The following is a 72,089-nucleotide window of genomic DNA, read 5'->3' as shown; positions in this document are numbered from 1 at the left end:
TTCATTTGAGTAGAATTTATCTTACATCAACCCAAACACAAAGTTCAGAGAGTCCCAGGCCTGAGAGCACACATCTTCCTTTAGGAATGCCATGTAACTAGATTCATAAAGTGATTGCAACTGCAAATATAGATTGCTTCTATAAAATTCTATAAAACATTTTGCTTTATATAAAAAGTTATTTTATTTCGAGATGAAGTGTTTCCAAACATGTCTGTATTTTACTTAAAGCTGAATGATAAATACATCAAAGGATAACTCATTAAAATTATGCTGAGCATGGTATCCTTAGCATTTACAGGATAAATTCATTCTTCCCGCTTCATTTTCATTCACAATAATGAAATTTATAGTGTACTGCGTGCATATAGGTTCCTGTGTGGTGTGACTGATTTGTTGATGTGACTCACGGGAAAATACAGGTTCCTACAATCAGCCTCAGACTCTTTAGCTCCAGAGTCATTTTCATAATGGCACCAGGTTAATTGTCAGAATCATTGTACCCAAAATGTTCCACCTGCTGAAAATGTTAAATTATGAAATTTTCTAACTAAAGTGAAGAACAAATCCATGACTCACTTCACTGTGAAGTTTAAAAAGCAATTTAAAGCTAAGCGTGACAGTTATGTTCATTGTTTGACTTACTTGTTTACGGGTTTTCTATGAAAAGACAGGAAATATAGAATAAAAGAAAAGGTAAAAAAATAAACCTTAATAACAAAAAATATCCATTTTATTTTAGGAGATTTCATTGTTTTAAAAACATGAAAAAATCATTAGATAAGTAGACTTCAAATAGTGTCATTTACATAGCCATGGTAGATACAGGAAGGTAACACACCTGTTTTTCATTTGAGTACCTCCTATATGGCATAAGGATATGGCAAAGATGAGACAGGTCCTCCCCTTACAGCCAAGGCTGGCCTCCATTTTAGATCCTCTTGCTTTAGCTCTGCACCACTGTGGTGACAGCTGTGTGCCTTGTGCCAACAAACGTTACATTACTTAAAGGCCATATTCACCAAATTATAATTTATATAAAGCATCATTCACATGTTTAGTTTTATCAAATGTATGTCTGTGTGTAAGTACCTGCATGAGCATGTGCCTCTGTGATTGGGGACCACAGAAGTGCTTCCAAGCCCTCGGCGCAAGAGTGATAGGCGTTTGAAGAATGCCTAGGTAGTGCTACAGGTACTCGGTTCTGAATTCTGGTCCTCACAGTTTCATAGAGTTAGTACTCCTACCTGCTGTCAGGATCTCTCCAGCCCGCTACCCACCCTTTTAGTTGTATAGATCTATGACTTTTGACAAAAGTATTTAACAATTGTCCCTTCAATAATCAAGACACACGAGTCTCAATTTGCCATATAAGTTTATCTGTAAGCATAGCATTCCACAAAGCTTCATTAGATATATTTTTATTTTCATTCAATTCGGGGCATTTTATAATTTACTTTTTGACTTGCTTCTAGATTTAAGGGTGATTTAGAAGAATGTTGTCTAATTTCCAACTATCAGCACATTTTCTACATGTTTTTCTATGGTTAATTTCTAGTTTGTTTATGCTACAGTGTGTTAAAAACAGAACACATCATATGACCAGTAATTTTAAATTTGTTAATGCATGCTCTATATATCAGTGTATAAACTAAACTGGGAAACAGTTGATCAATACTTTAAAAACATAAATATTATCATTAAGTGCTTCATAATTGCTCAGTTGATGAGACTGGCTGATGATATTCCTCAAATTGATGTTTTATCAGTTCATTTAAGGCGGGTTTACAGTATTGAGAAAAAGAGAACTATGGATGACAAAATTAATTGTAGATTTTTCTATTTCTCATTATACTTCTATTAATTTCTCCTTCTGGCTATTGAAGTATCATTTTTCAAGACACATACATTGAGGAATAGTTTTCTCATTGGTTAATTACACTCTCACTATGAAATGCTCATATTTTTCTCTGGTCATAGTCATTGCTGGGTGTCTATTTTGTCTCATATTAATATAATCACTCCAGTATTATTTTTTCAGGTTAGTTGTTTTAATTTCTGTATTTGTGTATGCATATGTGTGTGCACACACATGTAAGCAAGAGCCATGACATGCATGTGAAGATTGGAGGATAGCATCCCATAGTTTTCTCCTCCCATAGCATGACAGAACTCAGGTGGTCAGCCTTGAGAACAGCACCTTTACTTGATAAAACATTGCATTAATTTTTATTACAAGCATTCATTTAATTACTTTGGTGTAGCATATCTTTTTCCCCTTCTTTTATTTTTAACCTATATTTGTCTTCATATTTAAAGTGGTTTTATCTAGACAGAGTAAAATTGCATTTAATCCAATCTGGCAATCTCTTGTCTTTTAATTAGTGCATTAAAACATTTCATAAAGTATAAATATTTATACAGTCAAATTAAAATCTACCATCTTGCTATTTGTTTTCCATCTGTTCTTTGTTCCTTTTTCTCTCTTTTTTTGCCTAATTATAATTGAGTAGTCTATGCAGTTATATTTCATGACCATGATCGTGTATTATATACATCTCTTTTAAAGATATATGAGCTGCCACAAGGTTTTCTGTGCACATAGTAAGAGTGTACTTTAAATATATTCCCTTACCACATGTAGAGTACAAGATTTTTTTCTGCCTGCTTCCTCTCCAGTCATAGTTTTGCTGTTGGGATCACTGTGTTGACATCTGGCATAAACCCTTAGCACATTGCCACTAGGTTTTTGTTAGATATTCAATGATGTTCTTACACAATCAAAACTAAAGGAGATATATCTTGCATTTATTTTTGTCTTCATTATTTATAGAGGTCTTCATTTGTATGTACTTGTCAAAACCCAAATTTCCATTTGGCATGTTTTTTACTTAATGGCTGAATGTTGTTTGCAAATCTGCAATAAAATTCATTTATGTAAGTACAATATATTCAGTCTCTAAAATCCTATTCCACCCTCATTTTTGAAAGCAATGTCTAGTATTTCTGTTTAACTCTTTGAGGTTTCTATTTTTGTCTCTTTGATAAATTCTTTATCTATTCATGTCTATTCACCATGATTTCTATTAGAAATTATAGTTTGATGATCATGAGCACTTAAAATTCCCTTTCTGAGATTTTCAATGTCCAGGTCACTTCCAAGCCTGGTCCTCCTAACCTCCTTCACTTTTGAGAGTGACTTCTTTTTTGTAGCTGTGACACGTGAATGAATGACATATATATGTAAATGTCATTCTGGCCTTCAGAGAAGGTTTATGTAGAAATATTTTCTAGCTCTTTGTTCACCCAAATCTAATTCCCACTCTCATCACCAGCTCTGCACCACAACACTTTTGGCAGCTTTCCTTGCCCACTGCTCCCTCTCCTATGGATCTCAGATTTTCCTCTTCTAATCTCCTCACCCCCACACTGCTTTGTCCCAGACCCCAACCCCAGCAGGTGCCTCCTGTTAATCCAAGAACTGCTTGCTCATCCCAGGGCAACAAGAAGCCTGAAGTCAGACTCACACTTCACCTACTGTTCCTGAGACTCAATCCCCTCAATCTGGTCCTTAGATCTGCAACAGGAACCCCTCCCTTAACTCTCCGACCCCATGTCCAAGGGATTACAGAGGTCTTCTCCCCAATCTTTTCTTTCCCTAACTCTTCCATCTCAGCCTCCAACTTCAGCAGACTCTCCCAGTGAACTCACCAGCCAAGCAGGCTAGGAAAACAGGTAACAAACAGCCATTACACTTTCCAAAAATCCAGAGAGGAAACAGAAACCAACAAACAAAACATCCATCCAACAAAACAAACCCAAGAATCATTACCTAGCCATATAATCAACCCAAACTCGGATACTTAGGAGCCAATGTAAAAATGTATTCAATAATAGCCAGGATAGCATGTGTTCATCAGAGCCCAGCGCTATCCTACCATAGCAGAACCTAAAAAATCTAAAAATCTTCTCATTCAAAACATCTAGGAAATCTGGGACTCTATGAAAAGACCAAACCTGAGAATAACAGGAATAGAGGAAGAAGAATCCCAACTCAAAGGACCAAAAAAATTTTGAACAAAGTTGTAGAAGAATATTTCCCTAACCTAAATAAGGCCATGTCTATAAAAGTACAAGAAGCACATAGAACATCAAATAGTTTGTACCAGAAAAGGAAGTACCCCCGTACACACACATACCATATAATAATCAAAACACAAAACATACAAAACAAAGAAAGAATATTAAAACTGCAATGGAAAAAGGCCAAATAACATATAAAGGCAGACTTATTAAAATTATACCTAAATTTTCAATGGAGACAATAAAAGCCAGAAAGGGCCTGGATACATGTGTTGCAGACTCTAAGAGACCACAGATGATAGCCCAGAGTACTATAACCAACAAAATTTTCCATTATCATAGATGGAGAAAATAAGATATTCCTTGATAAAGTCAAATTTAAATAACATCTATCTATGAATACAGCCTTATAGATGGTTCTAGAAGAACAACTCCAATCAAAGAAGGGTTACTACACCGACAAAAACACAGGAAATAAATAATCTCACACCAGGAAAATGAAAAGAAGGGAAACACACTGCTGGGGCTGCTGCGGCTGCTCCTGCTGTTGCTGCTGTGGCTGTTGCTGCTACTACCACCACCATTAGCAATAGCTACAATAAAATATCAGGGACTAACAATCATTACTCATTGATAGTCATCAATATCAATGGTCTCAATTCTACAATAATAAGACACAAACTAACTTTTCCATATTGGTCCCTGACCGCAATTCAAGGGTTGGCTGTACACAGTATCTGCATTTCTCTAAGCCACTTGCTGATATAGCCTCTCCAAGTACAGACATGCCAGGCTCTTGTCTGCACACACAATATAACCTCAGTAATAGTGCCAGGATTTGGTGTGCAAGCTTGGTATAGATTCCAAGTTGGGCTGGTCATGGGGTGACCTTTCTTTCAGTCTCTGCTCCTTTTTTATCCCTGTATTTCCTTAAGACAGGAACAATTATAGGTTAAAATTTTTGAAGATGGGTGGGTAGCCTCCTGCCTCAACTAAGGGCCATGTCTATTTACTGAAAGTCGTCTCTTCCCATTCCATCTCCCCATTGTTAGGCATCTCGGTTAATATCATCTCTATTGAGTCCTGGTAGCCTCTCACATCCCAGGTCTCTGGAACTTTCTAGAGGTTCTCCTTCACCCTAACCCCATACTGCTTCATATTTCAATTCACTCCATAGCCCTCTGGGCATCCCCCTTGTTTCTCCCCAGAAATAGAGGAAGGGCTGAAGGAGCGGAAGAGGATTGCAATCCCATAAGAAGAACATCAGTGTCAACTAACTCAGACCCCTCAAGCTCTCAGAGCCCAAAACCAAGGAGCATACATAGAATGGTTCAGGGCCCCAGGGAACATATGTAGCAGAGGACTGCCTTGTGTGGCCTCAGTGGGAGAGGATGCACTTAATCCTGTGGAAACTTGATGTCTGAAGGAAGAGTGATGCTGCTTGAGCACCTTCTCAGAGGTGGGGAGAAGGAGGGAGGTGGTGAAGAGCTCAGGGAGGGGGTCTGGGAAGAGGGGCAACTTTTGAAATGTAAATAAATACAATAATTTAGTAAAGATTTTTACACACTCACACACACACACACACACACACACACACACACACACGGGTAAAGGGGGAGAAAGAGAGGGAGAGAAAGCCTAACAAAATGGATGCAAAAGAGGATCTTTCCTCTGCTGCATCCAAGAAACACACCTCAACATCACACAAATAGACATTTCCTCTGTGTAAAGAATTGGAAAAGGATATTCTGAGCAAATGGGCTGAAAAGCAAACTGGTGCCCCCATTTTGATATCTAACAAAGTAGACTGTAAAACTAAACTAATTAAAAGAAACAGGGAAGATCACTACATACTCAACAAAGGAAAAATCTACCAGGATGACATTTGTATTTTTAACATCTATGCCCCAAACACAAGAACATCCCTGTTTGTAAAAGAGACTCTACTTCAGTTTAAATCACATGTTGACCTTCACAAACAGATAATAGGAGATTTCAATATTACATTCTCACCAAATGGACAGGTCATCCACACAAAAGCTAAACAGAAAAATACTGGAGCTAACAAACATTATAAACCAAGTGGACATAGCAGATATTTAAAGAACATTTTAACAAAACACAAAAGAATATACCTTCTTTGTACCTCAAGGAACTTACTCCAAAACTTACCACATTCTTGGACATAAAGCAAATCTCAACAAATTCAGGGAAATTGAAATAAACCCCACCATGAATTTAAGCTTGATATTAGCAACAACAGAAACAATACAAAGCTTACAGACTCATGGAAAATAAAGAACACACTACTGAAAGAAAAAAGAAAGAAAGAAAGAAAGAAAGAAAGAAAGAAAGAAAGATTAGTTTAAAGATTTACCACAAAGGTGCAGGGATGGTTCAATATACAAAAATCAATAAATATATTCCACCATATAAACAAACTGGAAAAAAACACATAATCATCTCATTTGAAAATGAGAATGATTTTTAAAAGGGTGAAAATGCCTTTGACAAAATCCAACACTCTTCATGACAAAAGTCTTAGAAAGAACTGGGATACAAGACTCATATCTAAACATAATAAAGACAATTTACAGCAAGCTTATAGCCAACATAAAGATAAATTGAGAAAAAAAAAAGGAATTCCTCTAAAATCAGGAACAAGACCAAGTTATCCACTCTCTCCATCTCTACTCAATATAATACTTGAATTTCTAGTGAGAGGCATACAAGAACTAAAGAAGATAAAGATAATAAACATTGAAAAGGAAGAAGTCAAAGTATCTCTATTTGCAGATAATATGGTAACATATGCATGACCATCAAAATTCACTAGGGAACCCCTACAGCTAATAAACACCTTCAGCAAATCAGCTGGGTTCAAAATTAACTCACAAAAATCAGTAGCCCTCCTGTATACAAATGACAAATGGACTGAGAAAAAAACGAGGGGAACAACATCTTTCAAGATAGCCTTAAATAATATAAAATACCTTGGGGTAACTCTCCAAGTAAGTGAGAGATTTCTATGACACAAATTTCAAGCTATCAGAAGATGGAAAGAGCTCCCATGCTCATTATTGTTATAGTAAACATAATAAAAATGGCCACCCTACCAAAAGCAATCTACATATTCAATGCAATCCCCATGAAATTCCAGCAAAATTATTTACAAACCTTGAAAAGACAATTCTCAACTTCATATGGGGGAAAAATAGGATAGCTAAAATAATCCTAAACAATAAAAGAGCTGCTGGAGGTCTTACCATCCCCATTGTCCAGTTGTACAAAAGAGCTATAGTAATAAAAACTACATGGTATTGTCATATAAACAGACATGTTGATTAATGGAATTGAGAAGACCCAAATATAAATCTATACACATATGAACAACTGGTTTTTTATGAAGAAGCCAGAAATGCACAGTAGAAAAGGAAAGTATCTTCAACAAATGGTGCTGGTCAAACTGGATATCTGTATGTAGAAGGATGCAAATGTATTATCACCCTGGATGAAATTCAAATCCAAGTCAATCAAAGACCACAACATAAAACCATATATACTAAACCTGATTGAGATGAAAATGGGGAATAGCCTTGATCATATCGACACAGGAGATGATTCTCTGAACAGAACACAGATAGTGCAGGCTCTAAGATTAGAAATTAATAAATGGAACCTCATGAAACTGAAAAGCTTCTATAAGGCAAAGAACACATCAAATGGACAAAGTAGCAGCTTACAGAATGAGAAAAGAATTTTTACCAACTCCACATCTGATAGAAGACTAATATACAAAATATATTTTAAAAACTCAAGAAACTAGATATTAACAAACTAAATAATCCAATTTAAATATGGCATACAGGTCTAGACAGAGAATTCTCAATAGAGGAAACTCAAATGGATGAACAACACTTAAATGTTCAACCTCCTTGCTATCAAAGAAATGCAAATCAAAACTACTTTGAGATTCCATCTTACTTCTGTAAGAATTGCTAAGATCAAGAACACAAGTGACAGCTCATACTGGCATGGATATGGTACAAGGGGAACACTCATCCATTGCTGGTAGGAGTGAAAACTCATACAGCCAGTATGTAAATCATTATCTGGTTTCTTCAGAAAGTAGGGAACTGATCTACCCCAGACCCCACTATACCACTCCAGGGCATATACCCAAAGGACACTCCATCCTACCAAAAGGACACTTATTCAGCCATGTTCCTGTGGCTTTATTAATAATACCCAGATAATAGAAACAGAGAAACCCTGTCTCAAAAAAAAAAAAAAACCAAAAACAAAACAAACAAAAAAAGAATGAAGACATACTGAGTTTTGCAGGCAGTTGGATGGAACTAGGAAATATCAACCTGAGTGAGGTAACTCCGACCCAAAAGGACATGCATGGAAGGACTCGCATGGATATTAGCAAAAAAAAAAAAAAAAAAAAAAAAAAAAAAAAAGGACAAAATACAGAATAGCCAAGATGTAGTCCACAGAACTCATAAAGGTCAACAAGCTGAAGTGCCCAAGTAAGGATACCTCAGTCCCACTTGGGAGAAAGAAGAAAGCAACCTCAAGGGAAAAGAGATGGAGTGGGGTGGAGAGGGGAGCATGATTGGATATTGGGTGGGGGAAAAGGACTGAAATCCCTGAGAGCCAACAGAAAGAATGGAAACATGCAACCTCAGAAGGTAAGTGGTTGGGGGGAATCCTCCAAAATATATCAGAGACAAGGGAGATGAGAGACTCTCAGGACTCAAAGAGAGGGACCTTAGATGAAATGCCCAACATTGGGGAGAGGAAACTTGTAGAGCCCACTTCCAGCAGAAAGACAGGGCATCAAGGAGGGATGGGGTTGCCATCCAACGGTCAAAACTCTGACCCAGAATAGCTCTTGTGTAAAAGAACTGCAGGGATGGAAATAGGGAGGAGACTGAGGAAAAAAAGGTCCAGCAATAGGCCCAAAGTGGGATCCAGCTCAAAGGAAGGCCCTGACACTATTACTGAGGCTATGGAGTACTCACAAAATAGAACATATTATGACTGGATACTAGCTAAAAACCCAACAAGCAGCTAAAAGAGTCAGGTGAATATATTTGCACCTAACCAATGGTCAGAAGCTGCTGACACCTGTGGTTGAATTAGGGAAAAACTGGAAGAAGCTGAGGAGGTTGACCCTGGAGAAGGACCAGCAGTCTCAGTTAATCTAGACCCCTGAGACCTCTAAGATACTGAACCACAAACCAGCAGCATACACCACCTGATATGAGGCCCCTAACACATGTATAGCAGTAGACTTCCAGGTCTGGGTTCAGTCAAGGAAGATGCACCTAACCCTCAAGAGACTGGAGGTCCCAGGGAGTTTAGAGGTTTGGTGGGGTCGGGATTAGTGGTTGGGGACATCCTCATAGAGACAGGGGGTCAGGGAGGAGTTATGGGATGTTGAACAGTAGGAGGGTGGATCAGGAGGGGAATAAAATTGGAGTTTAAAATAAAAATATTAAATAAATAAATAAAAAATCTCCTAGTAATTCTACTGTATTCATATATCAGCACTTTATCCAGTCATCATTGGAAAGGCGTCCTCCAGCAGCAGATGGGAACAGATGCAGACTCACAGCCAAACATTATGCAGAAAGAGAGAGTCTAAGTGGAAGAGCCCATCCATTAGGGTTCTTCCATTAGGTCTGTTCCCTAGTATCTCAGGGAGTCTCTAAGAGGAGGAGGAGCGATTGTGGGATCCAGAGGACATGGAGGACACTCAGAGAACAGGACCCTCTGAATCAACTAAGCAATGGGCATATGAACTCTCAGTGTCTGAGACATCAAGCACAGGGCCGACATAGGGCTGAACCAGATCCTCTGTGTATATATTGAGGCTTTTAGGTTGGTGTTCTTATAGAACTCCTGACTGTGGTTTCTAGTGGATCTCTTACTCTTCTGGCTGCTCTTGGAACTCTTTTCCTGCTGTTGGGTCACCAAGACTGACTTTTGTATAATAGTGTGCTTCATCTTATTCTGTTTACTTTGTCATGTTTTGTTGTTATTCCTTAGAAGCCTGTTCTCCTCTGCAGAGACTGAGGAGAGAGGACAGAGAGGGTAAAGAAACTTGGAGAAGTAGCAGAAGGGGAAATTATAATTGGATGTATTCTATGAGAGGAGAATTTATGCTTAATAAAAGGAAAAGCATTTACATAGAAGTAACACAGAAGAATGAAGGAAGGAAAATATGTACTATAGTCTGCCATATTTTATTTTCCTGTCTTCCTGCACTGATGCCAGATGTCTCAGAAGCATCTACAGGAACTCCATGGGGAAAAAACAACCCAAAAGCTAAATGATACAAATGCAACTTTTGCATTTTCTTTAAAATTTTAGTAATATTTTAAATCACTTTTTAATTTTCTGAATTGTCTCATCTTCTTTAAGATAAATTTAATTTTATTTATTTGTTTGTTTGTTTGTTTGTTTGTTTTGTATTTGTAGAGACAGAGTTTCTCTGTGTAGCCCTGACTGTCCTGGAACTCACTCTGTAGACAAGGCTGGCCTCAAGCTCAGAGATCCGCCTGCCTCAGTCTCCCAAGTGCGGGGATTAAAGGCGTGCGCCACCACTGCCCCGTGAAGCTGTGAAGATTTTTTTTTTTGAAACTATTTGCAGCTATTTGTGTTGCAGTTGTTTTAGTGAAAACAAGCCTTTAGTAGACTTACAATATTCTAATAAGAGAGAGTAGAACGTGATTCTGAGATTGAAAGTGATGCCAATGAGAATTACACTGAAGAGCTGAAGCGAGGAGACCCTATCCAGACAACCTAGGAAGCAGGGCCATCCCTTCTTCATGGGTTGCTTCTTCTGTGCCTCTTGCTTCTCATTTAACATTTTTATGAATAATGCCCTTGTTCTGGCAAAAATCCCATTTTATGTTACTTTTAATTTTTAATTTTTAATTAAAACAGTAATTGTACACAGTTAATGAAGTATAGCATGATATTTCTATATACATATATAACATGTAATGATCATACAATGGTTATTAGTATAACTGACTCCTTAAACATTTATTATTTCCTTATGGCAAAAACATTCAAAATAATGTCATTGAAACATTACCTTAAGTATAGTAAGCCAGACATGGAAAGAAAAATGCCATAGGTTCTTACTCATGTGTGCAAATTTAAAAATACTGATCTCAGCCAGGCAAGGTATTACAGATCTGCCATCTTGCAGGTAACAAGCCAAGGTAGGACATGGAAAGTTTGACATAGGGTACTATAAACAAATAACCAAAAATAAATAAAACGTATTTCATAGAAACAGAGAGTCAAACTTAATTATTATTATGATTATGATTATGGTTTGGAGGGAGGAAAGGGAAGGGAGAAAAGTAATGACACTATAAACTCAAAATGAAAAAGTACTACTGTGGACATAGCCAGTATAATACATGATATATTTTACACATTTCTTATAGATGCTCACTTAAATAGATGGATCTAATCTGATTTAGCGAGCCTTATCTATAATTTATGTCTCAGATTTTGTCTCAATATAATTGATACCAAGATATTCTTCATTCTTCTTCATAATTGTGGGGTTTTGTGGCTATAAAAAATTCCAATGGGAACATTATTAGGACATTGGAGAGATGGCTCAGGAATCAAGAATATTTGCTGTTCTTTCCAAAGACCAGAGTTCAGTTCCCAATAGTCATGTTAGGCAGCTTACAATTGCCTCTAATTCAAGCTCCAGGGGATCTGACACAGGTTTTGCCCCCCTTTTGTACTATATAGCCCTACACATAAAACACACACACACACACACGCACACACACACACACACACACACACACACACACACACACACACAAAGCAAAACAAAACCAGAATACCAGAATGGCACTGTTATGGTTTTCTGGTTTGTTTAGATTTATTCTAGATACTTATGTATAAAATACTAATCATGTGACCAAATTACTGGAAAGAACTGTCCTTTGGGATAAAAATACCCATTCCACAATATACACATTTATTGAAGTACGTTTTCACACTGCGAGCCATCACTAAAAGTTGAAACATTAAAAAGAGCTTGCTTAGAAACCTCGGGGTCATCCTTTGCTCGTCTGTACTTATTCTATTTGGTTTTATTACATCATCCTCAGAAAGTTTTAATTAAGAGTAAGTTTCTCAAAACTCATGTATATCATAATTTGTTTTCCTTCAATTTGCTATACAATGTATAAAGTTATAATTTGTTACTCTTTACATCTTACTTGTTCATATCTTAAACTCTAAGTCTTAGAAGATTTAAGCATTAATAATGATTTCCTTTGTGCTTTGTGAGGGATGGGAACTAATATTTTGGGAACTAACATTTATACTATTTGCAATGGCGTTTCCCACTGTTAGTACCTGGCCTCAGAGGCATCCAAAGCAAAACACTCTTACCTCAAAGACAGTATATTTTTGGAGCTAAAGATTGAGTAACCATGGCCCAGAACACAGATTCAATATGTCCTAAATTTAATGTTTCAATGTAGTAACAGTTTCAGGAAAATTTTGAAGTGACAGAACAATTAAAATCAGTAATTAATGTACCTTGCACATGTATTGGTGGAAAGTCACACAGGAAGGTTTCACAAAGGATGGAAAATCTCAGCTGTGGGTCTTAATGCTTACCTGGGGCCTTCTGGTTAGTTAGCAAGTAGTCAGTATATGCTAGAAGGTTTGTCTAATAGCCACAAAATGACTATGCAGAGGAGGACAATGAGGCTGTAAAAAGGCCAAGGATAATTTACCTCTGGATTTCCACCATTCCATACTCTCCTTGACCACTGGAAGTTCTAACCAGTCAGTGAGTCTGTGGTTCTTTCTGGGAACTTTCTTCACACTGATCATGGCTTACTCTCCAAGAAACCAAGTGCCAGGTCACCTATAGTGGAATAAGACAACTGAAGGAACTAAATAAAAAGTAGAAAGCAGAAAGAGAGGGTATATTCAATACAGCCAAATTGGGAAGAGGAACAAAGAGATCCAGTGGCCCCTCCAAGTCCATCCTCAAGGTCTAGACAAGGTAAACCTTAAAAAAAGATTAATAAAAGTACATAATTCAGCAGTCTAGCCAAGGTATATTTCTTCTAGCTTTGTTTCAGTTCCAAGGCTCTCTTTCAGGTTCATCTGAGAGGCATAAATCTTTCTCTGCTAACCAAGTTCCTGAGTTAACTATCCACAGGACTTTGGACTTCCTTCTCTGTTGTGAAGTTAACTGTGGAAATTCACAACTGATGGGAAGCAGGTCATCTCCAGACAAGACAAAGACCTGGGAAAATGGAGGCACTTAAGGATCAATGGGGTGGCTTTAGCTTTAACTCACAGCATTGGGAATATAGAATCTGAAGAGGTCACCTCCTGTAGCCAGATAGAAACCCCAGTGGAGCAATAGGGAGACCAATTCACCCACAAAGCTTTTGACTCAAAAGGTATCCTGTCTACAAGAAAGGCAGGGGCTGTGGTATGGAGTAAAGGCAAGGAATGGCCAACCAACAACAAACCCAACTTGAAACCCATCCCATGGGCAAGCATCCATCCATGACACTATTAATGATACTCTGTTATGCTTGCAGACAGAAATGTAACATGGCTGTCCTCTAAGAAGCTCTACCCAGCTGCTGACTCCAACCCATGCAGACACCCGCAGCAAAACAATAGATGGAGCTTGGGGACAGTTGTGGAAGAATAGAGGGAAGGACTGCAGGCCCCAAAGAGGATAGGAACTCAAAAGCAAGACCAGTGGAGTCAACTAACCTGGACACTTGGGACTCTAAGCATCTCAACCACCAAACAAAGAGCATACATGAGGTGGACCTCGGTCTCCACACACATATGTAGCAGATGTAAAGTTTGGTCTTCATGTCGGTCCTGAACCACTGGAGCAGGGACTATCCCAAAAGCTGTTGCCTGTATGTGGGATATGTTCTTCTAGCTGAGCTGCTTGTCTGGACTCAGTGGGAGAAGATGTGCCTAACCTTACAGAGACTTGATTGCCAGGGTGGGGAGATACCCAAAGAGCCCTTACCTGCTCAGAGGAGAAGGGTTTGGGGTATGGAAGAAACATTCTGGGGGAGGTGGTCAGTGAGCAGGATGTAAAGCAGTAAGTAAAAAAATAAATCACAGAAAGAAGGAAGGAAACAAAGAAAGAAAGAAAGAAAGAAAGAAAGAAAGAAGGAAGGAAGGAAGGAAGGAAGGAAGGAAGGAAGGAAGGAAGGAAGGGAAAAAGAGAGAGAGAAAGAAGAAAGGGAGGGAGGGAGGGAGAAGAAGAGGAAGAGGAAGAAGGAGGAGGAGGAGGGGAGGGGAGGGGAGGGGAGGGGAGGGGAGGGGAGGGGAGGGGAGGGGAGGGGAGGGGAGGGGAGGGGAGGGGAGGGGAGGGGAGGGGAGGGGAGGGGAGGGAAGGGAAGGGAAGGGAAGGGAAGGAAGAGTCAAACAAAACAAAACAAGAAAAAACAAAAAGATCGAGTTTCTGCTTCAGTAGTAGAATGCTTAGCCAGTATGTGCAAGTCCCTAGGCTTCATTCCCAGTACCAAAACCATTTTAGGACTTTAGCCTAAAGCATAACACAAATTAAGTTACTCTAGATTTTTTTTTTCTTTCTTTCTTTCTTAATGTGAAACTTTCTCCATTCAGTAGGCAAATCTCTTGCAGTATATTTCCCACTACCTCAGGCACCACAATTTGGGAAATCATTCGTGCTATCCTTTAAACTGTGGCTTCATGTTTAGTAAAGCTCTGGTGATGTTTTCCCTGCATATGTACTTTAAAATGCACGAGCCTCCTTCTATAGTTTGGTCACATTTACAGCATTGAAATCACACCCCAAGTTTTTCCAGTGTGTGTTAGGAGGCATGAAAGCAAGCCTCATTTCTGCCTCAGGTGTTCTCATGCTGACTTGTTTCCACCGGTTTCTCAGACATCAGGAATGAATAGCTGCCCTTTGGACTTCCTCAGGAAATCTAGATCCAAGAAAATCATCAACAGATCTAGGTTACAAATAATTTCCTTTAACAGGCATAAGTTAACACTCTCTTTGCATTTTGGATTGGGAATATCTGTCATAATTTCCATTTTTCTTTCATCCTTCAGAAAGAAGTCAGAGTTTTAGCCAAAGCAAGTTTTCAAGCACTACTGTAATTTCATTCCTCTTAGTTCAGCCTTTGAGCAGCAACACATGAAGGAAAGTTTCTCCAGGGACGGCTTCTGAGTGGAAGCCTACTTCTTCCTGATAACTTATATACATAGTGTAATGTTCACAGCGTGGATGCACTTTATATGCATATATACATTTTGTGACTTTAAATTACAGACACTTTTAAAAATTGTAATTTAGTGCTTTAAATATAACCCCCCAAAAAAACAGTTGAAAAATTTAAGAATCTTCATATTACTTTTCATTCTGTATTTAATTTCCATTTGCACCCCATACCTCTGACAATACAAGTATGGGAACTCTTGAGTTTCTTTTGTTCTTCTATAAGAGTACTAAACCATTTTTAATTCTTTTTACAAAACAGGATAGAAAAAGAAATTCTATTATCTTATATTTACACACACACATACACACACACACACACACACACACACACACACATACACACACACCATATATACCATAATTCCATTTGTCTTCCATCAGCAAAAAAAGAAGTCAGAGTTTTAGCCATATATGCATATGTGTGTGTGTGTGTGTGTGTGTGTGTGTGTGTGTGTGTGTGTATGAGAGACAATGATTCCCACAAGAGCCACAAACTATCTAACCTTACAAACAGGCATGAGAAACCTACATTCAAGTTGTTGGCCAGTATAGTTCAGCTGAAACTCAAAAACAATAAACAATTCAGTCTATTGCTGTTACCCTTGGTTGCCTTTCAGAGGTTGAAGGTAACCCTTATTGTTGAAGACACTGTGTACTTCAGACCCAGAACTCAGAAGACTCAAGCTAGTTCTAGCCTGAAAGTCTTATTTCTGTGGTATTTCATAGCACTAGAAAATCGTATATAAGCTGCCAAGAAAGTAAGGCAATCAGTAACCCTATCCAGCATGCTGCCTATGAACTACACAATGGTCAGAATGATGTCACTGAAGTACAATAATAACACTCATATCTTTATAATAGCCAACAAATGTCTAATTAAACTTAAGGCATACTCAGTATAAGGGAAATCATGGTTCATACAAACCTAGTCAACTACCAGGGACTAGTGAAGCCACAAATATTAGATGATAACCTACTATGGTCACTTTACTAGATTTGCATATTTCCTAACTGCATTCTGAAACATCATGATACCCACAGATAAGTGGTGTTCTCACCCTTCATCAAGGAAAGATTCTCTCCAGAGAAAACAAAGACCATTACAAAAATCTGCACTTGGACATAATTCTGAGATCAGTGGATCATGGGCAGGTAGACCTACCCCACTGGATACATATGCACCACAACTCTTGCATTGTAGTACAGGGGTGAAAAGATTCTAAGAGCCAAAGGAGAAAGAAGTCTGCCATGAGATTGTGACTCTTAAAAATGACAAGAAAGCTACAGTCTTGATACCCCAACAATATGGCTACCTAAAAAAGACTTGAACAATGAAAATATCAATAGATATGCTAATGTAGAAGTAGAAAATATCACAGAATCCCACCCCAAAACAAAGAACTACAGTGAAGTAATAACTATAAGAGAGATGATTCTCCTGGGGATGGACCTCCTAATCGGTGTCCTAATAGTCGTAAAACCTAAACGGGAGCATTGGAAGGATTGAAAGAGGAGACATGAGAAGTGTTAGAGGGAGAGAAAGGAAAGGTAGAAGTGATTTAATTACATTTTAATTAAAGCATTTTTATAAAAATATTGTCGTATATATGTGTATATATGTATATGTGTATATGTGTCTATGTGTATATGTGCGTGTGTGTATATGTGTATATGCACATATGTATGTGTGAATGTGTATATGTGTGTATATATGTATGGATGTATAGAGATGTAGAGATGTGTATATGTGTATATATGTATATATATGTATATGTGTATATATGTATATGTGTATATGTGTATGTGTATATGTGTATATATATATATATATATATATATACACATATATATATATATACATATGCTTATGTTGGGGAGTGGATGCATGGCATCATGTACATATATGGGTCAGAGGATATTTTGAGCATCCATTCTCACCCTTCCACTTTAACTTGTATTGTGCAGAGAGCAGCAGACAGCAAGTCATCAGACTTGTGCAGCAAGCCATTTTGCCTTCTAAGCCATCCCATCCCCAACTTAGTCTTCTTCTTCCATTTAACCACCATAGGCTTAAACAATAGAGGCAATGGCAGTAGTATTCATTTCATTTCTATCTCCAGATAGCACATGAAAGAGTGATAGTTTATGATGACATCACATGGAGCTCATACTTAAATCAATATCACTCAAAAACCAAAGGCAGGAAGCTTGAAAATTCAGTTAAGTCAATAACAAAATCATGGAATGCTAGATACAAAGGATGTTTAAAGAAGTTAACTCATTAAATAAAGTTGTTACTTTTTATCATTGTCTCAGATAAGAATAGGATTATTCTATTATTTTAACATGTATGGTAGACAAAAATAAATCCCTTAATGAAAGAGAGCCAAAACTCAATTTCTGGAAGACGTAGTTATTTTAATGAGCCTGACAAGAAGAAATTTGCAGATATCATTATGTTAAAAACTTTGAGATCACAAGACTATCTTTCTTTATCCATGCTAATCCCAAGGGTCTTAAAGAAAGAGAGAAGTAGAAGAAAGAATGGGAAAGAAGGACATGGATCAATGGCTAGAGGGGTGTGAGGCTGTTACTTTGATGACAAAAGACAGAAATCGAAAGCTAAAGCATACAGAGCCCTGTTAAGGGGAAATGCAAAGAAAGGGATTCTTTGTCCATCTTTAGAGAATATAGCACCATAAGCCCCTAAATAGTCTAGTGAGACCATGTCAGATTCTTGACCTACAAAACTGTACAAAAGACTTTTAAATAAGTAATAATTTGATTTGATAAAAATAGTACATTATTGTTACCAAACTTATTTATGTTCTATTTCATTTTTGCTCAACAGTCTTCTTAGTCATTGTTTTTCATTTCTATATTTTCTGCCTTGACTAAAGGAACTAATTACATGAAAGCCCTTCCTTTCATCATCCTCTAAGATTTTTCTAGACTCTTCCATATATAAGAGTGATTTTCAGCTACCCTTGTTGATAAACAGAAGGTTTGATAGTATGCAATGCTTGGGTTACAATCTTAATTTATCTTTCATCCTCTGAACTGTTCATGACTCTTCTCCCAGTTCTCTCTCATATTTCTCTGATTGGCTCCTCTGAACTCATTGCTCAAAACACACCTTTTTCTTTTTCTTTCATTGTTGGAAATTTACGCTATCTATAACTTTTCTTTCATATGCATACATACTCCAACCTCTGTTTTATTCTGCTCTACTTACAATTTTGTGTATTTGTTTGCCTCAAAAGACAAAGTTTTGAACATACTTTCATTAATGTTGCTTGGTTTTATTTTTCTACTTATTTACTTCTTCATCCCTTAAAATCTTATTTATATGTGATAGCATTCTGCTCCCAGCTCTCCATCATGTGTGTAGCATTGCCCACTTTGACTTCTATCACCATGTTTCTAAGCTAGGGAACTATGGGAGGTATAGGGACTGGGAGAATAGTGGAGGCTTTTGGGCTTATTTGTCTCCCACAGATGATGATCACTCCATTGATTTCCCTTTCCTTGGATGTATTCCTCAAGTTCTTCACACAAATTTCTCAGGGTTTTTTTTTTTAAGTTAATTCCTGATTTTTTCCTAACTCTTACTAGAAAATTTGTGGTATATTTCCCATTTCACTATTCAACTGTAAGGGGCAAACTAGACATGAATGGTCCAATTCATGTTACAAAAATCAGTGCTTACTCATAAATAAGTCTTTTCTTCTCATGTTCTTCTTGTGCTCAATAAAGAATTTTGACATTTTTATTCAGAATCAGTCTGTTTCTGATAATTGTATTACAATAAATCTGTGAATGTGAAATTTTTTCCAGTTTTTAGGGTTCTCATATATTATTTCTATAGCATCCGAACTTATATAAAGTCTAGTAATTTCTAAAAACACTTTGCTCTATTAACTTAAAATCATCTTGCCTTGTTTCATTACCATATCAATGAAAACTAATGCAAGTTTTATATCCATTGACTTTTGTTTTATGATTTTTATCTGAAGCTACTGCCATTGTAATGCTGTTGAGTGTTTAAGTAGGCAGTTACGTATAGTAAAAAATGAAGTCATTCGATAAGATGAAGCAATCTAAAACATATAAAACACGCTTTCAAGGGCATCTCCTTCCAATTGTAGCTGCACAGATGTTGAATATGTTTTCTGTTAAACATTGTCAGTGTGATGTGTTCAAATAATCTGGCTTTCAATTCTTCCGTTTAGCCATGGAAAGTAATTGTTCTGTGATGAAGAATTTTCATTTGAGATCATACTCTGGTTTATGAGATTCACTTCATTTTCCACATCTCTTAATTCCCTTTCTGTGAATTTCTGCTTAAAGCCAAAGACTCTGAAACGAGCCTTACTGCCCATTCCTTGCTAAAAATCAATTATGTGCAGAGTACCTAGAACAACATTACAAAACCATTCCTGGCTGTAAGTACAAACTCAGCAGAAGCCTGTGGAAGGGCTGGATGCGTGCAGTGAGTGACTCTAATAGTTAAGAAAGATTTACATTATAAAGTTAGAAAAATATATTTTGAGCTCTTCTTGAAAGGTGGAATTAGCATATAAAAATAAACTTGGCATTTTCCCAAGGAAGTTAAGCTAACATTAAAGAGGCTCTTCCATAATCTAATGGAAAGATATACATCTACTGACCTAATGATGGATGTGTGAATTACAGCATTTTCCAGCTTTCTTTGCTCTGTGTGTGGGTTTTTGCTCTTTCTTTTCTGTTCCCACTCCCTATATCTTCTTTGCTCTTCTCCTCTCCCTTCCCCTCTCTCCTCCTTCCACCCCATGCTTCTGCATATTGATAAACTCTGGAAGAGGAAACAGCATTTCCCAAGACATTCAATAGAGTAAAAACACACACACACACAATGAATTGGGTAATTTTAGTTGTATTCTTTTCTTATAATACTCCTGGGGAAACTGAGATGTTATGTCTTGTCAAGGTCACTGTGACTTCTTCCTCAAATGGAAATAGTCAATTCTCACACCTTTGAGAGTTTGAAGGAGACAGTCCTTGCTCTGTGTTTTCTGAAAGCCTCAAGCAATATCTTCAGTGATATTTGTTTTATTGCTTTCTTCTAAGATAAGTTGAATTCCTTGATATAACAAAGCCTGGTCAGATGAGTTTCACTCCTTCCTCTTCTCCCCTGTGGTCTTTTTTCAGTAATCTGACTAAGAGATGAATGTGTGAGAAGATAGTGAAACAAATTTTACATCCAAGGCTACAGACAGGATGATCAAGCACATAGCTTTAGTAAAATAAATTTTCTCACCCCCCACCCACATATCCAAATAGTCAGCAGGATCCTTAGTCCCTTAACTCAGATTAAAAGATTGATTCTGTAATCTTTTCTCTATCTCCAGGACTCTGCCATTGCCTTTGCTTATAATCTTGGATCATCAATTTTGGTTGTCGACTTGGTTTGATTATGTGCAATTAAAATATTGTTCAAGCATAAACAGGTTTGCTGATGAGAGTGTTTCCAGAAATGATTATTATGTAGGTCAGTAAAACAAGGAAGAAATGATCACCCTGAATGTGAATAGCAGTGTCTAAAAAGCTAGGGATCTGGATAAAAGAAAAATCAAAAGAGTTAATTTTGCTCTTTCATGCAGGTTCCATTGTTTTAGGGTAGTCATAGTTTTGTAATTTTAATGGGCCAAAGACATCAGATATCCATAGTTTTCAGACATTGAATGTAGATTTGCACTTGTCATCTTCATGGAGTCTACAAACCTTCAGGCTCACATTGGAATTTTACCATTGACTTGTCCTAAGGCTTCCAGAGTATTGAACTGAATAAATACTGGTTTTGCCAGTTTTCCTTCATGCAGATGGCCATACTGGAATCATGTAGCCTCTGTTCATATAAGCCAATCTCAAATCCATTTTACAGTTTATATATATATATATATATATATATATATATATATATATATAGTTATATATATATATGTGTGTGTGTGTGTGTGTGTGTGTGTGTGTGTATTAAATATGACATACAATATATGATATACAATATATGTGTCATTACTTTTTCTCCTCCAAGCAACACTGCCTCCCATACTCTTAGCATCACTCACACGCCAGTAACTTGCTTATCATTTGACAATTAACCTTCAGTCATCTTCTAAAGTGCTGAGTGAGATTCAGGAAAGAAGATATGACTTCTACACTCTTGCTTCAGTTAAGTCTCTCTAAGGATGTTTACTAATTTCGGGATAAAATCCAAATAGGTTAACTCTCAGTTATGTGACACACAGCAAACCTATTGCTCTAATCCCACTGGCCTCTGCCCAGGCTGATGTGTCCATGTCTCTCCATAACAGAAATTTTGGCTTCCTTTCATTCTCCTTTTGGTCGAGTACTAAACACTCACTTAAGAAAGCAGACTAAAGTCTTCTTGTGCCCAGTAGATGTAACTTGGTTTCTAAGTACAAAGAAAATTTCTGTATAAAGGAAAAACGTGAACATGAGCAATGCGAACTTTCCCATGACTCTAACCAGAGCAGCAAGGAAATACTGTTCCCTTTGCAATAATGATTAAGCAGAATGGCAAAGTATGCACGGAGAGTCTCGAGATTATGAATTGTTCTTTCTGTGCACCTGTTATGTATGTTTTAAGTTTTGTAGCCTAGGCATTTAGTAATTTTATAATGCAAAGAAGAGCTCTTGTAACTTCATGATGAGTGACTAACAGCACCAGAACCTGCCATTTCCATGTCATCACTTTGAAGGCTACAAGGGCTTCATGCATATTCATTCATGTAATCTGACACCCTCCTAGGCTATATTGGGGACTGAGTTTTTCTCACTCCACAGACATGAAGAGTAAGTTGCATGTCATGTCTCAGGGAGTCAGTGGCAATGTGGTCTTTTAAATGTTTGTTTTTAATCATCCTTTTAGCAGCAATAACTGCAAATATTTTATACTCTTAATCAATTACCAATTTTTCACTATTTATTAAGTAACTGTGTGGCATGGGACCTTCTGCAAGGCCATTCAGAGTCAAGGAGACAATTTAAGCAGCAGACACAGCCCCTGCCCATTTCCCTAATCCCCATATCATTATACATGCACTCTGCAATGTTGCTTCCCACAGGATGGCAGAACACTTTTTTAAAAAAAACATTATTAACACATCATAATTATGCCAGTTAATCACTGTGATGTTTCCATACATGCATATATCAGTATGTGATCAGCCTATGATATCATATATCATGTACTGATATATTATGTCCATCTACCTTTCTTCTAACCTTTTTCCCATTTTCTTCTTCCTCTACCTGACTTCTTCCAGCCCTTTACAATAACCCCTCTAAAGACTCAGTCACAGAAGAACACACACAGTATGCATGCACTGATAAGTGGATATTAGCCCAAAAAGTTTGGAATACCCAAGATTCAATTCACAGACCATATAAAGTCCAAGAAGAAAGAATACCAAAGTGTGGATGCTTCAGTGCTTCTTAGAAAGGGGAAAAAATACTCATAGGAGGAAATATGGAGACAAAGTGTGGAACACAAAATGAAGGACAGGCCATTCAGAGACTGACCTACCTGGAGATTCATCCCATATACAGCCGTCAAACAGGATGTTATTGTGGATTCTGGGAAATGCTTGCTTATGGAAGCCTGATATAGCTGTCTCATGATAGGCTCTGCCAGAGCCTGACAAACAGAGGCAGATGCTTGCAGCCAACCACTGGACTGAGTGCGGGGTCCCCGACGGAAGAGCTGGAGAAGGGACTGAAGAAGATGAAGGGGTTTGAAGCCAAGGGGAAGGAGCAACACTGTCAGCCAGCCAGTCTCCCCTACCCGGAGCTCCTGGGGACTAGACCACTAACCAAAGTGTACACATGGAGGAACCCATGACTCCAGCTGCATATGTAGCAGAGGATGGCCTTGTTGGACATCAGTGGGAGGAGAGACCCTTGGGCCTGAGGGTGTTTGATGCCACAGTGTTGGGGAATAGGGGAATGCCAGGGCAGAAAGATGGGAGTGAGTGGGTAGGTGGGGGAGCACCCTCATAGAGTCAGGGGCAGGGGTAATGGGATAGGGAATTTCAGAGGGGGGACCTGGAAAGGGGAAAACATTTGAAATGTAAATAAAGAAAATATCCAATAAAAAGGAAAGAATAAAGGAATATTTTTATTCCTAAATAGAATACTTTTCCAATGTGCTCAATAAATAGAATATGTCATTTCACCACAGAAACAGCTGTGGCTAAACTGAATAGAATCTAAGTACATTGGAAACATTTTGCATGGCCCTCAGCATGCATACAAAGTATGGAGGATCAAACTCTACAAAGAGATCATGGCCAGACTCAAATTATAAACATAATCTCTTCAGAGTACCAATTACTGAGCCTTTTTCACATCTTGCTGCACAAACCCCCTCAGGACTCTAGTTACTGGAAGCCAACCTCACCTACATTTACCACCTAATAAATGGGAAACCTAGGATCCTCCTTAAAATGGAAAATGCACTTCAGAGCTCAGCGAAAAATTAAAAAACAAAAAGTAAAACTTCCCATGCAAAGTATGAGGCTAAACCAAAAGATGCAGATGTACAGACAATACTGTTAAGTGCTGGGGAAAATCAGTTAAGAAGGAAGTCTTTTGTGATTTAATAATCAACTTAGCAAAGCGATGATAGAGATGCTTGTAAAATGGTCTCAAAAAAGAGAGACTAATAAAACTAAAGAGAAGAGAAGGAAGGAGAAAGATGAGAACGTGTAAATGGAGTGCCACCTATGACACAGCTACTATAATAATGCTGTAAACTGAATGGCTTCAAAACAGAAATTTACTTCACATGGTTCTGAAATAGGAAGTCCAAGGGCAAAGTATTGACCCCATCATTGTCTAGTGACAGCTTGATTTGCGGGTCATATCTGACCATACTCTCACTGTCTCCATATAAATAGGAAACACAAGGGACCTCTCTGGGTTCTCTTTCAGGTCACTGATCCCACTAGAAGACCTCAGTCTCCATGACCCAACAACTTCAAAGGGTTCTGCCTTCTAAGTCTAATTGAGCAGTGGTTTTGGAAGCATCGGTTTCGGAGGAAAGCTAGTATTCAGTCTACAATATTGTGGGACAAGGAAATGATTAAGGAACGTAAAGAGAAATAAGATATAGAGAAGAAAGGAGAAGGTCAGAGGGGTATATAAAGATAATTGGCAAAATAAGCTTTTGTAGCCATGAGATGTAGACTCTACATCATATCATTATTAATAAGGACACTAATGCTTGCTAATGGTAGGCAATTCCTAAATATTATGGGAATATGTAGTTTGTTAAATAACAGCAATCCTGTTTGTGTTGTATCAGCATGGGTACAATATAAGGATTTTATAGACAAAAGACAAATATTAAACTTTTGGTCCCATTCATGATTTTAGAAGGGATGATTTATGAGTTATCTGTGATAATGTTATAGCAATAACAATGGAGAGTTTTGTGGCACTTCTCTGCAGTATCCCTGTCTAGTCATGGTGACTTCAGTTCAAAACTCCCAAAGGATGACTGAAAACCACCTGTGGTACTAAGTACTATGTGTACTGTTTTGTCTATTTCTATACATAGTTACTTATAAGAAAGTGTTATTTATACAGCAAGCATGGTAAGATATTAACATTATCTAAAAATACAGTTCTAGCAATATCTGTAATAAAAATCGTATGAATGTGCTAAATCTCCCTCCAAATTGTGCTACCTATTTTTGAAAACTCAGCATATAGTTTTTTCTTTATTATTATTTTTCTATTGAGAACGTTCCCCCCTTTTAATTACAAGAAAGAATATATGGCTTCATTTCGGATAGTTTAGTTTCTGAATATTTTCACCTCATGTGCATTAGACATTATTAAGTACAATAAATTTTACTTAAACATAAGCATTTTAATATCAGGAATTCAAGATAGCTACCAGGAGATTACCAGGAGGGCAGCAAATGAAGCATGGGCACATGGATGAAAGGGTAACTAGGAGGACACGGGACTACATCCTACTACTCAAAACATAACAGACTTTAAGACTTCTGAATTGTTACTTCTAGAACCTTCCCGTTAGTGCTTTATACCTCAGTTGGCCATGAAACCATACAGGGAAAAGTGCAGAAAGGTGGCACCACTGTACTCAAACTGCATCCGTTTGTTCCTGTATGCAAGTCATTTATTTTCATTTTTTTTCTTTACCTCTTGCATTTTCACCTGGTGACATTTAATTCATTTTTATTATGAATACTTGATGTAAATACTTATCTTTGTTATTTTACAGTACACTCTCTAAAACATCTGAAAGCTAATGCTAGAACTTAAACTACTCTTGCTTTTGTGATCCTGGAGTAGAGATATTTGTAATAAAGTAAATTAAGATGGCAGTAATCCCAATGTAATATATATAACTCATATTTATTGGTTAAAATAGAAGAGAACTATTTATCCAGCACTCTTGTCTCACTAAAGTTTTGAAATGCATATCATTTAAAGAGAAATCAGATACTACTCAACTTATAGATGGGCTTATGTCCAGGTGAACTTAGTCTATAACTCAGAAGCTATCTGCAGTTAACAACAGCTTACAAAGGAAAACTTAATACTTTCCAATCGAGTCCAACTGCGTAGGTATGTTAGCCACACTTAAGACCTACCTCAGTCCCAAGAGTAGATGACTAACACAACACAAATTCAATGACATTTTTGTAAATTTTTGTCTCATACTACTTTGTTTGGACAGGTTTCATCTAACTGGTCTTTTGTTTTTATATTATAGTTTCTGATTTTGTGTTTTTATGGGTTTAGTGTGTGTGTGTATTTCTTGTTCATTCTTAAACATTCTTGTTTGTTTGTTTGTTTGTTCGTTTGTTTTGGCTATTTTTCTAGAGGGAGAAAAGGAAAGCATGGAATTGGATGAGAAGTAAGGTAGAGAGAATCTAGGAGTAGAGAGAGAAGAGGAAACTGTCATCAGAATATACTGTATGAAAAAGATATTTTCAATTGAAAAACATAAAGTGTACTTTAAATGGTATTTAATTTATACAAACTACTAGACTTCACAGCTGAGCAATAGCACAGTGTGCAGTACTGACTGTTTCCTTTTATGATTACTGGCTGACAGGAAGCTGCAACCCACTGCTGTTGCCCAGATTTATGACAAAGTCCCCTCTACCATATATCTCGCCTGGGAACAAATCACATTTCAAAATCAAAGGTATGGTTTCTACCAGTCATTTTTTAGTTCTCACTATACTAAGGCTGATATAGCCCAAACCAAACAATCATAAATTAAGAACCATTTAAATTTTGATTAACAAGATAGAAGGCACAAACACAGACAAAAGGCTGCTGCATTTTTTAATGATCTGCAAGATAACTTGTATAATATTAAGAGACTCATTGCTAGAATGTGGGCTATGCTATTGCTCTTATGGTATAAGAAATGCACCCCAGGCTGATATGCTAGGAGAGTGGTTCCCAGCCAGCTTATGGGCTTTGGGTAGCAATCCCTCTGCCCTATAGATCCATCCCTTACTAGATATAAAAGATGATGATAAAAAAAAAGATGATGGCAATTAAGGAAGGTGATGGGCAGTAGCAGGTGAGGTTTCAATGAGTAAGTAAGTCATGGGGGGTGGGGATCCATATCTCCATTTTCTCACTTTCATAGCCACAATAAGGACAAGAATCTCCTCTGACACACATCCTTCAAACCCCCTGAAACCATGAGCCATAATAAGTGATTCCTCCTTTGAGTTGTATTGAGTGAAAGCAACAATAAAGTAACCAGCAAGGGTCTGACTGGGCAAGCAAAAAAGTCTAAGAGGCCGTGGGGAGTAGCTGACACAGAGATACACAAATAAACCTTCTAGATCGCTAGATTACTTTTGGATAAGTAAGTAGGCAAACTGACACAGACAATGCACCACTGCAGGTGTTTGGTGAGTGAGAGGTGGGGGTGGAGGCTTCACAGAACTAGATTAACCTTTACCAAGGCACAGAACTCTGCAGGTGACAAATGGTGACCCAAGGTTAGCATCAGGGGCAGCTTTCTGAACTCTCTGGTTAGGTCTGAGAAAAAACAGACTGTTTTAAGAGGGAGGAGAATAAAAGAGGGAAGAACAGAACTGTAGGAGAAGCAATCCTTGTTGAGGAATTAACAACAAAAAGCAGGTAACGCCCCCTTTTCGGTTCTGTGCTAAACACACCTTCATTTGATCTCACAGCATTCTCAAAGGTAAAACAATCAGGCCACCTTCCTAGCAAAGTAAACTCAAGAGAGGTCCTCTTTCAAGAAAAATAACATTTATAAAATCATTAGTAATATATTAAACGTACTCCTGCATCTTTATATCACATCAAGTTTCACTTATACTTTTACTTTTATTTTATGTGTGAACGTCAAAAAGTTTAAGTAGCACATCTTGAATTTAGTAGCAAATAAGGAGGTGTTCAAAAAAGTTTTCTCCCTATTCAAAGGCCATATTTTCTCCACTGTACAGTATCAATAATTATTTTTTTCTCCTAGGAAAGTTATTGGAATACAAAATAGAGTTAATACAAAATATTAAGGGGAAAAAGAAGGAATAAGGAATAAAAATGAAATTCTAACTCACTAGGTAGGAGAAAAGGTAGGTTGCTGTGTGTGAATTCAGGATTCATGAAAAGTTATCACAAACAAACAGGCAATGACCAGAATGACTGTAGAATGAAAATGTGTAATTTTAATATTTTAAATCCTACTTTTAATGATGATTCTTAAACACTTTAACTTCTCTTTTAACCCACCAGAGGCAGTGGAAAAGAAAGGATATGAGAAGGGGGAAGGAGAGGACCTGTTTAGAAAGGTTCTTCGGAGCAAATCATATCTGTGTTGTCAGGAAATCAGCAGCTCAGATCACAGGAGTCAGTAGCTGCAGCAAGATCTACCTGCAAACACTTTACAGATCTACCTACAGTCTAGTTCAGTAGAGTCAGGTTAACAGCAGTAGTGGCACTACCTAGCAGAGACAGCCAGACCTCGGCCTTGGAACAATTCAGCAGGAGGTACCTGGGGAGAAGATCAGCGAAGTGAGACCAACAAGCTTTTAGCTATGTAAGCAAGTCAAACAAACCAAGTTCAGTCTACGTCACTCTCCTAGTCCTTTTTATACTCCCTCCAAAAATCAGATGCCCTCCATGGGTCTTGCCTCAGCATGTGTCTTGCCTTAGCACATGCGTCTGTCTCAGTTGACATGACTCTGCCAATCAGGCCAAGTCTGTGGAAGCAGCAAGAAGCCACAGTACACCACCAGAAGTTTTTTGGTGCATTTCTCTTTATCGAGTCCCAACGAATGTAGTTCAACAATGCATATAAGGCAGACAGATACATGGGTGTTGTTAGTGAAGAATCCTTCATCAAATGTCTTTTCAAGTGCTTTAATTAGCAGAACATTCTTTTTCCTGTGTCTGCTTCAGTGAAATCTTCCTTCACAAATCTGCCTATGTGTTTCACCTGTGTCCACGTCATGAGAACACTCCTTCACACGTTTGCCCCAGCAAAACACCATCCAACCAACTTTAAAAGAACCCTTACATTTCTGCTTCAAGTAAAGTGTGTAATATCTGTGCTAAAGCTTGTATCTTTTATCTAAGTACTTTTATCACGGCATATATGAGAAAATGTTGCTTGAATGAGCAATAAGTCATCTATTCCTACCATTGCTCTGAAAAGGGAACTTAGACAGAAAAGATCAAACAGAAGAAAAATAAGTGCAATAAAAATAGTAGAGTAAGATTTTATTAACCATATATAACAGTGCAGTTACATAAAATAGCATAGGAATCACAAATACATGTGACCTTGAATCTTGTCTAACAGTTGTATCAGGAAGGCAAGTCTATCGACAAGGCTGGAGATGGTCATACTGTGATTTCTGGGTCCTTTTGACCGGATTAGGATTGCTGCACACACCGAGCAAATGGTGCCAGACGAATCTGTGAAGAAGTAAAAAAGGAAGACTATGAGGAGGATGGAAAAGAAGGAGAAGGAACAAAAGGAAAAGAAAGCAGGAAGAAGAAACAAGGCATCTTCCTCATCAAGGAAAATGGCTGGGGCCCTTGTTTCTGGCAGCCAATAGGAAGCTTTGTTTCTAAGTCATTACTAAGTTCCTCCTCTCTGGATATTCTCTGTTGCTGCCACACTCCAAAGTCTTTATTATTTTCCAACTATATCATCTCAAGAATGAGTAAAATTCACTTGAACTTCCTGGATAAGAGGAAGGAATCTAAGCAACATGGAAAGTGATCCTGTGGGCAGGAAAGACCCGCTGGAGGAAGTTTAAGGGTAAATTATGTGCATGCAACTCTAGGAGGCTAAAGGCATCCTCCTTTGCCTTTAGGAGGAACAGCTTTGTCGTGAGAGTTTAAGTGAGTTCTGGCAATCCTCAAGGATACCTGCCTAGTTGCCCTGCCATGAAGTCAAGTAGTGCAGCCAGTCCCTTTGAAAGTGAATGGGCCAGGGGAATTCTTTTACCGGCTGTCATGCGCACAGAATGCTTTCATAGTCCCCTCAGCTCCTGAGTTGGCATGGGAATATTCCAGATGTGACCTGCCAGTCTGGAGCAATGACTTTTTATTTTTAAACAATGCTGTGCATAAAACCCAGAGTCTTGAGGCAAGTGCTGTACCCTTGAGCCACAAACCAGCCCAAGCAGGGAGTAGAATCACTGTGTTCCCAGCTAGAGGATGTAAGGCATTGAAACAAAAGGTCTGAACCAGATGTGCTGATGCCTGCTTAGAATGCTAGCACTCAGGAGGCAGAAGCAGGAGGATTGCCATAACTTCCAAGCCAGTCTGACTTACATAGTGAGTTCCATCCAAAGCTATATGGTGAGATTATGTACCAAAGAAAGGAAAAGAACAATAAAGTAGGAAGGAAGGAAAGGAGGGAGGGAAGGAAAAGAACAATAAAGTAGGAAGGAAGGAAAGGAGGGAGGGAAGGAAAAGAACAATAAAGTAGGAAGGAAGGAAAGGAGGGAGGGAAGGAAAAGAACAATAAAGTAGGAAGGAAGGAAAGGAGGGAGGGAGGGAGGGAGGGAGGGAGGGAGGGAGGGAGGAAGGAAGGAAGGAAGGAAGGAAGGAAGGAAGGAAGGAAGGAAGGGAAGGAAATACATAGTTTGCACCTTTTTAAAAACAAAGTATAGTGGCTACAATTGAGTTTTTCTATATCTCTAAATTTTGTACCGGCTTTGCTGGCTTACATTAGAAAATTTTAATTGCCTGCAATAATGTTGTGTTAAACCTATACCCTCTCCTGTTTTCCTTAGGAAAATTGATCATATTGACTTTGGTCTACATATCTAAAAAAATAAACATTTCATACTATGCAAAGACAAAGCAAAACAAACAAACAAACAAGCAAAAACAACCAAAGGAAGAAAACCCAGTAACAAGAAAACAATGAAATACTAATGTTTATGATTCCCCTGCCCTCTGTAAACAGTAACCAATATAAGTTTATGACCATGCTATCCCTCTATCTGGGTTTAGCCAGTATGAATTCATTCAGGAGAACAGATCCCTTGCAACTTCTAAGAATAAAATGTTTAATATGGAAATTACTTTGGTGAGATGTGGACAGAGGCAACAGCTTGAAGAACAATCACTGGCAACAGCAGCTTGAAGCACTGGGAGGCTGGAAAAGCTGAGGCTCTGGGGAAATCTCAAATTACGTCATGTCTGACCAATGGACAGCAAAGTAGGAATGGTGGAGTTCATTCCCTGAGGTTCCCTATTTGTCAGCCTCCCAAGAATCATGGCTTCCTCTTCGCCTTCCACGGCTCTTAAAACAGCTGCCTGGGGTTTGCTATGTACTCCTCAAGGGAAGAGGAAGTGAGAGACAAAACCTGAGGACCACAAATTCCTTATGTGGTGAGATACTTATATTCTCATGTGTTCTTTTAATTAAAGAGTGAGCACTAAGCATCTAGGCTAAAATGTATCCCTTAGTGGCCTGATTGCTTGGGGCTGGGGTAAAGCCACCTGCCAAGGCAGTGAGATTCTTTTTATTTAGATGAGAAAAGGCAGGAGGATACTCTACAAGGCCCCCTCTAGTGATATCTACTACAGTCTCTGGAGAGCAATGAGCCTTGGTCACTTTGTTCCCATGTGGGTAACCAGCTAGAATCCCAGGAGCCCTTCCTGGCTCCTATCCCTTGTACTCTGACACTGAAGAGACAAGGCTGCTTTCTCTCACTGCTTAGAACCAACACTGAAAACCAGGGCAATTAACTCATCTATGAAACTAGTGCTTGAAAGTAAATCATTTTAAAATAGCACTATAAATTCAAAGTATGGTCCCTTACACACATGAAAAATTAAGACCTTTTAAAATGAGGCAGTATTTACTTTTCAAGTGAGGCAGATTGCCCATCATTATTATTTAATATTTAATGAAGGCCAACAGTGTGCTAGGCATTGTATATCATGCTACACAAAAAATATGTGCTTTCTCTCTCTCTCTCTCTCTCTCTCTCTCTCTCTGTGTGTGTGTGTGTGTGTGTGTGTGTGTGTGTGTGTGTGTGTCTATTATCCTATAATGATAGGGTCATGTGGCGTCTGAATGAATGAACCATATCCCACAAAGGGCAGGTGAGAATGCTCATCATAATGGGTTTACATATTTCATTTCCATATTCTTGATGAATTACCATTTATACCACACTTCACTGCTCATGTGGGACTTGCTGAAAATTATGACCACTTGAAAAGGAGTTAAGTTTTTATTATCCCATTGTAATTTGCCCTAAGATGGAACAGCTCTTTGCTTTTGCATTTATCTTCCTACATGAAATAATTCTATTTCTATTGGGTTTTTAAGATGTCAATACAAAACAAACTATTACAAAGAGGAGCATTCTTAGTTCTCTTTTCATGATGGTAAACACCATGACCCAAAATGGGGTTCATTTCATTTTACACATTTAAATCCATCATGAGGGTAGGTCAAGAGAGGAACTCAAGGCAGAGGTTGAAGCAGGGACAGTAGGAGACCTCTGCTTACTGGTTTGCACGGCCTGCTTTCTTATACAACGCTGGACCACCTCCCCAGGTACGGGACCACCTACAATAAGTTGAGCTACACCATAAAAATCAAGAAAATGCCATCCACAGCCTTGTCCACAGGCAGTCAGATGGAGGCAGTTTCTAAATTGAGGTTCCTTCTTCTTAGATGACTCCAGTTTGTGTCAAGTTGACCAAAAACAATACAAACCAACCAACAAAAAATGAACAACAACAAAAATCCTCAGAGCAGTAACTACATCAGACCTGATACTTCTTCTAAAGAAGAAAGCCATTCTAAATTGGAAAGACTTTGAAAATGTAAACAGACCTAGTCAACTATGTGCCAGGAGCTGTGTTCCTTGCAATTTTAGACAATTGAAGTTTATGGCACCTTGAAAGTACCATGTTAAATATAGCGGGCATAGTTTTGAATAGGGATCTGGTATTTACAGAGAGATAATACATGGAGAGAAAAGATTTAAAAGTCTTAGCACAAGCACACCAGAAAGCTCTTAGCAAATGAATCGGCCCCTCCAACAGCTGTTCAGTGCCATTCTATGAGATTAGTTTTAACAACAACAACAAAAAAGTCACAACTTTTCAGCTCATTAGTCTTGATGCCTGACTTTGAGAAGTGCTTATCTACGAGGCTAATCTGTAATGGAGATTGCTAAACTTCTATCATTTAAGGTACAGTTGAGATAAATGTCCTCATGCCCACATACTTGGGAAATTTTTTTTAAATGATATAACAGTTCCCAGTTTACTAATCGACCCTCAGACAGTTTCAGCAACTCCCTCAGCTGGGGCTTGACATAATAAAAAAGAACCATGGTAGCATCAGGAAATAAACAAGAGTTAATGGAACTTCAGTTGAACAGAGGGGATATTTCCAATGTTTGGCTAGGGGTTCAATTTCACACTTGAGAACATTCTGTTCTGTCCTCTTGCCTGGTCTGTACCACTCACACTTCAAGAAGGGATGAAAACAAACAAATAAATAAACAAACAAGATCTTGAGCAAGAAACAGGCAGAGGTTCAGTGTCTCTGGAAGGCACGCAGCTGCCAGCAAAAAAACAAACACAGTTTTTATACAAACATGAGCCAACAGAGCATCTGGGGACACCTCCTTTAGTCTCTCTTTTCTGTTTACTACAAGATACAAAGTCATACATTAACCATTGGGGGACTGTTTCTTGAACTGAGGATTCTAACTCTCTAGTCAGATACTGTGACTTTAGGAGACTAAATGGGCTTCTCAAGATGTTCCTGGAACTGGGCTAGCAGATCTGGAGGTGAAGTTTGATGCTTAAGCAGACCCTTTCTAACCTGAACCAAGAATGTTAGAGTCCCCCCTTATCTTTCACAAAGTCTGCCCAAGATTAGTGATTGCAAAGTACATTGTAAATATCAAGTATCCAATTATGCACTCTCCCACCTCCTTCAAGACAGCTATTACTTCCCAGGTCTGTTTTGAGTTATCCTTCAGCTGTCTAAAACATGTAACAACCTTTTCAGGAAGCATTCCTGAGATGTGTATTTCACAAATTAGGATGAACTCAAAGTATCTTGAGTGAGCCCCAATGAATGACAGTGTTAATCCCTTACCAAGTCACATCCTTCTCTCCTCCCTAGTCCTCTGTGTGCTGACTGATACATTTTACTATCTATTATAAAACCACTATCCTTCTTATACTTTTTATAGGTAACCCATTAATTGTTCACAGATAGTAGAAAACTCCTTTGTTTTATCAAGTATTTAAACACCAAAAGGTCTGGTTATATCTTTTAAACATGCTTTTAATTAAAATTAATTTATCAATTAAATGCAATGTTTTAATTAAAACCCTCTTTCCTTCCTCCACCCCTCCCAGCTAGCCCCGCCTCAAACCCTTCCCATTCTCAAGCTGACAACCTCTTTTTAGGTGGACTTTTGCTTTATAAGGAAATAAATTGTGATTGGGACACTCAGTGCGATGAGAGGACTGATTTGTGCACATAGGAAGCATGTGGTGTTATTATGAGAGCATTCAGAACCACAAGGTAAGGCTTCAAGGTAAGGAAACTGTGGATGTAGATGGAGCGAGGTAAGATCAGTGCTGCGCAGTTCACGAGTTCTCAAGACTTAGACTGCACAGTTTGTAAATTTCAAGTATTGTTTACCCAAATGTTGATAGCATTTTCTGCCCTAAAATTTTCTACTGACTGCCTCAATCCTCCCAAATGATATAAATATCCTTTCCAGTTGAGTTTCTGTCAAAATGGTCCCTCCCTTGTCCAAGCATTTATGAACAACAAATATCCAACCACATATGAACATGAGCAGTAGCAAGTTCTTTTTTTTTCATGAAAATCTTCAATTTTATCAGAAATTTTTCTACATATCTCTTCAATTTATTTTTATTGGATATTTTATTTATTTACATTTCAAACAATATCCCCTTTCCCGGTTTCACCTCCAGAAACCCCTATCCCATACCCCCCACCCTGCTTCCTTGTGGTCTTTGGGCTAAGGGTTCAGTATGAGTTACCTTAAGCTTTCCCTAAAGATTGGAAGATCTGTGTTTTCCTTAATTTCATAAGATTTGGTTGTCTTGCTTGAACTTAAAGAGTGTGAGTGGAAACAATTTGAGTCTTTTACAACTTTATTATTTATTTAAGGGATATTTTACAAAATATCCCTTAAAACTGTGTTGAAAGTTTAAATGTCAGATATTTTTTTCTTCCCTGATATGTTAGGTAGCTTGAGTGAGAAGCTGGGACTATGAATAATTCCAGTCTTGAAGAGTTGTCCCTGGGCTTTTTTCCTACATCCTTTAGCCCCTGGTCCTTCTGAATTGACAGTATATCTAGGAACAGTGGTATCCGGGAGTTTGAACCTCTTTTTGTGCTTTGGTTTCATTGAGGAAATTTTTTAAAAGCCAAATGAAAAACCTTAAACCCAGAGTTTTCTTTAGGCAGCAGTGGCATTCTGTACTTATATGCATGATCTTGGATATTGTTTCACGTACTTCTCACAATTTCTTTTTAGCATGAGTTTGGTGTTAAGCAGTTAGGACATGGCATTGCTGACTCTTGTTTCTATTCCAGGCCTCACTTGCTTCCTACTTGACAGTTAGAGGCAGACACCATGGATGCAGTTGTTTTCTTTCTAACTCCATTTGCTTCAAATTGAGACTAATAGATTATTCAGAAACTTCTCCATTTCCTGTGTCTATTCTCTATTGCAGTCTTGATGGATTATAGGCTTCTACACTAAGCATCCTGTTAAATTTCTTTTAAAATTGCATTTCATAGGAATCTAAGGGTTCTATCACTTGAAAAGAAAATTATCCATCTCAGTGGAAATAAGATGACTTTTTTCTCCTCCTCTTCCTCATCTTCCTCCTCCCCTCCTCCTCTCCTCTTCTTCCTCTTCCTCTTCCTCTTCTTTGTGTTGGTAGATCTGAGATATTGAGATTATACAGACATTTTCTGAAAGTATAACAGGCCAACTTTATAGTAAGATTATTATGCTTCGCATTTCTTCTGTTCATCACTTACTGTCAAGAAAGCCTACTTGAAACCATTCATTTTCAAATGTCTTCCTTTCATTCTGTATTACAGCCAATATAAAAGTACCTAGAGGGGAAGAAGACAACATGTTTGAGTGGACAGAGGATTTATAGCCAGAATTCAAGAAGGATCTTGACAATGCGTGATTGTCTTAGTTAGGGTTTTACTGCTGTGAACAGACACCATGACCAATGTTAAGTCTTATAAAAACAACATTTAATTGGGGCTGGCTTACAGGTTCAGAGGTTCAGTCCATTATCATCAAGGTGGGAGCATGGCAGTATCAAGGCAGGCATGGCACAAGCAGAGCTGAGAGTCCTACATCTTCATCCAAAGGCTGCTAGTGGAAGACTGACTTCTAGGCAACTGGGGTGAGAGTCTTAAGCCCACACCCACAGTGACACACCTACTCCAACCAGATCACACCTATTCCAACAAGGCCACACCTCCAAATGGTGCCACTCCCTGGTTCAAGAATATACAAACCATCACAGTGATCATGCTGGTATTATAATCTTAAAATATTCTCTTATGCCAAGAAATAGATTTACATCTGGAGAAATAGTTCAGTCAGTAAAGTACTTGATGTGCAAGCATGAGGATCAGAGTCCAGACTGCCAACGCCCATACACAAAGCAGGGTGTCCTCACATGCACCGTGTAGCCTAGCTCTGAGGAGTCAGTGATAGGAGGATCCTTAGATATCCTGGCCCAACTAGTCTTGCTGAATCAGTGAACTTCAGGTTTAATTACAAACCCTGTCTCAAAAGTAAGATAAGAGCATCAACCTCTAGTCTCCACACAACCAGGCACACACAAATGCATCCACCTACTAAAACCCATGCATATACATGGACACATACATACTGTCAAAAACTGTAGACTCATCTATCTCTCCTTGTATTATCTATCTAGCATCAATCACAATTTATATAGCTATATATCTATATATCAGTCTGTCTGTTGTTCGGGTCCGGAAGCCCCTGACATCTCAGCCTCCATCATGTCCCTGGGTCATCATCGAACACTCTTTCCCTCCTTCCACTATCTTGTTTCCATTCCATAGTTAACTAGGGACATTTTACAATGAGGGCATTCCTTTCCTTTTACAATAAAGACATTCCTTTCTGGACATTTTACAATGGAGACATTCCTTTGACATTAATGTGTTTGCCTAGCACTGGTTTGTCCTGTGCACCTGAGCAAATACCGTCTGTGGTTTTCAGCTTTATAAACCCTCCATTTCCCAAGAGTAAAAGAGACTTGAACAGAATTTTTGTCTTATCTCCTTCCTTCATGCCTTCTGATTCCAAATTTGTCATTTGTAGCTCCCTTCCCTTGAGAACCTTGTTGTTTAAGTCCTGCAGGTCGAGACAGCTGGCGCCCAGCTTAGGGCTTGAGTACGAAGGGACCAGTGAAGATAACCACAGTGTTTTGTGTGGAAGACATCTTGCGCAGGAACCTGCTGCCTCGACTAGAGATCCTAGTAAGTTCGCGGTGATCATGGGGACAGACGTTAAATAGCCATGAATTATTTGTGGAACGGTTGAAAAAGGCTTTAAAGGCGCAAGGGATAAAGTTTAAAATACATGATTTGCTTATATGTTTTGATTTTGTTAAAGAGATTTTCCTATGGTTTCCCCTTCTTCTTAAAAGATGGGAGCATGTGGGTAGTGCTTTCCAAGATTATTACAGAGTTGGGCCAGCGGTGAATAAACCTTGTAGAAGGACAAGGTAATGGTGAAGTGTGTTTTGTGTATGTGTAGAGCTATGCTGAAATCTAGAGATAGTTTGCGCCTGAGACATTAGAGAATGAGTTTCAGACAAGCAGTCCTCTCTGACTACCTGTGGATGCTTTGGCAAAAGAGAAGGAAAATGAATGTAAGCTGTTTCAAAGCTCTCCTAGGAACAGGAGGAGATTGGGAGGCCTCCTGCTGCCTCTCTGGCTCCTACTGGAGGAATGCTTGATTCTGGATCTCTTAGGTAGGATAACTGGGTCCGTTCAGGATGTCTAATTCTCTTCCCCCTCTGTCTATTATCTTTCCTTGGCTTGCCAATCTGTTCATGTCCGTCAAAACTATTTTATGTTAAGTCCCTGTTTTCGTTTTGTGTTTTGATCATTGCTCTGTGTTTCATGTTCAAAAGAAAAAAAAAATGGTTAAAACGTTATCTGTTGGATCGTTCAGCACTTGATTTAGTTTTAACTCATTTCAAAAAAAAAAAAAGTGGGGGGAGAGAACAAAATAAATTAAAAAAAAATAGTCTCAATTTGGCCTTTGGAGCCCTGCACCTGTAGTTAAGAGTCTGGCACAGCTGGAGAAGCCCTTCCAGGAGCTTCTCTGTAAAAGCTGCTCTTAAAGGGGCCAGCAGCTTCTCAAGGCTATGCTAAGGGAACTGTTCCTCCTAGAATAATCTCTGTGACTGTGATTATTGGGTGACACAGCAGGTGACAAGGTGCTCCACTCTTGAAATTACAGCTAGAAAAATTAAGAATTTTGTCTGGTTTAAATAGGTAAATGTATGCAGCCATTTCATTTTTTCTTTTCCTGACTGGATTTAAAAGTATAAATATGTCCTGCATATCTTGGTTATAAATTATTGGCTTATAAGTTATTGGGCATGATTAAACATTGGTAACAGAAAGTTGGCGTAAAACTGGTAACTCCAGGTTGGAGTAATTCAGAACTAAAACATGTAGCATGAGCCAACCCAGGGAAACAGGTCTCTACAGATACTTCTAAATTGGGTAATATTTTATGTAATCCTTATCCTAGAAAACAGAGTTATAGAGAATAGAATTTAGGGCAGTGTATCTTTGAGGTATTGGAGGCTGCACGCACCGTATTGCATTCATGTGCAGGAATGGGCAGCCAAACTTTGTAGCATGGAGGCATTTCACTTGGTGTTTTTTGAGAGACTGGATTGTTAGATGATGAGTTTTGCTTTCCAAAGTTCTGGGGTGCTCTGGGCCACCATATCAGAATAGCCCAGGCTTGATAACTGCAGTTCAAAAGTAGGGAGACACTTAACTTTGTATCGTGAAAGTTGATTTTAAAGAGAATAGATTGTTTACACTGTTAAAATTGGGTTTTGCTTCCCAAAATTGTGGTTGTACTCTGGTGTTACAAGAGAAACTTAAAAAGTATAGTTGACCTCCAGTGCTCCATTGGCTGCAGTTTGCAGTTTGATCACAGGCTCATAATTTTCAGATTGAAAAGGTCAGCTCAAAACTTTGGGAAGGTCATGAACACTTGTCCCACCAGAAAGGAGAGGCCAATTAACATTCCTCAGACCACAGGGTGGGAACTGACCTGCAAGAGGGAGTGTTGCCTACCTTCAGAAGAGGGAACTCCTTGTCACCTCATTCCCTAAAATACTTCCTCTTGCTTTTTGCATCGATCACGGCTCCACGTGGTTCCCCACATAGGAAGATTCAAGACAGAACAGCGTTTTCAACAGATCTATCCAGGGGTTGCTCAAAACAAATTTCAAACTTAAGATTTCAGAAATATTAATGAAGTAATGGAACTTGTATAAGTATTAAAATCTGGTCTGCCATATAGATTGATTATAGATTTGGAAGATTGTGTTTATTAGTCCTTCACATCCTGATAATTGTAAAGGGTTTGCTTCTAGTGAACTAATTTTAAAGTTTTGCTTTTAGTGAGCTGATTTTAAAGAACCCATGAAGCAGTATCATTGGAAATTTTTGCCTCAAGGAATGGCTAATAGCCTTACATTGTGTAAAAAAATATTTTTGTCTCTGCTTCAATGCAAGAAGTTAGGACTTTAAATCTTTCAGCATATAGTTATCATATTTTATTAGCTGATCCCTTGAAGGAGTTTTCCTGCAAACCTTTGCTCTTATACAAAAAACTTTAAATTTCTGGGGAGTAGTTGTTGCTCCAGAGAAGATTCAGAGGCAATATCTTTTTCATATTTGGGGCCTTAGTTATATGCTAGACAAATTGTGGCACAGAAAATTCAAGAAAGAAAAGATGGTTTGCTTACTTCAAGTTATTTTCAAAAGCTTTCAGGAGATGTTTTTTGGCTAAGACCTCACCTTAAGGTCATCACAGGAGGACTTAAGCCTTTGTTGGATGTTATCAAGGGAGATGCAAATTAACTGGTGAGAGACAAATACCTTTGCAGAAAGTAGAGGAAACTTCTGTAATCAATTTTTATCAACTGTAATCAATTGTAGTCAAATGTTAGTTATTGTTACTCAATGTGCCCAGAGCAATTCTTTGGCAAAAGAGAGGATTACTATGGATTCATCTTTCTGCATCTCCAAGTAAAGTTTTAACATCCTGTTATGAAGCTGTTGTGGTATTAATAAAAAACTGTAGGATAGAATCATGAAAGTATTTTGGAAAGAATGTCTTAAAAACCTGATGAGACATCTATTCCTTGTTTCAAACAGCAAGTAAATTGGTATATGGTATATTACCATTGATATTTGCCATATTACACAGCAAACTTCTCAGGCAAAATTGATAATCATTATCCAAAAGATAAGTTGTTAAAATTTGCTTCTATGCACACTTTTGTATTTTCCATAAAAGTATGCATACATTGACCAGGTCCACTCAGTCAGTCAGCAGGTTCTCTAGCACGGGAATAAGGATTGAAGAGAGGAGGGACAGTTAGACAGCATTGTGGCATGACCCCCGTTAATTCTGAGATTAAAGTCCAATTTAATTTTTCCAATCTGCTTTTTGTGCCATTTTGATTGCATGTAGATATTGAGGGTGAACAGTACAATAAGGAACTAGCAAGGCAGTAGGCAAAGACCTGTGATTACTTCTGTGACAGTTGTTTAAAAGGGCTTGTCATAATGACTGAGATACTTGGGCCTACTTCCTTGTCCAGGCCCAGGATCATGCCTGAAGTCTACTTCTTTTGTTCCACCCTGGGATGGAAGCTCCTGCCTTGGCCTGCTTCCCTATTGTAGCCTAAAGAGTGAAGCTTTTTTTCTTGTCCTTGGCCAATGTCAGATTCCTGCCAGGTGGCAGCCCATACGGCTCTCTACAATGCATCCCATAAAGAATACATCTACTATATTTATAAACAGCCCTATTATGGAAGAGAAGTATATGTGATTAGATCACATGTTTATTCTTTTGAGTTTCCTCCTGCTTTAGCACAGATAAATGAACCACGTGCCGTAACCACTACTTCTTTTTGTTTGTTTGTTTGTTTGTTTTTTGTTTTTGTTTTTGTTTTTCGAGTCAGGGTTTCTCTGTATAGCCCTGGCTGTCCTGGAACTCACTTTATAGACCAGGTTGGTCTCAAGCTCAGAAATCCACCTGCCTCTGCCTCCCGAGTGCCGGGATTAAAGGTGTGCGCCACCATGCCGGGCTCATAACCACTACTTTTGAAATGTTAAAAAAAAAAATCAAGCTTTAATTTGTATACTGATAGCATATATATATATATATATATATATATATATATATATATATATATATCAGGCCTTACAGTTGCTTGAAATTGTTCCTTTTTAGATATTGCTAATTCTCAAAGTTTACAATTGTTTATATATATACAACTCAACAGAAAGTACTGTTCCTTTAAAGGACTGTCCTTGGATATTTAAAAACTCATCCTGGACTGCTTGGACAAGACCTCTTAAGGCAGTGTCATAGCAGACTTGTATCCCAGGCAGATTATAGGCCTTATATAAGTACAGTTGGCCATATAGTCTCATTCTTTACATCATCAAAATAGTAATGGCTTGAGACAATAATTTGGTAATTCCAGAAAATGTGCACATCAAATTGTAAAGACTTGTTCTCAGTGTCCTCAATTTCTACTTGTGCCACATAATGGTGCTAATCCTGGAGAACTTATACCTAATCAATTATGGCAAATAGATCTTATACATATTTCTGATTTTGGAAAGTTAAAATTGTACATGTGACTATTGACACCTTTGCAGACTTTCTAGTTGCAACTGCTTTAACAGGAGAAGCAACTAAAAATATAGTTAGTCATTGCCTGAATTAATTTTTTTAAATATATGCTTGGGGTTCCAAATCAGATTAAAACAGATAATGGAACTGTCTATTACAGTCAAGCATTTGAGATGTTTTGTTGACAATTTAACATTACCCATATTACTGGGATTCCTTATAATCTTCAAGGACAAAGTATTAAGAAACAGTTATTGTGGAACTTTAAAATAAAATCTCATAAAATGAAAAGGGAGGAGTTATATTGCTGTATACCACAAATGTGTTTAAATCATGTTCTTTTTATTTAAAAATTTTAAAATTTGATACCAAAGAATTCTCTGAGTGTCTATGGCATGTTACAAGAAGGCATACTTATGCCTAGGTGAAATGGAAGGAGCCACATACTGGCACATGGCATGGTCCTGATCAGATATTCAATATGGGAAAGAGAGCATGTTTGTGTTCTTTTCCCAGGATGCTGAAGGAGCATGCTAGCTGCCAGGGTGTGACATGCTGATGCTAAGACAAAGAATGATACTGACTGTGAGCTTTCAGAGTGCCAACGGTGACTGGGAAGCTGTTTTTGACCCACCTTTGCTTGCCTATATCCCAGATTGGTCAAGCTGCCTTGCTTCAAGCTTTTAGACCTTGTGGGACAGAGAACATGGAGACTGCCTTCAAAAACTTGATCAAAAAGAGAAGTTATGATGACTCTTCTCTTTTGTTTGATGTGACCATTTATTCTGCCTCAATCATAGACTGGTCTATAAATCAATCCAATATTTGGAAATAACAGTCTTCATTTGGAAGGCTGGGTCTGGACAGTTTTAGAGACATTTGAAAGTTAGCTACAGTTCTCTATGATGATGTATTAGCAATAGATAAAAATTGGGACAGATTCTAGATTTCAAACAAATGTTCATGCATGTGTTAAGGCTCCAAATCTGTTATTGATTGGTCATGTTAAAATTACTTTTTCTTCCATAGCATTTAATGTTGTATTTAAGTTGTATTGATTGTACTCTTTCCAATTGTGTTAAGGCATTGAAACCTGTCATGTCTGTTATGGTGGTCTATCAACCAGCTTTGTTTTATTGCCTGTGAGTATTACAGGACCTTAGTATTATGAAAGAAGCTTGCAGGGACTGGGAGAAGAGACTTCAGGAACTCTTCAATAATTATGTGGAGCACCTGGAATGGAATTCTGTGCTACCTTCTCCCCTTCCTTGACCCAGTCCTTGGCTTACGAATTCTACTATCGCTAGGACCTTTTCTTTTTAATAGAATTATGGCCTTCACTTGGGGACCAATAGATGCAATTAAGGCCCAACCTTTGCAGATTCATTACCATCATCTGGCAATGTCAGATCTGGGAGATGGTTTTGATGACATTCTTACAAATGGCCCTTAAAATAACCCAACTCATACTTGGACCTTCAGCTTTACAGTGCGATGGACTGGGTAGCCAGTGATGGGCAACTGAGAGGAGGAATCCGCCCTTAGTATGAATGGCAACCTAAGACAGGGACCCCGCTAAGTTGATGGGGTCCCCCCTATAATGGGTAAAACCATCCTAGATATGATTGTCCTTGCAACCTCTCTGACCTAAGACAAGCACAGTCCCCTTGGAGTCTCTAGGGTCATGCCACTTTAGACATTGCCATCTTAAGTATGCCTTGTTTCTATATATAAAAAAGGGGGACATGTTGGGGTCCAGAAGCTCCTGGGATCTCAGCCTCCATCTTGTCCCTGGGTCATCATCTAACACTCTTTTGCTTCTTCCACTATCTTGCGTCCATACCATAATTGACTAGGGACATTTTACAATGAAAACATTCCTTTCCTTTTAAAATGAGGAAATTTTACAATGCAGACATTTCTTTGACGTTAATGTGTTACCTAGCACCTGTTTCTCCTGGTACCTGAGTAAATACCGTCTGTGGCTTTTAGCTTTATAAACCATCCATTTCCCAAGAGTAAATGAGACTTGAACAGGAATTTTTGTCTTGTCTCCTTTCTTTGTGTCTTCTGATCCCAAATTTGTCATTGTAGCTCCTTTCCCTTGAGAAACCTGTTGTTTAAGTCCTGCAGGTCAGGGCAGTCTGTTACCTGTCTATTATCTGTCATCTATCTATTATCTATCTACCTTATCATTTATCTGTCAATCCTTTACCATCCATACCATCTACCTACATATCATCTATCTATACATCATCTGTCTGTCATCTACCTATACATCTATCATCTATCATTTATCTATCAATCATTTATCAATTATCTGTCAACTATCCTTCTATCATTTATCTACCAATCATTTATCAACTATCTGTCATCTATCCCTATGCCATCTGTTTCTTATCTATCATCTACCTATTCTATCATATATCTATTAATCTTTTTATTATATATATCACTTGTATATCTGTCTATCAATAATTAATCTATATATCATCTATTATTTATCATCTAGCATCCATTATGCTATCTCTAGATCATCTACCTTTCTATCAATATCTACCTATTTATCATCTGGCACTTATCTAGCATTTGTCTCTGTTCTATACCTATATCTACCTTCAAGAACATAAAACTTTTGGGTCCAAGTAGTATTTATTATTTTACCTCCATCATAGTAAACTAAGAAAGTGTGAAACAATATTCTGAGTGTGACAGTCCATATCATAAATTTCTATAAGTTTCAAGCATAATATTTGGAAGTTCTTTTGAGTAATAAGTTTATTGTGATTAATTCAATTCAAAGAGATTCTTCCTATTGTCTATTTATGGTTATTTCCCAAAGCAACACAGAGATTGCCACTGATTGTTTGCTGCTGCCACTTTGTACAGGTGTGGAGGCTGATCCTTATGCATCTCTGTAAACATTGTACATGCAATAGGAACCCTCTTGCTGGCATAGGTTTTTGTAAGGGTTTAGCGTTGTTTTTTGTTTTGTTTTGTTTTGTTTTGTTTTTCCTGTCATTAGATCTGCATGAAGATCACTTAGTCTAACTGAATATTTGTGGTCCTCTATGTCCAGAAACTCTCTTTGAGGGATATTTATGTGAAGAGTTCTGATCGTGATTGACCAGTGATAAATATTGCAATGGGTCTCTGGAAGTGAGAAACTTAATAAAGCCTTAAAAATTATCAGAACATTGTTCCCCTACATACAGAGAATCAAAGAGCCTTTTTCCTGTGGTACCCGGAAGTGGGGACATTCATGAAACAATGGGAAAGTTAATGTGATCTGGCCTCAGTGATGGACATTAAGAAGGCTTGGGATGGCAAGAGAGATGATGGGGGGGAGACCTGTGGGTTTATGGGTGCTGAGGAAGGAGATTTCTGTTGGCCCTTTGGTCATTCTGTAAGACTCAACAATACATTAGATATCGAGTAGCTGGTTTGATCATTTGATTTTGGTCTTCACTTCAGAAAGCTACATCAAAAAAGCACAAAGCCTATCAACCATATAGATCATCCCCAGATTTTCCTATCATTATAAGAACCCTTGGTTTTATTCTACATCAATTGGGAAGCTATTAGCTGTTGAGTACATCAGTGACAGAACCTGACTTGATTTGTCCTTTAAAGAATTATTTTTGGGGCTCTGTGGAGAGCAAAGAACAGTGGCAGCAGCCAGAATGCCAATTATGGTAGCTGGAGAGAAGCCTCAATGGTTAAAGTAAAGACTGCTCTTCTAGAGGACCTTAAGATGTCTTGTATCTCAGCACCCAACAGCAGGTAGTTTACAATTACCTTTAATCCCAGTTCCAGGAATCTAATGCCTTTCTGAAGGCATTTGCACACACATGTGTTCACACATAGAGACACAAACATAACATTTATAAATCTTTTTTAAAAAAAGAGCAATGGAAGAATAGTGTCCCATAAAGGTGATTTTATTATGACATTAATAACTGAGGTACAGCAAAAGTTTAGGTCCAGGTGCTATATTAATAATAGACCCTACAGGATTAGAAAGGAAATCACTAAAAGTGATGAAAATGGTGGTAGTGGTTTGAGTAAAAATGTTCTCTATAGGCTCAGATATTTGAAGACGTAATCCTCAGAGGTAGATACAGTCTTGGAAATTTAGGAGGTGTGACCTTGTTTAAGGAAGTATGTAACTGGGGTTGGCCTTTGAGATTAATGTATGTCCTGCCGATCTAAGGACAAAACCCTCCACCACTCCTAGCTTGCTTTCTCTGCTTGGTACTTATGGTTGGGGAAGTGAGCTCTCAGCTTCTGGTTTTACTTTTTGTATCTGCTACTTGCTACTCTGCCATCCTGCCATCCTGGACTCTTATCTCTCTGGGCCATAAGCCAAAAAGACTCTTTCTTCTATAAGTTCCTTTGATCGTGGTATTTTATCATAGCAACAAAAAAGTAACTAATGCAAATGATAAAATTGTCTAAAATTCAAAACAATCTACGCAGAATCAGTCAGGAGATACATTTGGAAAGATAAATTAAGTCCACTGCACTGCAGAACCCTCATTTTTCATTTGTTGGTTGAAGATAATAACAGTGTTTACCTAATTACTATACTGTGTCAGTGTGAGAACCATATGAAATACTGTGTGTCAAAATATTTTCGGAGGCAAAATGTGATACAATGATAATTATTATCTGAAGGTTGACTTCTGAACATGTTTAAGAGCACCTGAAGAATCCTTCCTGCGATATGATTTTACCCCCTATTATGTGTCAGAGGTCCCTAATAAACAGAGTAGACACCTATATATTTGAGTCTTGAGTTTTTTAAGCCTTAAAGAGTGCTGGCAGCACTTAGACACAGTTGTGGATAATAGCATTTTTGTCATTAGCAGTTAGCAGCTCAGTGGGGACTGAGAACAGTCCAGTAAAGTGACACCATGTGAATAATGCTCAATTTATGCTTTAGGAAAGGATACCTGGAGGGCTGATACAAAAGAAGACAAGACTTCATAGTATATATTTTTGTACCTCACAGTTCTCTCCATAACCTATAACATTTTCCATGCCCCCAAGTCACATAAGTATATTTTTAATAAGAAGACAACTACAATTTTACATTTCATAGTTTTCAGGTAGAAGTTTCCGAGACTCTGTGATAGTGATTAGAATAAGAGGTAGATTATTTTATATAAATTGAAGAAAAACAAGAGCTAGGGGTTGTCTTTGCAAGTAAAATGCTTGCTGCATAATCGATAACAACCATGTAAAGGCTGCCTGTAGATGCATACATCTGTAACACCAGCACTAAGGATATAGAAATAAGAGAAAGCTGGGGTTTCCTGATCAACCAGCACAGCCAATTGGTAATCTCCAGGTCCAGTGAGGAACACTGTCTCAAACATAAGTGAAACAAAGAGGATAACATCTGACATCAACCTCTGACCTACTTATGTCCACATACAGTTTCACACACATGGATACATACACGCATACACAAACAATGAGGAAAAGAGACAGAAATCTGTAGCTTTTGTAATAAACTATAATAGACTATCATTACTGTGAGAAACTACTTTTATGAGGAATGACTTATTTGGGTTCATGTTTTCAGTCAGAAGTGTTAAAGTGGAAATGCATGGTAGAGAGATGTTGCTCACATAATGACAGCCAGGAAGCAGAGTGATAGATCCAGGAGCCTAGGATGAGATGAAATTCCCAAAACCCATTCCAGAGACATACTCCCTACAACTAAGACTCATCCATGAAAGTTTACACTACCTCCCAATAATACCATCAAATTAGTATAATTGAATCAATGAATGAATCTATTGATTAGAGTCCTCATGATCCACTCATATCAAAGGTTGGATCCATCACCAGAAGATAAGTCCTTTATTGCATGAGACTTTGAGCCGTTTTGGAGAATCTCTGAGGTTGCTAAACTAGAATTAACATGTACAGTAAGAACAGGATCTACTTCAATGAGTTTAGGACCTCTTTTCTCTTTGTGTAACTTTTCTTAACTCTTTTTAATGTATGTTTAGGATACTTTCTAAATGCTATTTGTTGATAATACAGAAAATGCCAATACTTTGATATTTTCTATAATATTCACTTAAATCATAAACAAAAAATGACCTCATTTCTGAAGGTCATATATTCAGTATATGGTATTCATGTCATCTTATTAATTAATGAAATTGCTAATACCTTATGTACATATGTAAATAAATATGTATTTAATATGGTTTAATGTTTGCTAATATATCTACATATTATAAATATAAATTATTTTATATATAATAATCAGTCCTTTCATCACTTTTGGATATTACTAGCTCATTTTATAGATGAGAAGATGGAGAATTATTAGTTGGCAGCTCAGTGGAGATCCTTAGAAAGGTGGAGAGACATCCCCCATTGACCATGGTGGGAGAGATGGGTTGATGGGGGAAGGCTGAGAACCAGAGTAGTTATAGAGAGCTGTTGAATAGTAAAATAGTTTTTAATCCAAACAATTTTAACCTTATATACTATCAACTGCTTTTGGTGTTACATTCAGTGAAATTTCTTTCGAAAATAACCATTATTTGTGTGATAACTACAATTTAGCATTTTTTAAAGTGCCATTATGAGTGGTTTCATGAAATATTGAGGGAAAATCAATTATATTTAGTTTTTCAATAATATACTTTAGATTTTAGTACTAACAGTAAAATGGCCTACTCCCTGAAAAAAACAAAACCTTCCACTTTTTAACATTAATAACTCATTTAGTTCTCTAGTGATGAAAGTGATGAAAGAACTGATTATTATATATAAAGGAGATATGCATTTCAGAAATGTTTATTGTGTGCTTTCTGTGTGTCAGACTGATCTAGATTCTGTGGATATACTGGAAAGCAAATAGCTAGAATTTGTTTCATGGGTTTCCTGATAACTGTAGGATGCTAAACTGTACAAAGAAAGAAATGAGTTCTGAGTAGTATTAAGGAAAATTAAAGAATTTCACTGTGGTCCCTCAAAATATTATCACAGTTAATTAGTTCCCAAGACCTCAATTCTGAGCCACTCTTACTTTTGAAGGTTGGAAAGAAGTGGTTTATAGAGTTCCTCGCTCCGGTAGCTTGGGGACCAAGAGTAAGAATGTCATATGGGCTTGTCTGTATATCTATCTATCTCAGGTTAACTGGATGACTTGAGGAGGTTCCTGGAAAACTCTGGAGTAGTTCTTGCAAGTCTTGATAGGCCTCTGGTAGTTAAGTTGCCGTGTCTGTGTGAAGTCATGAGCTATGTAAAGGTGTCAAGTCTGAGCTTTCTCTGTCAAGTCTGAGCTTTAATACCTCCTTATTATCATCTCTAGATGCTGTACCTGACAGGGTAAAATGTTCAAAAAAGATATAGCCATCTCACAAAGGAATCTAGACTTAACTGTATTTAGTGAGAGCTCACACTAAACATTTTCCAAATAATGTTTAGTTACAGAATTTCCACATCTGTATAATGTGGAGGATTTGAAATGCCTAGCTGGATTTGGGGGGACTGACAGTTCTTGATGGACATACTCAAGAAAGTGTCTCTGGTGTTCTTGAAAAGAATAATTACAATGAAAGACATTTAGCAGGCATGTAGAATGTGCTTTAATTTCCTTGAATTATAAATCTCACCACTGTAATAAAAACCCAGCTTTCTCATGAATGGAGAAGCCAGTTAGAAGAACTTCGGTCATCAGTTCTGCAAGATATTATATTCAGTAATTAATTTTATAATAACTGGTTCACACATATAAAGTAGTCTATTTGCATAAAAAATTACTGCTTAAATGACAAATCAATTATTGCACACAAAGTCAATTATTATACACTTGTTTAAAGTTGAATATCATAATTAAAATTTGAGTAATTTGCTGTTTTTCCTAATGCAACACAGTACAGTAATTAGTATTCTAGCACTGTGAGACTAAGCATCTCTATAAAGTCATTAAATAAAAATCCCTAAATCTAATGCACAGTAAAGCCTGATAATTGTAAGGTTTCAAGGAAAGGTGCTGTTCTTCTTCTAATAGGGCTGATCATTGAGTCTCCAGCCCTTGCTATGCCTCAAAAGGAGGTAAACAGGACAACTAGGCAGTGTTCCTTATTTTTCTGAAACAAGCATGGGGTTAGGAACTAGAGCATAAACCTGAGAAATAAGCATCTTTCTGATCAAAAGAAAGTCGCTTCTACCCTATAAAGCAATTGTAAGTCTTGAAGCACACATCAAAGAGGGGCTTAGTGCAGAGTTTTCTAATTAGGCATGCAACTGGCAGTGGAGATCAGCATTTAGTTAGTGTATTTAAATCCCTCTGAAATACTCTGTGAGTTAAAACACACACACACACACACACACACACACATTGGCAGCCAACACACCATAGGTGAGCTAAATGTGAGCAACTTATAAACAAGCTTCATTCAGGAGGGAGCATAGGCCCACACAGCCGTATGAATTAGACAAGCTACAGAGATTCAATTTTATCCAAACCTGACCATTTGGTGGTAGTCTAATGGCTTCTTAACTTTGGAAAGATAAGGCCCTAATTTACTGAAAGACTAGCATTGCGGCATGTTCAAAATCATTCTTCTACTCAAATCCTTGAGTGGCTATTATCTCAAGCACAGTAAGTATTTATGTCCACCATCGTCCTGAACCAGCAACAATAAGGGTCTGAGATAGCAAGGTGTTGAGTGGGAGAGCCAAAAATGAGAAAAGAAACAATGAGAAATAAAGACATAAGTAATAGCTGATGACTTATGCCAAGCAAGTTTGTTAAGAAGTATAAGATCATATATACTGCTTTCAGGGAGAAAAACCAGCCAAGGTCAGTAGAGAACACAGTCAGACAATGCTGGCAAAGAGAACATGGGCTACAACAGACCCAGCCCCCTAAGGAGTGATAACCCAGCCCATGGCAGGAAGTTGGGTTCCCAGAAACCACAACCTTTACTCCTCTGAGGTACTGGCTCCAGTCCTAGACTGGTCTTGCCAACTCCACTCTTAGACAAGGTCACAGAACTAAAGCTCCCTTTGTCCTTTCATCAGGGCTTCTGAGAAAGTCTTGCATCAGTCTGACTCCCTACATGTGATTGCTCTGCATACTCTGAACAACCCAGCATCCCCTGCTCATTTTCTACTGCCAATTTATTCCCCTCATATCAGCCTGCCTGGCCTCCTTTCACTAGACTCTCACCTGTGCTTTGCTTAGTCTGGAGAGCTTTTTCCATGCTCCATGCATGGCTGGCTCATTCTCTCATGTCGTTTGTGTCTCACCTCAAGTGCTACTTTATGACTAAAGACATTTTCTTACACACTGTCTTAGAACTCCCTATCCTAGGGCTTTTCTTCTGAAATATCATATAATCATTTATCATTTTTATAGCTTTCTTTTCCAGGAAAATTTTAAATTCTACTAGGGCAGAAACTATTTTGTTCACTGCCATATGTTGAGCATCCAGGTCAATAGTTAATACTGTATAAGAATGGAGTTATATACTATTGAGTAAGTAGGTTGACAGATGCATTCATAATATACAACCCAACACCACCTTCAGTGTATCTATCCAGACTATGTTAATAGTGATGGTGAATGTACAACATTATAATTATCACCACTCATCACTTAGGTATTTAATACAGTATTATTTATTTTCAATCATATGCCAAGACTTTTACAAGTACTGCAGATATAACAGTGAACATAATTAATTTATATCATTGAGTATATATTTTATTGGTGATTACCAACAACAAAGACTATATAATATAATGCCCAGCAGTAGTGAGAACAATGCTGACAAATGAAACAAGATTAGAGGCTGTATGGATTCCCAGATCCTGTACTGAGAGACCTGGTAAAGGAAATCCTGTCAGAGCAGGGCCCTGAGTGAGGTATGTGGGTGAGCAGAACTAAGTCCAACCAAGAGCTGTCAGAAGCTCGTTATGTGTTGAGCCCAATGTTACAGGTATTATCTTGTAGGAAAAAAAGCTGACTGAAGTGGCAGTGTGGTTGTCAGGAAAGCTGAAGAAATATCTAGGGTGTAGTTTTCTAGGGTCCCATTATCATGGGTCTCTCAGTGTGACTGGAAGCTAATGGAGAGTTGCCAGCAGGATCATGACTTGAACTAACTTAGATTTTACATGATGGGTTACTGGAGGCTGTTATGTAGAAAACCAATCAGGAGGGGCAATGAATATGGTATCTGGAAATGCACAGACTTGCAAGGGATGATTGGTCTTTGCAGTGGTGGGATGTTACTAAGGTCTTCTTGGTAATTGGGAGCTGAATAAAAGGGCCTGAGTACTCATTACTCGGGTATAAATGAAATCAGATTATTGTGACTGAGTTCTGCAAAGGTCATTGTCACACTTATTTAAGGTGTTCAGAAGAGATGTCCAGAATTAAGCACATCCAGGTCATAGTGTTTTCAATATTGGGGAAAAAATAAGGAAAGAAAGATGGTCTTCAACTGCAAAGAAAGAAAAATTAAATCGGCAAAAATAACACATGAAATTAACCATCCAGGTCTACCCATCCTCCTGGTAAATCTGTGGCCAGATGGCCTCATTAGTCAATTGTGATCACATAAGTAAGACATTCATGGAGGAAGTCACCCATAACCCCAAAGGAGCAGTCACAATATTTATCACAGCAGAAAATAAGTTTGGCTTTCCCTGTCCTGATATGCAGTTTTCTTGTTTCTAATCCCCACTATTACATAAGTGTCTTGGCTTGCTCTTCGGTGAAGAGAATACTTTATGTTACTCTGTTTTGAAATCCCTAAAAATCTTCTAATTAATCTTGCCATCCGACTGCCTGTGGCATACTCATATTCACTGTGGCTTTGAGACTTATGAGTGAGTAACAGTACTTTAAAACCCATGGACCAATCAGATTTTGAACACCAAAGGATTACTATTGATGCTTTTGAACAACTATAACTTAAGCTTCTGCCTAGAAGAAGTTCAATGCCACACACACTGTTCTAAGCTTTCCTGATTGTTTCTAGAAGGGTCTGTTACTCTCAGGTAGCTTAGCTGATAACAGGATCTCTTATTAAAACCATTCTGTATGGATCATATCGAGTATGTGAGAAGGAAAGGCAAGGATCAGCTCAGGTTCTGAATTCAAACTGTCCAGACTTGAATTCAACATCTTCCAATTAGTAGCTATACAACCTTGGGTAATTTATTTACTCTTTGTATGATTCAGTTCCTTACTAGTTAAAACAGGAACGATCACTTCCTCCTCTCATAGGAATTACTTCCTCATGCATGATTAGGATCTGTAAACATTTATAACTGTGCCTACATCTGATAGATGGCTATCAATAGTCATCAGCATGATAACTGTGACTCAAGGACGGGGTTATTTCCTGCTAACCATGCCTTCAGATGATACCACTTTGGAAATGGCTATGTCTCCCTTGAAACATTCTATTTCCAGATCTTCACAAAGCTATCTTGCTTTGGTCCTTAGTCCTGAACTGAGGCAAAAACCACTAATGGTCTTTGAACTCTGTTAGCTCCTTGTCTCATGTGTCCCAAACAGAATTGGGGTCCATCATCATAACCAATTTGTAGCATTTGTTGTATGATTTTATTGGTTTCTGATCCCCCCCCCAGTAATAAGTGTTCAAACCCATACTTTTAACCTACTTGGAGAAGACTTCTGACCATCCCATTCCAGCTAGGTTCTACTTCCATGGAAACTATATTGCATCCATTAATTACCTAGTGACCCTCACTCCCCACCAAAGAGCAAAAATATGCAAGAATGGATAAAAATGTATCTCTATAATTAGTATCTTCGTATGGTTCATCAGTAAACTACATGTATTTGATATGTTAAAATTTTATCTGCTGATTTGGGTCATATCTAGATGGATTAAAATAGCTTGTTTTAAAAAATATAATTTATTAATTCAATACATTAATACATATATCTCACATTTTTCCTTTATTTTTAAAATTTGTGTGTGTGGTTGTTTTGTCAGCAAGTACATCTGTGTACTAGTTACATCAAGTGCCTTAGGATGCTAGAAGAAGGGGGAGTCAGATCCCCTGGGCTTGGAGTTACAGAGAGTTGTGATCCGCCATGTGGGTTCTGGGTCCTTGAACCAACATTCTCTTGAAGAGCAGCCACATATGATTTCTTATTCAAGAAAAGAATCCAAGATGGTTATAACTATCTAGCAACTCTCCTCTCCTCTATCATTCAAGGTGTGAGTTCAGTTCTTTACCTTTGGGTGATCTGGGCCCTACGCCATGTAGATCCTCACTAGAGAAAGAGGGTCTTGGCTAAGGCAAGCCTGCATACTTTAGTACAGTCTTTTCGTGGATAGCCCATTATAAGATGGTCAAATGACCACATCTTACATATAAAGGTTGCCAAAGGGATTCCCTAAAGAAGATGATATCTTTTAACTATGTCTGAAACCTACAAAGGTTAGGAGAATCTTTTAGTTGGTAATTACCCATCTCTGAACATAGAGAAAACTGTTCTCATTTATCTAAATCATTCAAAATGCATAAACTTTTAATTCAACTTGAAAACTGGCTTAGTCCAGCACAAACTTCAACTCCAGTAGTGAGTTACTATCAGACAAAATAAAATCTTTTAAAAGGTATAATTTTAATGAGAATATTGATTTCTCCCACAACATTCTTTACAGTGAGCTATGGCTTTAAAAAGAGATAGTATTTTCTGGTAGTATTAGATATATCCTTGCTTTAAACACCATGTCTAGTAAAATTTAGCACTGAATGAAAAATAACACAGACACTTAAATGGTGGCTGAATTTCCTCCTAAAATCACTTAAAAAAAAAAAACAATAATAACAACTATTTCTACTATCCAAATGATGATCAACATTAAGTCTCTCATAAATCCAGAGATGGTGGTAAATAAATGACTTCATGGCATTCATTAGCAATATTTGAGAGACTATTTTTAACTTTAATAAGCTAATTCAATTCACGCTCAGGAGCTGTTGAAATAACTGGATTTTAATGTGCTAAACAAATAACCCCAACTTGGGCTGCATCATTCTCTACATTACTAATGCATTACACATAAGCTTTCCTAATATTGGTGCCACTGTGCAAACAGTTCTGTCACTTAGAGCCACGTTCACCTTTTGTAAACAAATGATTCAATTAATAAACCTCATTGGGGAATAGTACTTTTGACTTAAAGGTTGCCTTTCTGAGATTTCGTTATAAAGGAGTCTTCACACTTCGAAAGCCTATGACCTATGTGCATTTCAGGACTCGCTAATGAACTGGCCAGCTGCTAAGTTGGGTAAATAGAAAAGACCATTTCTCTTTGCTCTTTTCACACCTTTTAATTGGAAGAAGTATGTTTTGGTCTGATTCATGCCACTTTTATGTGCTAAGACTTGTGTGCATAAAAATTCGATTGAAATTCTACAGGCAACAGGGGTCATATTTCTTAACGGGAGCAGCAGTGTTACTCTGATTCTACAGGACAAGGATTAATAGATCCTGAGTGACATGATGGATTGGTTGGAGAATTACATCCCAACCTAAGTGAGTTTTAACTCCCATAATGTGTCTGTCCACATTTCTAAAGCAATTATTTTCCAAGTAGAATGCACAAGGTGGCCCAAGGGGGTCAAGAGAGATTGTATTAGTCCAGATTCCTTCCAGTTGCAAGTGATAGATGCACCTCAAAATGGATTAGGCAAACATGCAATGTTCAGTGTGTATCTCTGAAATGTCAGTGATTAAGTCAATTTCAGTCAAGGCTGGTATGCCATTGGGCATCTCATAAATAAATAAATAAATAAATAAATAAATAAATAAATAAATAAATACAAGCAAGCATACAGTGGTATACATACCCATGCATATACTCATATTTGAAAATAAAAGATCCATTTATTCTGACCAAGACTGTTAGGAAATTATGAGAACAGTGAAGAGCGATGAGCTTGTATATTAGCTCAGGAGCAACAGAAGAGATCATGGATGCCATTTGTATGACTGATATATGAGCAGTAAAGACCGAATCGTTGAAGAAAAAAGTAGGACTTTTTTTTTTTTCTTCAGGAAAATAACAGTGATGTTATCACGTGAATCGACTAAATAGATAGCCCTTCACAGATGTAAGCCTAAAGTCACCTGGAAGACAGCTCCACTCAACAGACTACTCTGCTAATTCTCCCAAGATCCATTCCATTCTGTGAAAAGTAACTTGTAGCTTCTTTTACTTGGGACACATCCACTTGCGAATCGGAATGCTTATTATTTACACATCTTTTCTGATTCCACCAATTCAATTCTTTGGTGATTGACTCTTCCACAGGTGGAAAAGAGTTGTATTCTCTCCTGAGAGACCTAACTAAGGAGGCGGCAGCAGCAATACACTCTCAGCATTTATTGTGGATGGGGTTTGGAGAGACGGATGGCCCAGTGGTTAAGAGCACTTGCTGTTCTCCTAGAGGACCTATGTTCAATTATCAGCACCCATTGATAATGTTAACAACTTCCTGCAATTCCAGTTTCAAAGGCTCAGATGCCCTCTTCTAGCCTTAGAAGGCCATGGGTGCCTGTGGCACACAGACATATAAGCAGGCAGAACATCCAGCCACTAAGACAAAAGTTAATAAATCTTTTCTCTTGAAAAAAAGAATGGTTCTTGGGGCTGTTGAGATGGTTCACCATTAAAATCTCTTGCCACCAAGCCTGACAGCCCAGGTTTGATCTCCAGAACATGGTAGGAGAAAACTAACTTTTTCAAGATTACCTCTGACCTCCATCCATGTGACATGTGCTCTGGTGAGTATGACAGCATACATAATTAACTTAATGTAAACAAAACAAAACTAAGAAATTTTTAGAATCCTAGAGTTTAGACATGGCAATTAAATATTTTTGGTTTTCATGTAGATATTTGAAATTATACAGAGAATACTTAGCTTTATTTTTATAGTGAGGAAATTCCATAGGTTTTCTTAGGTTCTTAGATTGGTAGACAGCAAATAGCTTATGGCTTCTGCAGCTTACATCCTTTCTTGTGCAAATACTCTTTTACACGCCTCGCAGCCTCTAGGGAAACAGCTATAAAATGACTCATGAACATCTGGGCACAGGAGATCCCCGTCCCCCCACCCCCGCTCATCCACTCCTTATTCTGTTTAATTTTTCCACATTGTAAGAAGACAAACATAGAATGACAAACATAATCTACAAAAAAAGAAAGAGAAAAAACATTTAATTTAAAATATCAACATAAATAAACAAGACTTTTATAATGATATCCAGGAAATAATGATGCCTATAAGGATGAATTAGAATAAAATATTGAATTTAAAATATCAGAATAAATACAAATTCAACGATAGTCAGGATATATACATGATCTTATAAAAACTAGTTATATAATTTAAAAAAATTCTCATTAATATCTAGGCATGTTAATTTTTTCTAGAGACAAGACCTGCCTCAGTAAATACTATTTTAAAATTAATTTATATTCTTTCTCACATTAACTTTTAGTGTTTTTAAATAAAAGACATAGCATATTGCTTCCTACAGGGCAACTAACATTTCATTTTTTTCATAGCTCTGTCATCTGTGTGCTTATTAAATGTTAAAGTGGATAATCAGGTCAACTGATATCCCAGGGGTGAAAGGAGGTGGCAATGTACAGGGGCCTAGCTCTATGTCACAGAGTCAAGGCAAGATTAAAAAGTCAAAATGAGGCAGAGAAGCACAGAGATAGCTTAGCAATGAATGGCCCCACGTGACTTGTGCTTCACACATTTGCATTCTCCAAGGAAGCACATAGCAACCTAGGACCTCCCCTGCATCGAGCTGTATGTGCATCCCTCTCCAAAGGAAGCAATCAGGTCACTTCAACCTCTGACTACCTTGCAACCCTAAATAACTTCCCCTCTGTGACCATATACACCTTAGAATATATCCAGAAAAGAGGGGAGTAAGCCAAGCCAGACTGGACTGGTTTTAAGTGTATGTGCAATAAGGCAAACGGTAGCCTCAGAATAAACTTTCAAGGGAATATCCTATTTAAAGTCTTATTCCTGTGCATGACTGAGTGTGGACATGAAATAAAATCAAGTGCATTGTGGGAAAGTACATATACAGAAAAGAAAGGCTATCTATCTCAAGACTATCACCGAAACAGGAAAACACCCACGTCTCAGCCTTAGTTAGCAAACAAGTCCTACTTTTGGACCCATACAAAGAGGCAACACACAGTAAGTCAGTGCTCTTGAAAGTTCTAACTCAGGTAGCCTTTGAATGTTCTTTAGAGCATCTTGACTTTGCTTTTAAAAAAATACACACACACACACACACACACACACACACACACACACACACACACAGAGAGAGAGAGAGAGAGAGAGAGAGAGAGAGAGAGAGAGAGAGAGAGAGAGAACAAGCAAATGAAAACCTCTGCAGCTGCTTTGTAATTTATGTGCTTTTTCAATTCTTTGAACAAAACACCAAGAACTTACAAACATTGAGTCCACACTGAGACCACATGAATTAAAGCAGCTGGAGGCATGCAGAGAGCACAGGCTTCAGTGTCTGGCTTTCCTGGATTGCTTGTCTTGTTTTGTCTTGTTTTGTTTTGTTTTGTTTTTGTTTTTGTTTTGTCTATGTTTGTTTTCTTTTTATTGGATATTTTCTGTTTACATTAAAAATGCTTTCCCTTTTCCAGGTCTCCCCTTCAGAAATCCACTATCCCATCCCCTCTATGAGGGTGCTTCCCCACCCAGCCACCCACTGCAGTCTTCCCACACTGGCATTCCCCTACACTGGGGCATCAAACACCCTCAGACCCAAGGGTCTCTCCTCCCACTGATGTCCAACAAGGCCATCCTGTACCACATATGTGGCCAGCGCCATGGGTCTCTCCATGTGTACTCTTTGGTTGGTGATCTAGTACCCAGGAGCTCTGGAGAGCTCTGGGGAGTTCTGGCCTGTTGACACTGTTGCTCCCTCCAGTCCCTAACCCAACTCCTCCATCTGGGACCCCTGTGCTCAGTCCAATGGTTGGCTGCAAGCATCTGCCTCTTTATTTGTCAGGCTCTGGCAGAGTCTCTAAGGAGGCAGCCATATCAGGCTTCCATCAGCAAGCACTTTCTAGCATCCACAATAATGTCTGGGTTTAGTGGCTGTATATAATATGGAGACAAAGTGTGAAGCAGAGACTGAAGGGAAGGCCATCCAAAGATTGCCTGGACTCTTATCAGCATGAAGACATGAGAACCCCAGATCAGACAGCCAGTCAGGTAGATGTTAGAGGTGAAACTGAGAGGCAAACACTGCATAGTTAAAAAGCACCACAAACTCAGACTTATGATTTAGACTCCAGGGGTTCATTTTCCATGGTTCTGGATGTTTGAGGTATTAGAGCAAGTTCTTAGAATTGTCTTCTTTAAATGGTGGAAATAGAATTTATTTATGCCTTTCTGGGTCATGGTGGCTTGCTAATGCTCTCAGTCTGTAGAACCACACTGGTAAGTTCCACCTTTATCTTCATGTGGGTTCACTGCATGAGAATGCCTCTTTACATCCAAATCCCTTTAATTGGGTCTTTATTCATATCACAGCAAGAGCTTCCTCCCACTCTTTCCGAAGTCTGCCCTTTACCTCAACTGCTTCTACAGAGACCTTTCCCAATACATATGCAGAGCAGTAGGAGCCAGGGTTGTGAATATGAGGTTTTAGGGAGTATAATTCAATTCCTACAGGGCATTCCCATGCAACAATCTATTCAGATATACAACTGTAATAGGAATAAGGTTACTATTATCAGATTAGATTAAACGTGTTTGGCAGAGCGGAAGTAGCCATGAAATTAGGAACTACACGAATCAGAAAGAATTGGAAACTGAAAGGAAAGGAATTCTCACCTATAGATAATGGGTTTGTGACTATATTAAACGCACAAACTCTCTGCCCACTGTTCCTTGTATACCAAAGGGGTGTTGGGGTTTTCTCCTGGTCCCTCACCCTGTAAGGTTGGTCTTATAAACCTAGTGAATGAGAAATGGCTTTCTGGGCCTCATTCTTTTCTCTCCACTAAATAAATGGATTAGATCAAAACATCCAAAGTTCCCCAAATGCTAGGCTTCTGAGAGATAATGTCTCATTTCAACAACAACAAAAAAGAAGTAGTTTAAGATGCTACACTCTCTCCTTTCAAGGAAATTAGCATGCTGGAAGAGCTGACAAGTCTTACAACCAACAATATGTTTAATCTTGTTGAACCAGAGTTTTTCAAACTTATTTTATTATGTAAAATATTTTTTTTCACTAAATGTCATTTCTTATGCTGTGTAGCTAGCTAATAGTATGAGAGACCTATAAGGAAACAGCATGGCAAAGCCTATTCTAGAAATATACATATATTAATTTCAGAGAGAGGATGAGAATGGAAAACTAAGAGCTAAATAACTGAGTTTCATCTCCTACATTTTAAAATCACAGAGTTTGATCTGTAGTTCATGTTCTTGGCAGATAAAAACTGGAAGACTTATGGCAAGCTTAGGCAAAGACTAGCTTCTAGAAGGAATTTATGTAAAATATTGTATCTAATTTTAGTTAGTTAAAGTTTCATGTAGCCCAGGCTAGCCCCAAATTTACTATAAAGCGGAGGAAGACTGAATTTCTGATCTCCTGCTTCTACCTTTGAGAATGCAGAGATTAAAGGTGGATACTGCCGCAACTCATTTGTACAATGCCGGACACTGAACCAGGGCTTTGGGGAAGCTGGGTACGCACCCTACCAACTGAGGTACATCCTCAGCTCCCAAAATTATTTATTTATTCATGGCTGAGGATACCAAAGTGAAAGACTTGCTTCCACTTGATTTTCAACAAGGATGCTATGACTGGGTAATTACAGGTTTCAGAAATCAACAGAACTGGACAGTGCCGACAGGGCAACGCATAGGAGAAAGTGCTTGGCTCTCAACTCCGTAGGTTTAATCCTTACCATAGATATCTGGGGTTAGTGCAATTGTGCTGGTTTTCCATTTGGTGTTCAGAGCTGCCAGAGTAGTGCAGAAGAAAATTTAGACCTCTGTGCTTCTCATTTCTATGTCCTAATCACCATATAGCTCTGTAGAAGTCCCTCAGAGAAGAGGATATCTTAAAGCAAGAGAAATTCATTAAGCAGGATAAAGAATGACTTGATCAAAAATGTCTTGTCTTAAAAATGTCAGGGACGCTTCAACAGTGAGACCTCAACATGTACTGTCTAAACAAGATAAGAGCAAGGAGATCCCCAATGGATAAGCTAACATAAAAGAGATGAAATCTGACCAGACCACATCCCTATACAATGAACTACAACCAAGGGATGCTTAAGGCAAGTAAGGAATGCTGAAAATAGGAGAAATAGTTTTCTCCAGGAAAGAGCACTGGATATCCAATACAAAGTGTTCAGCCTTGAAATCATACATATACAAGTAACATAAATAAACAAAGAAACCAACCAGCAAACAAAAAAGCAAAAAAGTCCCAACCTGAATTGGTTCTCTGTCTCTCTGTCTCTGTCTCTCTGTCTCTCTGTCTCTGTCTCTCTGTCTCTCTGTCTCTCCCTCCCTCCCTCCCTCCCTCCCTCCCTCCCTCCCTCCGTCCCCACAGAGCATGGTGGCACATGCATTTAGTTGCAGCACTCTGGAAGCAGAAGAAGGCAGATCTCTGTGAGTTTTGAGGCCAGCCTGATGTATATAGAGAGTTCCAGGATAACCAAAGCTACACAGAGAAAGCCTGTCTTGAAAATCCTAACAAGCCTCAAATCCCTTGAGACAGCCCCATCATGGATTAATGAAATAATTGTGTGTGATATTCAAGGCTCCTGCTAGATCTCAGGCATACACAAGCTAATCTGGATTTATGAAACTTCTCCATGTCACTAGTCAGCCATAATTAGCATAAAATGAGACAGACGGAGATCACCAAGAGAGTCCTGCATCAGTCAGCAGACAAGGTGGTTATATACCAGGGCTTCAGTGAAGAACATCCACAACACACAGCAGCAGAATCCAATGGTGCAGACTGAAGTAGGAAGCTTTCTACAGACACTGAAGCCCATCACTACTGGCATAGCAGAGCTGGGGAGGAGCTGGAAGCCTTACTAGCAGACAGCAATATGGCAGGAAACATCACAGATGGGCTGACTTTTTGTGTAAAGGTGTCAGGAAGACTGTGAGGAAGCGAGGCAGATTCTTCCACTGTGGCTGCGGATGCAAACGAAAGGGCAATCATTGTGTCTGCTATGTGGAGAACACCAACTTGCATTTTCTCAGCATCAGTAACACCCATAAATCCAGACTGGGAACAAGCCGGGTAGACTTTTAAGTTTAAAAAGAAAAAGAATCGACTTACCAGAAAAATCCTTCAAGAACTCCGAGCATTCCATCCTTGTGATTTTCCACAGGATTTCTTTGCTAAGTGCTGTTCTGTTCCAAGACAGAGTTAAACTTCAGCACACTGCAGAGTAATGTTTATCTCCATAACTAGTGGGTGTTTTTTTCCAAACAGGAAAAGCCAGATTGGATAACATGGAGAGGGATGGCAAGAATCTCTCAAAATATTATTTAAGTTTTAAAAATATAATAGAAACTAGAGGGTTGTTAGAGAACATAGTGGAATTTATCAAACTGAGCAGATCAAACTAAGCACACAGAGGACCTCAGATATTTAAAAAATCATCCGTGCCTGGGCCAAGAAGTGAGAGTGGGTGGGTAGGGGAGCAGGGCGGGGGAAGGGTATAGGGAACTTTCGAGATAGCATTTGAAATGTAAATAAAGGAAATATCTAATAAAAAAAAAATTATCCAGCAAAAGAAAGCAGACAATTCAAAAGACCAGAACAGAGACACAGAAACGGAGGGAAAGAAATCACAAAGATACAGATATGAGTTCTGTACCATGGAGGCCTTCCCAAATATATAGGGCAGTCTTATTGGACACTCTTATTTTGCTGGGCCACTTAGCTGGCACTGGTCAGTAACTATTTACTTGAGATGATACAGGACATCGAATGGCTTCATTTCATAATCATAAAGGTTGATTATCTTTATTGTACATTTGCTGGTCTCTTATTCCTTCTAGTGACTGTAAACTCCTTGAAGCCAAGAAAAATATCTCTGTAGAATCTAGCAGGAAATATCGAAAACCATGGGCCCACAATTATGCTGATTGCACAACTCAGCTGATCATCAGACTATTATGACATGAATTGCAAACATATCAATTCACATTGATATGGTTAATTAATCCAGAAGTGGTAAGTGGCATAGATTTATTAAAATATTGAATTTTCTTTCAATTCATGGCCTCTGCTTTTAAATTGTTGTTACATACAAGATGGGTACATAGGATGGTTTATAGAGGAGAAATGAGAGGGAAATAAGCTTAAAAATATAATTTTGAGTTGACTATACACAGCATGCTAGACAATATATTAGACAATACTGCTGTTTGTTGGCCATTATTTAATATTAGATAATGTCGTGTAGGCCAAAGGAACTAAGGTAATTTGACTAGTAACATTTCCCGTTTCCCAAGCTTAAATACTCTTATTGATTGAATATAATTATTTGCAGGATCAAGTACCTTTAAGAATTTAGGAGATTTATGACAGCCAAACAAAATTAAATCCTATGCATCTACCCTTTATAAGCCCTAGTTCTTTAGCACTTAAAAATGTATTAAATTACTGAGAGACTTCAGGCCCATCCCTTCAAAGCGAAATCTTTGTTTGAATGATGTACTCAAAATATCATGTCGCCCTTCAGATCTTTGCACTTGAGACCGTCTTTAAAAATGTGGCACTGACATGCCTATCTTAAAAGACATTTCATTAAGGTCACTGCTACAGTTGCTGTAATAAATAGAGGAGAATTAAGAGCTCCTTGGCAGTGTGGTAGTACAACACTGAATAGCTAGAATTATGTGCTTCACGAGAGGAATTGATGACAATTGGCAAGCTGCTTAAAAAGCTGCTGCCTTGAAAAATATCTTTGGGCACACATGTTTCCGTGAACATTTTTCCTCCTTCAGCATATTTTATTTTGACAAAATACAGCCATAAATTGAAGTTATCTTTTTAAGATTCACACTTGGACTCCATCATTTAACTATCCTCTAATGAGGTCTCAGGGATCCGTGGCATAGCTGTTGTAAAGAACTCTAAAATGTAGTAGTTAAGCGCTGATTGGACAAACTCGTTGCTCTCCGTCCCAAGCGAGTAATAGATTGCTGTTTAGTTTTAAACAAACAAACAAAAAAGGAATACTAAATATTCAAATAATGAAGAAATATGCACTATGAGTTGTGGGAAGGTATACTTTAAGGTATTTAAGTCATCTGCTGTGTAAAGTCTAGCATCGATCTATTTCCAAGTGTGGACAGCAAGCATGGAAAACCCAATGTAGCTGCAAGCAGTTTACATTGTCTCTTACCAGTGTTCAATTTAAGAAAAGATTGAGAACATCAGGCTGCTTTAAAAACAATTTGTGGAGAATAAATTTGAATCTTGCCAATCGTTTCCCAGAGAACACAGCTTTCGAGCAGAGTCTAGCTGTTGTGTGGCAGAGTCTAGCTGTTGTGTGGCAGAGTCTAGCTGTTGTGTGGCAGAGTCTAGCTGTTGTGTGGCAGAGTCTAGCTGTTGTGTGGCAGAGTCTAGCTGTTGTGTGGCAGAGTCTAGCTGTTGTGTGGCAGAGTCTAGCTGTTGTGTGGCATGGGTAACCAGAACTGAGGCAGAGTGATTAGCAGGCATAAAATTAGTTCACAAAAAGAGATACGCCACAGTACTGAATGCTCAAAAGGAGAGCAGCATCTGCCTTCGAAAACCATCTAGGTTTTGTTAACTGAGAATGGGTAGGAGGAAAAGTGTGCTTCTTACTGGAATTTAGCAAGATGTTTTCTGTAGGAGTTTTGTAATGGCATTGTACAGCATAATAAATTAGAGAAAAACAGCCACTACCTGTGAATTAAGCTTTGTCTCTGTGAGCTATAGAGAATCAAGGACAGGAAATGCTGATGGGGTTATCTGTAATTCTAGAAAGTACTGTACAAGTTTAAAGGGAGTGGAACTTCAAAGCAAAATCAATGACAGAGAATTCAAAGAATGTTTTAGCGGAGGGTAGAGGGCTAAAGGAAGAAGACCTCTGAAATATATGGAGCTCAATAAATGTGGGGAATGTAAAGGAAGGTTAACACATTGACCAAACAAGCAAACAAACAGTTTAGAGACAGCTATGGAATCAGAACACCAGGTGTTAGCTTTGCATGCCTCATATCTGTGTCCTTGAACAAGCTGCATACCTTCTTTGTGCCTCAGTTTCCCCATCTTCTATATTAAAGTATCTGGATGCTATAGTATGAATCTGATTTGTCTCTCAGGATCCCATGTACCAAGACTCAGTCTCCAACTTGTGGTAAGAAGTCATGGAGCCTTTAGAAGACAGTACCACATAAACAGAAGTTGGGAGACAGGGTGATGCCCTTGAAGGCTATCCTAGGACCCCAGTCCCTTGGTTTTCCTCTTTGCTCCCATCATGATGTTCTGCCTTCACAGCCAACCCAACAAAGCCTCATGACCATGGCTTAGAATGCTCAAAATTGTGAGGAAAAGTAAGTCTCTCTTTTTCCCTTTAAATTGCCTATCTCAGGTATTTATTCCAGTAACAAAAATGCTTTTGTTGAAGTACTTATTTCTCTAAGGTTTTTTGTTTTTGTTCTGTTTCGTTTTGCTTTGCTTTGCTTTGTTTTTGTTTTCTTTCTTTCTTTTTTTGTTGTTTTTTGTTTTGTTTTTGTGGGAGGGCAAATCAAAGTAATGGACATGTCAATTTTATGAGAGGCTTCCTTAGAATGGCTGTGCTTTTATGTCCTTCACTGTCAAGAGGAGATCCAGCTTGACCTCATACATGTCCTCCCTTGCCTTGGGTCCTACTCTTTTTTTTTTTCCATTTTTTTTAGGTATTTAACTCATTTACATTTCCAATGCTATACCAAAAGTCCCCCATATCCACCCACCCCCACTTCCCTGCCCACCCACTCCCCCTTTTTGGCCCTGGTGTTCCCCTGTACTGGGGCATATAAAGTTTGCAAGTCCAATGGGCCTCTCTTTCCAGTGATGGCCGACTAGGCCATCTTTTGATATATATGCAGCTAGAGTCAAGAGCTCCGGGGTACTGGTTAGTTCATAATGTTGTTCCACCTATAGGGTTGCAGATCCCTTTAGCTCCTTGGCTACTTTCTCTAGCTCCTCCATTGGGAGCCCTATGATCCATCCATTAGCTGACTGTGAGCATCCACTTCTGTGTTTGCTAGGCCCCGGCATAGTCTCACAAGAGACAGCTACATCTGGGTCCTTTCAATAAAATCTTGCTAGTGTATGCAATGGTGTCAGCGTTTGGATGCTGATTATGGGGTGGATCCCTAGATATGGCAGTCTCTACATGGTCCATCCTTTCATCTCAGCTCCAAACTTTGTCTCTGTAACTCCTTCCATGGGTGTTTTGTACCCAAATCTAAGGAGGGGCATAGTGTCTACACTTCAGTCTTCATTCTTCTTGAGTTTCATGTGTTTAGCAAATTATATCTTATATCTTGGGTATCCTAGGTGGGTCCTACTCTTGTTGATTGATCCAGTAGTCTGTTACGGTCCAGATCTTCATGCTTGATGAAAGCTCTGTTGGGCACTCTTTTTGGTACCCTTCTACCTGTCTGGCAGCATCCTGATGAAAAAGAAATTCATAAAGACAAACACAGGAAGCTTAGCTAGTGTTGTACAGCAGTTTCCCCTGAAGCTGCAAGAATCAGTAAATTCTACAGACTCAGAAAATTCTAAGGGGAGATATGGTGGTTTGAAAAGGAATGAATCTAATACGCTCATATATTTAAATGCCTTGTCATTAGGGAGTGACACTACAGGGATTAGGAGGTGTAGTCTTGTTGAAATAGGTATAGCCTTGTAGGAGGAAGTGTGTCACTAGGAATGGGCTTTGGGGTTTTAAAAGCTCAAACCAGGCACAGTGTCTCTCTCTTCCTGCTGTCTGTGTTTTTAGATATAGAACTCCCTGTTACTTCTCTAGTACCATATCTGCTTGCATGCTGCCATCTACCCATCCTTCTTGCCATGCTGATAATGTATTAAACATCTAAAACTATAAGACAGCCCTAATTAAATGCTTTACTTTATTAGAGTTGACATGGTCATGGTGTCTCTTCACAGCAATAAAACATTGACCAAGGCAGGAGGCTTTTCTTATTGGTTATTTTATTTATTTACATTTCAAATGTCCCCCTTCCTGTTTTCCCCTCCATATACGCCCTACTCTAGCCCCTCCCCCTGCATCTGTGAGGGTGCTCCCCCACCCATCCACTACCACTACACAGCCCTAGCATCCCCTACCCTGGGGCATTGAGCCTCCACAGGACCAAGGGTCTCCCTACCCATTGATGCCAGAAAAGGCCATCTTCTGCTACATATGCAGCTGGAGCCATGGGTCCCTCTATGTGTACTCTTTGGTTGGTGGTTTAGTCCCTGGGAGCTCCATGGGTCCAGTTGGTTGATATTGTTGGTCTTCCTATGGGGTTGCAAATCCATTCAACTCCTTCAGTCTTTCCCCTAACTCCTCCACTGAAGTCCCCATGCTCAGTCTAATGGTTGGTTGTGAGCATTTGGATCTGTATTGGTCAGACTCTGGCACAGCCTCTTAGGGAACAGCTATACCAGGCTCCTGTCAGCAAGCACTTTTTGGCATCAGCAATATTGTCTGAGTTTGGTGTCTGCAGATGGGACGGCTCCCTAGCTGGGGCAGTCTCTGGGTGTCCTTTCCTTCAGTCTCTGCTTCACTCTTTGTCCCAGCATTTCTTTTAGATGGAAGCAATTCTGGGTTAATATTTTTGAGATAGGTAGGTGGCCCCATCCCTCACCCAGGGGCCATGCCTAACCACTGGGTATGGTCTATACAGGTTCTATCTCCCCTGTGTTGGGTATTTCGGCTATAGTTATCCCAGTTGGGTCCTTATCTGAGAACCCAGCTATACTACCCCTGGGCATATACCCAAAAGATGCTCAATCATATAATGAGGACACATGCTCCACTATGGTTATAGCAGCTTTATTTATAATAACCAGAAGCTGGAAACAACCCAAGTGTCTCTCAACAGAGGAATGGATACAGAAAATGTGGTAAATTTACACGATGGAGTACTACTTAGTCATTTAAAACAATGACTTTATGAAATTCACAGACAAATGGATGGAACTAGAAAATATCATCTCGAGTGAAGTAACCCAGTCACAAAAGAACACATGTGGTATATACTCACTGATAAGTGGATATTAGCCAAAAAGTTCAGAATACCCATGATATAACTCACAGACCATATGAAGCTCAAGAAGAAGGAAGGCCAAAGAATGGATGCTTTAGTTTTATTTAGAAAGGGGAACAAAATAATCATAGGAGGTAGAGGGAGGGAGGGACCTGGGAAGGAGAAGGGGGGTGTTGAAGAAAAGGGGGTTGGATCATGTGTGGGATGAGATGGTGAAGTACAGAGGGTAGGGAAATTGAATGGAGGTGTGTAACAGTGGGAGATGGGGAACTGGGGGTAGCTACTAGAAAGTCCCAGATGTCAGGAAAACAAGAGGTTCCCAGGACCCAACAGAAATGACATTGGCTGGAGACTGGTTAAGCCTGGTAGTTCTAGAGGGAAGCACCCTCAGACACAGGAAGCAAACAACTCAGAAATCTCAGTAAGTCCCTAAAACTGATGAGATCTTCAAGGCATATTATTCCCCAACATTATAGAAACAGTAAGGACTGGTGAAGAGATTACCAGAAAAACAGTCAAACTGACTAAGCTACATGGAAGAATGCTGTCAGGCATGCCTGCAAGTTAAGCAGTTAATTCTGTTTCTGGGGTTGTGTGAGTCATTACCCATGCCACAGTGCACTTTCAGTGTAACAGCTGCTTTTGAGTCATCCTTGCTCCTGTAGCCAACCACTCATGTACACTCCTTTTAGTAACCCTAATAAAAAACTCATTAGCCCACCAAGTTGGACTTTGGTGTTACCCTTACTTTGCTCTGTCCTTGACTTCCTATCTGAGGGGAGCCAATGCATGTTCACATCTCCCCAGAATCATGTCCCACAGCAGCTGCCACTCAGATACTCACTTTGTTTCTGAATTCTGCCTTCTCTTCCAAGTTCTTACCAAGATAACAAATGGATGAATATGTCTTAAAATTGTCAGTCCACATAGGAGCCACCAATGAGATAAAACGCTGTGTGTTCTTGAAGATTCCCTAAGACTGTTATTCTCTTGGGCACTATTCACATATTTTGGCATCACGTTTTTACTTCCTTCTCTTCTCCCAGCCATCATACACACACACACACACACTTTACTCTTTCAATCCCTTCTTTGAAAGAGGCCTCAAAGAGAAAGGACCTGTAGTAGGGAGGTAGGTGGCTGCCTTTGAAGCCTCTTAGCAACCATCTTAATATCTGCTTAGTAGACGTTTGATCTGAAGTTTGGTCTTACCTGCAAGTCCAGAAAAATAAGAATAAATGATTCCTGTATATCTTATAACATATAAATGGAACCTACTGAATTAGATACTTCCTATTGATGTTGATGAATTTTATTCACTTCTCAAATTCCATTCCAAGGTGAAAAAATGATAACCTATTTCCTCATAGTTATAAATATTACATGGCATATTTAAATTCCTATGATACTTTAATTCATAACAATATATTCATTGTATACTTTCATATTTGGTAATAATTATAAAACTATCCTTATAAAAGTAAATATTTTATTATATATTATTATTTGCCCTTACAAATTTTATATTTAAAAAAATTTAGACTTTTTGATCTTATGTGTCTGATTGATTTGCCTTCATGTATGTATGTATGTTTGTATGTATGTATGCATGTATATACCTAGTGCCCATGAAGGTCAGAAAAAGGCATCTTATGTTCTCTGAAGCTGGAGTTACAGATAACTGTGAGCTAGCATTTTGGTGTTAGGAACTGACCTTGAGTTTTCTGCAAGAACAATTGCTTTTAACCACTGAGCCATCTTCCCAGACCTAATTTTTATCATCTTAAGTGATAAGATTGCTAAAATTATACTTTATATAGGAATAGTCTTTGTATCCCACAAAAGATCTCAGAATAAAGTGATTTTTTAATACAGGTAACTGAAGGAGCTTTATGTAAAGTGAACTAAAATTTATATTTATCATAATATATTATAGTACATAAATAGGTATAAACTTTCAACAAATGGTAAAGAAATATTGTGACAAGCTTGATTGGTAAGATTCCTCACAAACATACACATTATTCTCCTTGTAGAAATATGGCATTAAACAACTCAAACAACATAGAGCAACACTGATATACTTTCTCTAACACTTCATTAACGAATAAAAAGAGCTCCAACTTCACCCGCTAATTCTCATGGTATCATGGAAAAGGGTAACTCTAAAATACACAAAATTTAGACACTATGAAAAAATATTTCTTGAAGTCATAACTGAAGGAAGAATAGAAACTTGAATAGCAATGATTGAAATTAGTAAAAAGCATAAGTATATGAATAAAAATCAGAAGGAAGATGAACTTAGTGGATAAAACACGTGGTTTTAAATTTATTGTAATTTAGTTAGAAACAAGTACTTGTGAATTTTGAAAGTGAGGTCAATCCTACTGGAAAACTCTTTTTGCCTGTGTATCAGCAACCAGAGGACACCCAGCTCCGTCAGTAACTAGAGTCTCCATGATATTTATAAGTGGATTACCACATCCCCCAGACCAGGGTCTTCTGTCATAAGGGTTGTCACTTTTCTTTGCATCTTCTTTTTGTTTTTTCTTGAATCTGTCTCCTTGTCTATTTAAAGCAAAGTGACCTTGAAGCATCATCAGTGAAAATGTGGAGAAGTAGAAATCTACCAATCCATATTAGACAATAATGGCTGTCATGGTATCAATCCGCATCTTTTTTCTTCTTTATGTTTTGCTCTAAGTGCCTTTTTTCACTAGTCTATAACAGTCTTTCCCAGAAAACTAAATTAATAAACCTGAGACCAAGGCTATTAGATACCTGGTCATCTGTTGAATAACTTAAAGCTGCAAACCAAAACCATGAATGACTCAGAAGTCACTTACCTCCTCTGCTATCCAGTGAAGTATTTTTTGAAAATACATATATTTGTTCATTTTCTCTAAAGTCACCTTTATGGGAATAGTAGTTCATACAGGAAACTCTCCCCAGGTAACTTAATCCTAAATGCTGGTCTATAGGAAGCAAAGCAGTACATATACATTTCCAAACTCTTAGGCCCCAGACATTTACTAATTTATACTGATGACTTCCAGATCCAATATTCTGTGTCACTTTGTGACCATGGTAGGGTGTGTCCAAGAATTTCCTTTGGAACACAAGGACAGTGTTTCTCAAATCGTTATTAACTATGATGTCTGCATGAAGGTCTAACTTGGATCTTTTGACTCAACATAAATTAAACTGTCGACCACAGCAACTGAATATCAATGTGTTTTCCTTTTAAAATAGCTTCAGATGTGTTTCTGTTACATAAAAAATTATTTAGAAAATTACTTTGTGTAATTATACAAGAATCATTGCAATTGTATTCTACTTAACTATATTAAGCCCTCTAGTTCCTGTGTCATTGTTTTGGGGCCAGTTTATTATGATACTATAGTTACTTTTGTAAAATAAATCTCACACAGGGATATAATGTAATTACAACTTTACCTTCAATTAACCTTCTCCTCAATGACTAAATTAACACAAATTATACAGAATGCTATTCCTAGCTATAGAATCTTGTTAAAACAGTGGTTATCTCATGAACACAATGTCCCCATTAGGAAGAAGAAAATAATTTTGAATGCATAGCTGTACATTGCTCTCATTTATCTTTTGGTCTTTATTATGCAGTGGTATTCCTGGAAGTCAGTAGATACATAATGTCGGTTGACACTGTTTCTCTCCCCTCATAAACTGAAATGTAACACAGCCAACAGCATTAGGTCGTCCACTTTGCATTCATTAGTCATGCAGGAAGTTAATCA

At 38.2% G+C, this 72,089-nt stretch overlaps 1 long non-coding RNA gene across 1 annotated transcript; it reads right to left on the bottom strand.

Annotated features, from left to right (window-relative positions):
- Nucleotides 1-29,188: 29,188 nt before the first annotated feature.
- Nucleotides 29,189-62,460, bottom strand: Gm46750. The gene is made up of 3 exons (XR_001783385.2): nucleotides 62,348-62,460; nucleotides 36,015-36,092; nucleotides 29,189-29,401 (listed from the first exon to the last, which is right to left on the bottom strand). It is a non-coding gene; the product is annotated as a predicted gene, 46750 (long non-coding RNA).
- Between the last annotated feature and the right edge of the window lie 9,629 nt (nucleotides 62,461-72,089).

The sequence above is a fragment of the Mus musculus genome, chromosome 2 (assembly GCF_000001635.26).
Source record: "Mus musculus strain C57BL/6J chromosome 2, GRCm38.p6 C57BL/6J".
Lineage (NCBI taxonomy): Eukaryota > Metazoa > Chordata > Mammalia > Rodentia > Muridae > Mus > Mus musculus.
The sequence above is the reverse complement of the archived record's forward strand: the minus strand, read 5'-3'. Positions and strand labels throughout refer to the sequence as shown.